The 50773-nt window shown below is 33.5% G+C and overlaps 4 protein-coding genes across 9 annotated transcripts; 2 read left to right on the top strand and 2 right to left on the bottom strand.

The window, feature by feature from the left end:
• The first annotated feature begins 1879 nt into the window (after positions 1-1879).
• msn (serine/threonine-protein kinase msn) lies at positions 1880-17669 on the top strand. 4 transcript variants are annotated; one of them, XM_090119905.1, is made up of 22 exons: positions 1880-2165; positions 2341-2406; positions 2990-3197; positions 3505-3681; positions 4098-4329; positions 4897-5025; positions 5693-5920; positions 6433-6506; positions 7024-7108; positions 7404-7521; positions 7948-7968; positions 8061-8157; positions 8391-8520; positions 9490-9595; positions 10934-11878; positions 12928-13050; positions 14383-14584; positions 14848-15068; positions 15333-15523; positions 16008-16134; positions 16383-16517; positions 16629-17669. In XM_090119905.1, exons 1-22 carry the CDS (start codon positions 2100-2102, stop codon positions 16875-16877), a joined length of 3930 nt encoding a protein of 1309 aa, XP_089976031.1. In that variant the 5' UTR covers positions 1880-2099; the 3' UTR covers positions 16878-17669. The 4 variants fall into 4 exon arrangements, with proteins under 4 accessions (XP_089976031.1, XP_089976030.1, XP_089976033.1 ...); XM_090119904.1 differs by having other exon boundaries at positions 14203-14584; XM_090119907.1 differs by lacking the exon at positions 10934-11878.
• A 1946-nt stretch (positions 17670-19615) lies between these two features.
• Positions 19616-21307, bottom strand: Pdrg1 (Pdrg1 prefoldin-like subunit). Its single transcript, XM_090119911.1, has one exon. It carries the CDS (start codon positions 21122-21124, stop codon positions 20729-20731), a length of 396 nt encoding a protein of 131 aa, XP_089976037.1. The 5' UTR covers positions 21125-21307; the 3' UTR covers positions 19616-20728.
• A 2964-nt stretch (positions 21308-24271) lies between these two features.
• LOC149909796 (uncharacterized) lies at positions 24272-31782 on the top strand. 3 transcript variants are annotated; one of them, XM_090119900.1, is made up of 9 exons: positions 24272-24473; positions 24604-24797; positions 25077-25202; positions 25340-25523; positions 26688-26804; positions 27327-27398; positions 27661-27789; positions 28700-28842; positions 31649-31782. In XM_090119900.1, the coding sequence occupies exons 1-9, from the start codon at positions 24385-24387 to the stop codon at positions 31657-31659; spliced, it is 1065 nt and encodes a 354-aa protein (XP_089976026.1). In that variant the 5' UTR covers positions 24272-24384; the 3' UTR covers positions 31660-31782. The 3 variants fall into 3 exon arrangements, with proteins under 3 accessions (XP_089976026.1, XP_089976027.1, XP_089976025.1); XM_090119901.1 differs by lacking the exon at positions 31649-31782 and adding an exon at positions 30131-30401 and having other exon boundaries at positions 28703-28842; XM_090119899.1 differs by lacking the exon at positions 31649-31782 and adding an exon at positions 30131-30401.
• A 14467-nt stretch (positions 31783-46249) lies between these two features.
• Positions 46250-47895, bottom strand: RpL30 (ribosomal protein L30). The gene is made up of 4 exons (XM_090119898.1): positions 47798-47895; positions 47658-47701; positions 47284-47429; positions 46250-46442 (listed from the first exon to the last, which is right to left on the bottom strand). The coding sequence occupies exons 2-4, from the start codon at positions 47676-47678 to the stop codon at positions 46268-46270; spliced, it is 342 nt and encodes a 113-aa protein (XP_089976024.1). The 5' UTR covers positions 47679-47701; positions 47798-47895; the 3' UTR covers positions 46250-46267.
• Positions 47896-50773: the final 2878 nt, after the last annotated feature.

The raw sequence follows: 50773 nt of genomic DNA, 5'->3' as shown, positions 1-50773 counted from the left end.
CGGCCATTTTTTATTTTAGAGAAAAAGTTTTTTTTATAAAACATGCTTATTTTAGCGTTTTGAATAAAAATTATGTATTTTATGATTCCTATACAATATTCACTTTAGATCAAAAATTTTCTAAGTCCTTACTTTGCGCCCCCTTTGCTTTAGGCGGACCAAAACTTAATTTGTAAATATCTCGAAAACTATTAATTTTCGCGCCCCCCCCTTTACAGGGGAAGTTCCTAGTACCCACCCCCCCTCTCTCCACCCCCCACTACCCCCAAATTCCACGCCCTATAATGTACAGTTTTACCCCGACTAAAACGATTTTAAAAACGTTATCACGTTAATAAATACTTTTTAAAATCTTTCGCACCTACATAATATGGCACCTACCCTCTTTAAATTTTTATAATAAGGAAGGTAGTTATGTAAAACATAAGGTTTAGGTTATAGATACTTTGTACGCGTTCCAAAATTACTGAATAAATATGTTATATGAATTTCAGGAATTGCCCGACTCGTGTAGGCGTGCAAGGGAGATTTGTACTTAAGTATAATAAAGGTACCTAATTATATATACATATATTTTTTTTTTCTTTTTTTTGCGTGATTGACTCGTAAAGTAAAATCAAAAGCTTATTACGTACCTGAAACATTAGGAGAAAAGTTGTGGATCTATGATTACATTTATAATTCAAACGGAAATCCCATGCCATCGTCTTCATTTTCAACAGATAACAGGTGTCCATTTTTGCACATAGCACTGGCAAAGCCTTGTGTAATGTGAAGTCTGCAAATTGCGATCTATTTTTGCAATATAAACAATTGTTGCTCTTTTCTTATTCTTACGGATTAAGCTTTGATAATTTTCAGTAGTATTTCACATCTTTCTATGTTTGTGAGTTTGTTGCTGCTGTTTGTTGCTGTAACTTCTAGGCAGCCTTTTTTTGTTCTATGACAGAAACATTTATTATTTTTCATGACCTCTTCTGATCACCCTAAACATCCTGAGAAAAAAAGCAAAGAGAATTACATAATAGAGATTAAAGGATGCGTGAGATATATTTTCAAAATTCACAGGAGCAAGATGGTATTTTAGTGGGGATGCAAAAAATGGAAAGATATTGAAATAAAAATTCCAGTATATTATTTATACCATTACTAAACAAATCTCACACTGTTTCCTCTCCGTGTCTGTAATATAAGTTATAAGACGTACTTAAAGACGTAGGTCATACGTAGGTACTAATTAATTGCAAGTAATAAGATTTAAAACACAGTGACAGACTAGTAGCAATCAGAATATTTTTAAAACGCTGCGGCCCGTTCGAAATCCGAATTTATTGCAGATTCTTTTCAAAGAGAATACAAATAAGACAATTAATATTAATATAATAATCTTGAGAAAAGGCGGTAGTTTTTTTTTTACGTTGATTTCATCATTCACAGACCTTGCATAAAAGTGTACATGAATGTGAAATATACCTCCAAATTCAATCCAATAAGATTAACTAAAGCGAAAACTTATTCCATTCGTAATAAAAGACTAGAACAACATAATAAATTTAAAATTATTATCGGTAAGAAATTTATGCCAATTAAAGCAATATTAATGCTATTTTTTATCTGTGTTATCTATTTTTGACGTTCACCATTTCACCATATTGTTACCAGTTCTTTGAAACCTCCCATTCAGATGCAATGCCATCAGCATCATCTTTATAAGATAGTAAATTTTGATGCTATTACCATGATATTATGAACAGAATGTTTTAATAGGGAATTCTTAATTTAGCAAAAAATAATTAAATTTACATATTTTAACAATATTTTATAATCTATAGTAGAAGAAAAGTCTGCGATGGTAGAATTTAGAATGTTGTCTGCAAAATCTGGCATCCCTGCCGGGTGTGTGTGCGGCATATAAATTGTGTATCTGTAAATCACTGTAAATTTAATTGTAAACAATGTGTTTTATAAATTATTCAGACGTACAATAATAAATTCCTACAAATCTCTACATCAATGTTATAATCTAAGAGCTTTTGTAAGTTTTATATATTGATGTGAGGATCTCGTGCTTTGTCTTCGTGTGTGACAATATACTCAAAATGGCGCATCAACTGGCACCGTCTGTAAATTGTTCATTAGACGACATTGACCTCAGTGCATTAAAGGTAATTCTAAAAACATATATTCTATTAGCAATATAACATACTTCCATTCCAAAGGCCTCTTTGTCTTAACTCGCTTAGAGTGCAATGATCTCACGGGGTGTGAATCATAGGGAAGGTGTATTGGGGAATATAATTAGCTTTTATCTATACATTTCTCGCATATACTTATTTTCAGGATCCTGCTGGTATATTTGAACTGATAGAAGTCGTCGGAAATGGCACGTACGGTCAGGTGTACAAGGTAAGTGCTGCTGTCATAATATAATCATGATTTTAATGAAGTTCATTTTTTAACATTTTATCAAAAATCTTCTTATTGGATTATATTTCGTTAAAGAAACATTCAACTCATTAAGGCAAGCTCTTGTAATCATTTAATCTAATTTAATTATTTACAATTATTACAACTTGACCATTTGAGGACAGTTATTAATGTCAATGAACATAATTAATTTTCATCTGTCTTCTCTAATAAAGTAGTGGCCTACTATTGTTGGATTTATCTTGGACATTTCAACATTTGCATTCAGTTTTCTTATTTTTATAAACAATGATTCTATTATACTTTTGTTATTGTTACAACATTGCTTTTAAAAACAATTTTGAATCTGTTGAAACATAAATTTACATTCATATCAAAAATGTAGTTGTGGCAAAGTCTTATATAAAATAACAATCAACTAACTTTCTCACCTACACACCATTCAAGTTACACTCTTGCATAATTATACAAAATGAGAGCAATTTTATTATTATGATGTTCTGAAAGTATGAGAGATATATGTACATAGACATCAACAATACTGTTGTATGGAATGTTTTAGGGACGTCACACAAAAACAGGTCAACTTGCTGCCATCAAGGTGATGGATGTGACTCAAGATGAAGAGGAAGAAATAAAGCTTGAGATTAATGTACTCAAAAAGTATTCAAACCATCGCAACATTGCTACGTATTATGGTGCTTTTATTAAAAAGAGTCTGCCTGGTAAAGATGACCAGCTCTGGTTGGTTATGGAATATTGTGGTGCTGGTAAGAATATCACTATATTATATAAATATACTAATTATATTTTTTTAATGAGATTAATGAAGTACACTTAGGGAAAGTATGAGGTCAATGACCTTTGATACTGATTTACATTATATTATGCCCTTTCATTACTCTGTTGAGAATATTTTGATAACAGTGTGTTTTAAAATCAAGACCATTTTAATGTATGTACCATTAAAGCATTACCGAACCTAGAACCTGGTAACATTAAACTTAATATAGAAATATTTTCATTATATCAATTTACTTGTTTTCAATACATCTTGTAACTTTTGTATCATTTTAGGATCTGTGACTGATTTGGTTAAATCAACTAAAGGACAATCCCTCAAGGAGGAATGGATATCTTATATCTGCAGAGAAATCCTTAGAGGTCTCAGCTATTTGCATTCAAACAAAGTAATACATCGTGATATTAAGGGCCAGAATGTTTTATTGACTGACAATGCTGAAGTGAAGCTAGGTATGTTGATTTTTACTTGAGAAAAAACAATTTATTTACCAATGCATAGCTATTATAAAAAATAATCCTTATTAACATACTAGCTTTCCGCCCGCGGCTTCGCCCGCATTTTCAAAGAAAAACCCGCGTAGTTTCTTTCCCGTTTGATTTCCGGGATAAAACCTATCCTATGTGTTAATCCAAGTTACCTTCTATATGTGTGCTAAATTACATTGTAATCGGTTCAGTAGTATTTGCGTGAAAGAGTAACAAACACACACATCCTCACAAACTTTCGCATTTATAATATTAGTAGGATTGTATTTGTGCCTTTTAGAGATTTAAGCATATACCTTGTTTTTATTGACTGCACCTGAGCACCTATTATTGCTTACTAGCTAACTTATCATATTAACACTTGAATAATGTTTCCCTAGTGGACTTTGGAGTGTCAGCTCAGTTGGACAGAACAATTGGAAGGAGGAACACCTTCATAGGAACTCCATACTGGATGGCACCAGAGGTGATTGCGTGCGATGAGAACCCAGAAGCGACTTACGACAATCGATCTGACCTCTGGTCTCTCGGTATCACTGCCCTCGAGATGGCAGAGAGTCAACCGCCTCTATGTGATTTACATCCTATGAGAGCTCTGTTTCTTATTCCAAGGTATGCTACAATAATAACTAGATTTTCCAAAGTATTAGAGAGTGGTTGTTTTTGCTATTATTCTTAATGGGATGTACATTTCAAGCCTTTTACTTTAAAATTTATATTTAAAAAATTAACAAATCTTTGAAAACAAAGGTATCTTTGTAATTTCATAAAAAAATATTAATAATTGTATATTCTATTTACAATTACATATTATTAAAAAAAAATAATAAATACTACTTCATTTTGATAAGAATAAATACCGGATTGTGATTTGTGATCTATATCCCAGTACATTACAATGTAATTTTTCTGTTTATTTATATTTCTATATCTTATCTTACACATTATAGTAATGTACAATATTTTATTTGTTTTGAATATGAGATTATGTTTACTTGCTATGAATTTATTATGATATTATGCATCATCTTATAGGCATGCCTTTTTAATAACCTTATTTTGTATTAATGTAGTTGCCATAGAATTTAATTGCTATTTTGCAATTCAACCATTTAGAAAGGCAAACAGAATATAATGAATAATTATGATTTAAGCTTAATAAATGTATTTTTCTTACAGAAATTCTCCTCCTCGCTTAAAGTCAAAGAAGTGGGCAAAGAAATTTCATAGTTTCATTGAAACTGTACTTGTGAAGGATTATCATCAAAGGCCTTACACTGAGCAACTGCTAAAACATCCATTCATAAGGTAAACCTTTTATCTAATCTCATTATAGTAAAAGACATTTATTATTTTCAATTGGTTTAAAATGAGGTATATTATGGAAAGTGCAATACATTTTATATTTCCAGTTTTGTTTTAAATAAAATCTATAATATAAAAATGAATCCCAAAATGTGTTGGTAAGCGCATCGGCTGAACCGATTTCGTTAATTCTTTTTTTATTATATTCCTTGAAGTACGAGGATGGTTCTTACGTAGAGAAAACGTAAAAATGTACCACGGGCGAAGCCGGGGCGGACTGCTTGTTTATAAATATTATTATATTAACATAGTGAAGTCCTGTGTCCCCTAGTGGGGTAAGGGGCAGATGCATTATGCATACATCTGTTTCACTGATCGATTTTCTTTACGGACAGATCAGCCTTCTGTATCCTGCCAGCCCGAGACATTTTTTTTTATCCTCTCCACCGGGAATCAAACCCAGGACTTCACATACTTAGTTGTTTTTAATGCATTCTTATAATATTCAAAAACAACCATTAATCACAATAAAAGTGAACACTGAGTTCATACATTCTTAATAACTCAGGCCCCGGAACCACAGACACAATAGAAAATCTATTGTGTCTGGGACCCATCGGGCCGCTTGGGGCTCAATGGGTTAACAATTTAATATTAATACCTATTACAGAGATCAACCCACTGAGCGGCAAGTGAGGATACAATTGAAGGATCACATAGACAGATGCAAGAAACGCAAGCAAGAGAACTCGGTGCGCGAAGACTACAAGTACTCCGGTTCGGAGGGTGAGGAGGAAGACAATGCGATTGCGGGTGAACCATCGTCCATTGTGCATAACGCTCCGCACCAAGGAGGGGATACTCTACGCAGGAATTTCCAACAGATACAAGAAGGAAGGTTAGTAGATATATCAATTTTTGAAGTGAAAACTTCTTTAGCGGCGTTGAGTATAAAATCTTAAACTCGCGTCAGGATACGTGGCCTGATCGAAAAAGCGTAAGACGGACTTTTTTTTTTAGCTTTTATATTCCATGCGTAAGACGGATACCATTCCAAAATATCAAACATGCTGAACGTTAATAATCAAGTTTTCACTTCTGCCGGCACTCCCGGAGTGCAACCCGTCTTTTTTTTTATCTGTGGCTTGCCGCTTGCAATACTAAATCTTAATAGCAATGTATAAAGAAAGTTAAGTAAATATAATTATGATATAAAAATTAATTTGCATTTAAGTTCTATGTGGCAGTGATGTCCAATTTCATTGTGGTGTTCCAAAGCTAGGATTTTTATTTAGATTGCCGCAAATGATTTTAAAATCCATGTCCATTATAGCGTATTAACAGTTATATAAAAGAAATACTAACATTTGACAAGAAGTGTGTTAAATAATGCTTTATCATGAAATATAGAGCTGCGGAAGCGCAACAACCCCAACCGCCGCCTAAACGCAACAGCAAACGTGAGGAGCGTGAGGAGATTCCAGGTAAATTGACATTTGCTTGTTAGATTCATAAATATATATTACATACCTTATATTAATATTATTATATATGTAGTTCTTATTAGGTACTAGAGGTCCGCCCCGGCTTCGCCTGTGGTACATATTATTTCGCAATAAAAGGTAGCCTATGTCCTTTCTCGGGTATCAAAATATCTTCATACCAAATTTCATGCAAATTGGTTCAGTAGTTTAGGCGTGATTGAGTAACAGACAGACAGAGTTACTTTCGCATTTATAATATTAGTATGGATTTATGCATTATCTTTATGCATATGCACCTAATAGGAACTAAAATAAATGATTACTCTGTCAATACACAACAGATATAAGAAAGTCCTAATCAATATTTTTTGACTATTTCTGCAATATTGTTTTTCTTAAATAAGGATTTTATTTCGTACTTTTCTACAATGAATTCCTGATAGAAACATATAAACAAATACATTATATTGTGATATTGTTATTTACGTTCCGTTAACATAAATATTGTTGCATATAGAACCTGGTCCTCCAGCAAGACCATCCATTCCACAAAGACTGATTGTAGTGCCAGACCCACAGGCACAACAGCCTAACAGATATAGGTAATTATTATTATTTTAAGTTAAGTATATTAATGTACAGAATTGTCTCAAAATAAGTAATCAATTTTCGATAGGTACCCAGATTTATGTATATCAATGCACAAGATTCTGATTTACTTTTACTTACATAATATCTTTCTTACTAATACTATATTTTAATTTAAGTCTTTATTCTATTGTATACATGTTTTTAAAAAATTCGTTATATATATATAAAAATAATTTCCGTGTTCAGGTATCATTCGTTTAAAAAACCGTTATACTATGAGTATATTTTGAATCTGTACAATTTCAGGCCTCTGCCCCCGACGCCGAAATCGTCTGGATCGTCGAACAGCTCTGGCTCTAACAACGGCACGCCGCCCGCCAGCGGGCCCCTGCCGCCGCAGCGATCTAACAAGTTTATTCCTATGGTATGTACTTTATATAAAAATTTAATTAATGAATTTAAAATTTTATTACAGCTATCTTCATAATTAAAAAAAAATTAAGTCTATTAAGGAGTATTTGGAATAGAATGAAAAAACTTCTAATATTTATACCATTACCTAATCAAACAGAAGCAGAAAATTCGGCGAAATAAGAGTTTACTCCATACTCACTGACCATAGAGTACAATCATTCTTGATTAATTAATTGCCTTTGAAAATTGATTACTTTCATTTGGAAGAATGAATGCGTGACGGTGTATTAAAAAACTATAAACGAAAACTGGTGTAATATTGAATTAAGTCTTTCGAATGTTTTAAATTGTATGTTTTATGTTATTTTATTGCTTGTATTTTTGTTTTCATGTCACGCTGTTTTTCTTTGCACGGTTGATTTAACTTCGAACGCAGGTTCCGCCAAGAAGGCCAGAGGTGTGTTTTGGTTTCGTTTTTTATTTAATTTTATAAAAATTTAAATTATTCTAAATTGTTAGTTCGATTATTCACATAAAACATATTTTTAGGATTTGGACAAACTTGCTGCTCAGCTGAATGAACTTGGAGTGGTTTCTGGAAACGAACCTCCGAATCGACCGCCCCGAGCACCAACGAATGGACAAGGTATTTCAAAAGTATTACCTATTTAACATAATTTACACATCGATTTTTTCAAGATATAACGTATATTGTGTATAACGTAATTATTGACAAATTAACCTTTTTTTATGAGGTGGATTAAATTTTCAAATTACTTATATCAGCTTTCAAATTCAAGTTCGATTTTTTCCATTATAATTAAGTAAATAAATTGTTAAATAATTTTTATTTCATAATAATAATAATAATGTTTAAAGGTCCGCCCGTGGAGCGAAATCCCCCAGAGCCAACCTTTGAGGACTCGGACAGTGACTCTGACGCCGACGAAGGTGGTGGCCGAGTAAGAAACGATGGCACTTTGCTGGCCAGCGATCCGCCCAAGCCCCTGTGAGTGAGATTTTTATTAACATAATATAAATTATTGTCAAAAAATTAGGCATCAGTTGGCGACAACTCTTGTTGTAGCCAGATACTTTTATATTCGAAGTTATTTTTTCTAAGTTCTCATATAAAGTTAAAGGCTATTTGTGTTTGAGTCCAATTTAATTGTGTAATGTCTAATATTAAAAAATCCTGAATTTATATCAACATTTGTTTCATATCAATTTACATTTCAACTAATGACATTTTTCTATTTCTTTTTTCATTTTATTTTGCATTTTACATTTATTTTTCCCCTTGTCACCCTTATTTTTTTTTATCATCGCATTTACACATTTCATTCTCCCAACCCCATACAATTCATACTTATTCCATGAATCCTATGTACTCTCAATCGTATTCTTCCACTTAAATAACTATTCATATTTCATTATCATGTATTTTGATAAATTCTATTTGCCTTCCATCGAACTTTATTTTTCACTTTCATCAATTAACACAAATCTCTTTTCATATCTAAATTACTTATTGTAATTGTTGTTCTAATTCATTACCAATTCATTTCATCAATTTCATTCTCTTACCTACATCTCAAATTTATCTTCTCACTCGCGCCCAACTATATTGATGAACTTACCTTTTGTTTATACTTCACAAATCATCAATGCAAATTTCTGTCCAATTACGATTCGCTACCGTGTATCCTTACCTCACTTTTCTTTTATAATATCCACATCTCCTCGACGCCCACCTTTACGTCCCATTTGAACAAATCTTCTCGTAACACTCCCTATCCTTTACTTTTCTCATCCTCTCTTTTGTATAAAACCTTGCCCTTATTCCACGGCTCCCTACACCCGTTTCCTCTCTTTTGTATAAAACCTTGCCCTTCCACCGCTCCCTACCCTTTTACGAACCTGTCCCGTGCACGTCCGTTATTGGTTTGCGGCTTGTCAGCCCCGAGTTGTGCTTTAGGCCGGGCCTGTCGGCGGTGTCGGAGGACGGCGCGGCGCCCACGCGCCCGCTGCCGCCCACGCCGGACGACGACGATCCGCACAAGGACCGCACGCTCGTCAAGCGGGTGAGTGTGCTTGTATGGTGTGGATTGTGGATATGATTGGATATAGGAAAATGTTATTTCTAAAAAAAAAATTTTTTTTAAGAGGGGTTAGGCGGTCAGCGAAAATTCAGCTATTCGGGCCTGAGGTAAGCGGTGAGGGGATCCGCGTTTAGTATGGAATCAACGTGCTCGAAACTTAAAATCGTAAGCGCCATTCACATTTTTATCAAAAAGTGAATGAAAATATTTAGTATTTTCTAAATCTAAAACAGTCACGAAATCGAGAAGGTAAATACCTATGTATTTGTGATTTTATACGAATTATTATCGTAAAATACAGTTGTAATGAGCATTTATATGATATTTTAGAGGTAACTTCAGGATTTTTTTTTATCGAGCAAAATTTTTCCAATCGTGTTTTGGAAACAGTCATCCCATCACACATACGTTCTGTAATACATATTAGAAATTTCAGTGCGAAAAAACTTCAATATTTTCAATTATAGCTCATAGAAAACAGTCCATTTTGCCGTGTTCACCTACTAAGGGCCCTTAAGCATTTTAATGCTAAAAAAAACGAATTCGCGGTAAAGTGAGAAAGTAATAAAGTGTAAACAAGGTAGACCTTACTTGCAAAAAATAAGACGACTGCGCTGAGTGTATAGCTGTTGGTTTTTTGGGGAAACTTGATCAATTAATACATGTACCTATTTTTTATTATAATATCAGTATTCAACTTTATCTTATATCTATTTTTTAACGAAGCATTTATAATATTCAATGCTATATCATCAATCATATCCGCATAACATACAATAATCGTGCTTGAGATTTTAAAAGAAACTGGTTTGAAGGCACATTTTTAAACAATTATATATTTTGTTTAATCATTCATTAAATATTCCAATTTAAAACATAATGTTTGGTATATGCTCATTATTTATTGCGTTCAAATTATATACACTCAATTCTATTGTTTTAGCATTTTCATCTTCATTAGGACTCTCATAAACAACACTGTGATAATAAATCTTTATTATTAATTATTAGAAATCTTACATAAATTGTTGATGTCTAAAATGTTAAATTCATGAAAATATTTATATTGTTGTTCGCCTCTTTACAATGTCATTAAGGTTGAGTACATGTTAAAGTGAGCATTTAATGTTTGTGGTAAAAATTTAGCATGTCCTCAGCTTCCAACATTTTATCCGCCTTTGGCTCTATAGTTTGGTGAGGTTAATGCATTAATTTGTTAATTTTCACGCCAAAATAAGATAGTGAGCGATCATATCTATTGTTTATAACAATTTTATTTATATGTGGCTTTTATACTAAACATGTTTTGAATAACATCAGAGGGAGAACACAGAGAACGATAAGAGGCAATCGGACGTCGACGAAGCGGTATTGTTGAAAGACTGGGACTTTGCAAGATTTTTCCCTTCGAAAAATGCTGAAGCCAAAGAAGAGAAACAAGACGCTAGCAAGGAGACTGACCAAAAGCGCGCCCAACTCCAACGTCAATCCAGAATTGAAATGGAGGATGCATGGGTCAAATATAAAGCAATCGCGACTCCGCCTTCTCGCCACAAACAACTTTTCCAAAAACCTGAAAAGTCCACACAAGAAAAGCTGTCGGATATATTGAAATATAAAAAAGAACAAGAATCAGAAGTTAGCTCTCCGAATCGATTTTTCAGAGGGTTCCGGCGAGAGAATTCAGACTTCTTTCCTCTGTCTAGTACACGGCATTCAGCCATATACTTTCCTAAGCATGAAAGTCCAATTGGTGTTAATAAACAAAGGTCTAGCGGAATCTTCAATCATTCAAGAAAACAAAGCAATAAACCACAATCCTCTGGTGAGCCTGTACTGACAGATTTCATAAAAATGAATGACAGTTTAAAGTTTTCACAAAACGCAGCCAAACGAAACGATAAAAGAACCCCAGATAGAAAAGTGCCGGGTAACAATCCCATTGATGCTCTGAAGAACGTCGCCGAATTAATTCGGCAAGACAGTGAAAATAACGGTATGAGTCGCCAGAGCAGCGTGAACAGTGATTCTCCAGCGACTAGCATTTGTTTCACCAGTGGGGCTTCCTTTGAGAGAACTGGAACTTTAGATTTAACTGCTAATACGTTGGAGAATAAGCCAGCCCCCAATATACCCGACAGCTGCAATATAATGAAACCTCGCAGAGAAAAGACAGAATCCGATATCGTTTTCCGAAGGAATTGTAATCGGCACACAGAGGTTTTGTCAAGTTGTGGGCAGGAAGCGGTAAACGCACAGGAACAGGTAATTGCTCACTGCTCGGGATAGTTTGATTAATATTTTTATACTTACGTTTTGGTATGAGGGTTACATTAATCTTTGTATATCTAACAACTGTATATGACTAACCTGAGTAACTTGCAATGCTATTATACGTATATCAAGCTATGTTTGACTCTGTAGCTATGGGTGTGGTGGTTGAGGCAAATATGGGGATTGTCAAGTTTTCCTACGTAATTAATGATATCATCAGTAATAACATTGTGATATGTTTCTTTTGAATAGATTGTATAGTAGATAATTATTTATTTCTAGTCCTTGCTCATAAGTCTTGTATTTTGGCGTGATATTTTATATGAAACTTATAGTATTGTAAGCATCTGTATTATGTAGAGTTTACAGTACAATATTGCAAATGGTGTATATACAAATATGTAGAAACATTTTTATAAATATTAGCTCGGTAGTTGACATTAACCTAACCACTGTTAACAAAGCACTCTATTAATAAACTAACAATTTCTACCATCTGTGCGCGGATACCGTCTTCCTGCCGAGAAATGCGATGTGTCCTGAGTGATGAAATTACAAAATTTGTGCCATTAAAACGATATTTAACATAACTTGGGAATGATCGCCTAACGAAATGTCACAGAAGCTGGAAAGAAACATTAAACATCATCAGATTTGTGAATGTGTTCCACTTGCATGTTTTGCTACTGTTTGTGTTTGTCTCGCTATGCCGCTATTGATGCAACGTTAAAACATTAATGCACAGTTTATAGCTCGATTTTATCGCCATTATTTTAGATGTAACTTTTACATTATTAATCATTTTATAGCGTTTATAAATTATATTAAACATAAAGGTATTTTTCCAATAAGTAATTAATGTCATTATTTTACACAAATAATTTTATACAATTGACTTTTTAAATTTTATAAGCAAAACATTGAAAATATGTACTTTTGTATTTATCTACTTACATTTATTTAACCACATAGAAACCATACATATAACTCTACTATTTATTTAAGAATAATAGAGTTATATAAGTGGATATCCCTCCCAGGGTCGTTCGGGTGGAAATAATGAGGGAAGTGGGTCTCGCACGAGTTCCGTACTACCCGACCTCTTGAGCCAGGCTGGACAACCCACAACACCGCCGAGACATGACAAATCCACCAGTGAAGAGGTAAATAACAGCCCAAATACTCCCCCTATGTTTATAATGTTCCATACATTGAGCCTCCTCATAAAATATATCAAATATCATCATGGGTTAAATATGTTATACATTTACATCTAGTTATCAGAAGCATTTAAAAATACATATTATAGTATATTTACGCAAATTTGCCAATATATTCATTCATACCGTGCTTATTGTGATAAATATTTAAGGTGTAACCGGCCGCGTTACCCATTTAACATTCCCACGGGGCTCCCAACTTTATAGGCTATTTAACTGTTCTTTTTTATTAAGATTCTAATACGTGCCTAAGAATACTCCTAATTTTATTTATGCTTAGATTAAGATCATGTTTGGGGCCCCAAGTATATTCGCAAATTGCCGCGCTGAGCTTATAGTATATAGTATTAATGTAATAATGGTTGTCAATCATGCAAACACACATCGGAGCCACGGTCCGCGACCGGTTTGCAGACACCCGATACCACCGCGTAAGTACGAAACGTATCGCAAACAAGACATGCTTCAATTCAAGCGTATATAGAATGTTGTTTGTTTATATACTCCCATTTCTTCTCTATTTATGCATACTCATAGATTTGCTTACATGTAATCGATTTGACTAAACAGCTTTCAGGTAGATAATCGGGAGAGGTTTGGATAATACGATATGTTGTAAAGATTTACCGTTCATGGTACTTTAAAACTTGTAAATGTAACTGGCAATGAAGTAAAAAAAAAGTTAAAAACTAGAGTCAACATTTCAAAATAAAATAACTCTACTGTCGAGTTTCCAAAAGTTAAAAATAAATTAGTTAAGACCCGAATAAATAATAACCATTTTTCAATACCTCTTTATCATACTGTCTCATGAACATTACACTTCATATTTACACATGCAAAATCATTGCCTGCTACAATATTATACTCTACATCCACATTCAATTAAACATGCGTCACCATAAAATGTAGATACTGGCCATGTCGCAAATAACTTTCCGACCATACTTGAGATGTTGACTAATAAACGGGAGGTGGATTTATAATGAACTAACAATTCACAAAACAGATCGATAAAGAACATACAATCAAATGTGTTTATTTCTTGATTTATAGTCGCTACAAATGAATTGACATTGTATATTTCTTTTCCAGTATAGGCAGGCCATAGCGGGATGTACGCCGTCCCCCGCCCCCCACCACCACCACCCCCTCCCCTCGTCCGTCCAGTCGACGCCGTCCAAGTCGTTCGTGGTGCAGGGCGCGTCCCCCCTGCAGCACTCGCCGTCGAACTCGTCGGTGGGGTCGCAGCAACAGTTTCTGCCCTTGCAACAGAAGCAGCGCTCGTTCCTCACGTTCGGGTTCGGCGCGGGCTCGACGGGCAGCGGCACGGGCGGCTCGGGCAACGCGTCGCGCCGCGAGAGCCACGTCAACGTGAACGTGACGCCCACCGGGCACGACATCTCGTCCGACACGCCCGAGATCAGGAAGTACAAGAAGCGGTTCAACTCGGAGATCCTCTGCGCTGCGCTATGGGGTCCGATTTTGTTTCTGTATCTAAATAGATAATACGAATAAATACACGTTTTATTCGACAGCTGCCAATACATTTTATAATACATGTAATAAAATATTAACCGAGATAAACAAGGCGGTCATAAAGAAGTGTTATTTTCAAAGTAACCAACTTGATAGTGACAAAACAAACAGACAGCAACTATTTTGATTCAATTTGTACTACCAAATATTTATTTTTAACACATTTTTTGACACAAGCTTAATTTATCATTATCTTTACAGGAGTAAATCTACTTATTGGTACCGAAAATGGTCTCATGTTACTGGATCGTTCTGGACAAGGCAAAGTGTATCAATTAATCTCTCGACGCCGCTTCCAACAAATGGAAGTGTTAGAAGGACAAAACATCTTAGTAACGGTGTCTGGGAAGAAGAATCGCGTCAGAGTGTACTATTTAAGTTGGCTGAAGTCTAAAATTCTGCGCACAGACGGACTCAGTGACGTGAGTATATTTTATATATTGATTAGAATAGTGGAATTTGCCCATTGCTTCGAGATTTTTGAATTCTAAAGTCCGCTTTCAGGACATACTCATAGAGCCATATGAATAACCTACTTAACATTATTTGACCTATATTTTTATATATTTTGGCCATTTTAAATGGCAGTTAAGCTATGCTAAACATATTCGAAAGTTGTATAACTGACTATAAATATTTCAACTTATGAGCGACCCAAATTCACGAGCAACTTATTTTCCATGCAGCAAGTGGAAAGGAGGAACGGCTGGATCAACGTTGGTGAACTCCAAGGCGCAGTGCACTTCCGTATCGTGAAGTATGAGCGGATCAAGTTCCTTGTGATCGCTCTCAAGGACTCCATCGAGATATACGCGTGGGCGCCCAAACCGTATCACAAGTTTATGGCATTTAAAAGCTTTGGTGATTTACAACACAGGTAAAAATTATTTAGTAGCTAATTTGCAAGTTATTATAAACTTGAATGATCCAGTAGTGACTCAACTACCTTTTTATACATACTTACAAATAAGAAGTATAAAAAGAAATAATCTTATATATAAAAATGAATCGCAAAATGTGTTGGTAAGCGCATAACTCGAGAACGGCTGAACCGATTTCGATAATTCTTTTTTTATTATATTCCTTGAAGTACGAGGATGGTTCTTATGTAGAGAAAACGTAAACATGTACCACGGGCGAAGCCGGGGCGGAACGCTAGTTAATGATAAAGATGAAGCTAAATGTAAAACTAAAATTAACAATACTTTGCTAAATATTGGTGGTGCAAGTAATCCTAATGAGCACATAACTAACATACATTTTTTTGATAAATTTATGTAATGCAAGTAGTTCCAATGAGAGCATAAATTTAAAAGTTATATTTCCATATAAGTAAATACCATGTTTTTATTGTGTTTTAGGCCTTTGTTAGTGGACTTAACAATAGAAGAAGGCACCAGACTGAAAGTAATTTATGGATCTGCTGATGGATTCCATGCTGTTGATCTCGATACTGCCAGTGTCTATGATATTTATATTCCAAAACATGTAAGTATACACCATATTTTATTTAAATTCTGTATCAGTTTTCAAAATTATTTGTAGAAGAAGGCAGAAGCCTAAATGCAAAAATAATAGATGATTTTTATTCCGTCTTATTAGAATTTTAAAAATAGTAATGTTATAGGCATTCCTTCAGTATTATCTACTTTATAATGCTTCAAGTTAGAATTGTATCTTGTATTTTTCTTTGTCCGTGATAAAAAATTTTCAATGTTTTCTATTGTTTCTTTTAGACCCAGGGAGCTATAGTTCCACATTGCATTGTTCCACTGCCCAATTCCAATGGTGGACAGCTCTTGCTATGCTATGATAATGAAGGCGTCTATGTGAACACATATGGAAGAGTTAGCAAGAACATTGTACTTCAGGTAATGTTTTATTCTTTTTTTTTTATTAAGTTTTAGGAAGACCTTGAGAAAACAACATTGGCCATTTGAGAAAGCATAGGCTATAAGTAAACTTACCTCTTCTTTTTTCAGTGGGGAGAAATGCCAACGTCTGTAGCTTACATCGGCACAGGACAAATAATGGGGTGGGGCAACAAAGCTATAGAAATACGCTCCGTCGAAAGCGGCCATCTTGACGGCGTGTTCATGCACAAAAAAGCCCAACGACTTAAATTTTTATGTGAGCGTAATGACAAAGTATTCTTTTCGTCCGCAAAAGGCGGTTCTTCCTGCCAAATATATTTCATGACGCTCAACAAGCCAGGGATGGCCAATTGGTAGTGAAACGACGTATAGGCGAGAGACGCCTAGGATCTGTGATGTAGCACTAGGCCCTCATTGACACACAATATCGATCACAATGTTATTGAAAGATTTTCGGCTAAAAAGCAGCTTGAAGAATGAGTATTACCGGTTTAAAATGTGCTCAAAAGACAATCCACAAAATATAAAAATTAATTTGAGGACCTTCTTCATATGTGGCATTTTGTACTGAATGATGTAATTTCAATACAAGCTACTAAGATATATATTATATTATTAAGCAATAACCTATAGAATAAAGTTTTGATATTGACAATTATTGTTAAGTAAGTTAATAACGCTTAGATTTTATGTTGCAAATGTTTATTACTGAAAGAGAATGTAATACAAATCAGACTAGATAATCACATTATGCCATAATATATTGTTTATTTAGCTAATTTGGTGATGATTATTTCATTGGTTATATCATTATTTACTTGTTCAAATAACAATGCCATTTTTAATAATTAAAAAATGATTATGACACAATCGTAAAAATATACTCGTAGGTGGTGTAAATTATCATTTTAAGGATACTCCTTTATAAATTGGCACTTAGTCAAGTCACTGTATATGGTAATTATCACACCAAACTGCAATAATTTTAATCATGGATGAATCCAAAATTTGGTACTATTTATTATTTATTTGTTATGTACTATATTATTTACATGTATAAAGATGTAACTGTGCATATTGAAAATTATATATTTGATGACTTTTTTATTTGAAATTACCTTAGCCCAATAAAACACAAAATATTATAAATATCTTTTATTTTAACATTTATTCTTAGTATCACAAATTTTTAAGCTAGATCACAAATTCACTCGTTCATTCAAAAATATAAAACCAATATAAAAAAATGAAGAATCCAAACATAACCCTTGCATAATTTCCCCACTAAAAAAAGGATCACTGGAATGCTAAGTGCTGTGTCACTGAAAGCTTCTGAAATTAATTTAGAAGTTATTGGTAAATATCCAACAAGCCCTTCCAACAAGTCCAACTATTTCGAATTCATATTATATTGGCACAACAGATACTTTGAAAGATCAAGAAACCATAAATGAATAACAGAGGAAATAGCTAAGCAATCACGGAAGAATTGAAATTAACATCTTTGTTGAATGAATCAAAACTTCTAATTATTCTAAACCTATTGCTAAAACAAACAGACAAGGTTACGGTTACATGTTATATTATGTATGTCTACATCCTGAACTAAAAAGAATGCAAAAAAAGAATATTTTGTTGAAAAGCAATATGTATATTGTGGAAATATTGAAATAATTATAGATCAAGTGAAAGATTTGTTTATCACGCACGCGCAAGTGAAATCTGAAACTTTCAAATTTAGTTGATTTTTGGATTCTGAAAAGGTGATCACATTTTATTAAACATTGAGTTACCATGTATTACGTAGTTATGTACGTAATAATACCTCAATGATTGAAGGTCCTCATCTTTTGATTTTTTATCGGAAACTGAGAATATCTTACACGAGAAGCTTGTAAATTAGACCTATTTAGTCGCACACCCATCTCACACTGCGATTCATCGGAGGAAGAGCAAAAAGTAAATTCGCAAGGTCAACTGAAAATTGATTTTAATTAGTTTCTTTAAAAAAAGACTAGAATTTTGTAAGTCAAAATTTTTGAATAAAGGTCATTTTTCGCTCTTCATCATGTTTTACGCCAAGAATCGCCGAAGCTGCCTGGAATAAACTGCATGATGCGAATCATTCCCTTCATTCCTCTCTGTTCACTGTTTGCCTTCTGTTTGCACGGAAAGAAAAGCACTCATCTAATGCATCCGATGATCCGTGGAGAATGTTAAAATTGAAAAAAAAAATTGCTGTCAAAGCTGGGCATTTCGTAAATATAGGTTCAGTGGCAAGTAATATCAACTCAGTATAACAATAATAAGATTTACCGATACCGAAAGTTGCGGAAGCGACGTGTTATATGAGCCGGACAACATGCAAACACAGGAAGGATGGAATCGTGAAAAGGCGAAAAATCAAACAAGCTCCAAGGATTTCTTACCAAGGAGGAAAAAGTTTGAAACAAGTTACTGCCAAGTCGAAAGCTCTGCTCTGATCATAGAAATCTAAATAACAAGACACTAGAAGTCGTAAGCGTGCGTGACCTTGTCGCCACTCAGGTGATTTGCACATCACCAGTGCATTCGTCACTGTTCAGTTGCTCTGGAGACCTATGAGTGTATACATGGTGTGTTTCAGCAATTCCCATTGCGGAAATTCTTCCACAAGTTGTAATTATAATTATAAAGGAATAATATTTCATCGGAAAATATTTTTTTTTAGAAATAATGCCGTTTTTCCTTAAAATTATAGAATATTTACAAGTATTACGAGTGTCACCATAGTAATCGAAATAACAATGAATGACACAGTCGACCATTCTTATTATCACGTTTGTTCGTATTGGAGCAAAAAGTCTCATATACTTAGGGATGTTATTCTAAAATAAACCGTAAATTCGTGCGTTAGGATACATATTCAAAAGCTTAATTTAATAGATAAGTTAGTTTTCACTAAAATCAAGCTGTCCAATAAAAGGCATAGTTTACTTGTGTGTACTGTTTAGCTTTCGGTTTGAATGTGTTGATTTTGGCGACAGCGGTTTTCATACGAATTATGACATTAAAGCACTTCTATGTGTCTTGTTATTTAGATTTCTATGGCTCTGATATTCCATAATAACGGTACAATAAAAAATAATGATGATTATTATCCAAACAACCCTTTGTGAATATACCGTCGCTCTAACCTAGAGCCTCAATGATGATTCAATTTTGAAATTGTACAAAGAAGATTAAAAATACTTTGTAGTTTTGAACAACAGAGCATGGTTCTTGAACTTTACCCGTGTAAGTAAAGTCGAGTATAAAATTAAACATTAATTTTACACTCGCCAGAACATTCAAAACAGCTTATGTTATCTAAAATTGTCCTAAAATTAAAAAAAAAATCCGCGGATAATTTTGATCAGAACTTTTACCTCAATATGAAAAAAAGTGAAAAAAGCAATGGTCTCGTAAAACCCATCTATTTCTTCCGTGCCAGGTTCAGAACTCTCATTGTTCAGGTCCAATTAAAAGAGAAAAGGAAATGCAATAGTTTTGAATTCACATGTGACCTATGTAGGAAATGGTTTATGGAAGATTGATACATAATATATGTAGTAGAATAATTAAAAATGTGTTATATACAGACTGAATTATTTTATTTATTATTTTACTTTTTTTTGGCTAATTATTTATTTTCAGTTGAATTGCCTTCTCAATAGGTAGTTATGTATTTTTTTTAATTTAATAAAATAATAATAATTCATATATTTGACAAAAATATGACTTTTCATTTTTCATTAAAAATTAATTTAACCAGAATATTCCAAGCCCAAATGAAAAAAACGAACATTTATAAAACAATTTGGAACATGATGAGAGCTTCTAAAAATATTATTTATGACCTGTAGGTCAAATCCATGACAGACAATTTCCAACTTGGTAAACATGAAAAACTTAATTTCGCTTAAAGATATCCCAATCTGAAATTATCTTTTGTCTGCTGTCTGCTAACTTTAGGGTCACAATAAATAAGATAAATTAGTGTTACCAAATCATTTTGAACCAAGCTTCTTTCAATTAATAATAATTGTAAACTAGGTTAAAATTTAGTAATTGAAATACAAAACACAACTCTTCTATTTTAGTAATTTCTTCAGCATCATTTTCTGTAGATTGCTAATAATAAAATTTAGTTCCATTCACTCACTGCTTTCATAGTGATTTAATGTGCATTAGTACTTTATAAGTCCTGCTCTTGAAAAGGCTTCTGTTTCTTTATTGGACATTGGTACTAACATTAAGCCTGGTACAGGTGGCTGCATCTCCAAATCCCTTAAATCATTAACTTTTACTTTAAGATTACTTCGCAGCTTATTTATATCTATGTTAAGTTGCTTCTGATCAGCTTCCAACAATGCTTTGGTAGCTTCAATGTTATGTTTAACAAGTACTGAACCAACAGTAACCCAGCACTGCTTTTGATTTGTCTTAGTGAGATCTCTTAATGCTTCACGATTCTGGTTTCTTCTCTTATCCAACAACACTATTTCACGTCTGTCGCTTAAAATTTCATCCGCCAACTTTTCTACCGACACTAAATACTTTAGTGATTTAGCCTGGTCATCCATGTTGGGACAGTCACAGGGGACAGTATTTATTTTTCTTTGTTTAACATAAGTATTTTATTTTTAGTTAAAATATTTTAAATATGCTTATGACACTGTTAATTTATTATTGGACGTTGAATATCTTTTCAAATTAATATACAAAAATCAAGAAGTAAAATCAAAAATGGTCTCGGAAAATGGTAAATACTATATATAATATAACTGTCAAAAAAAATATTTGACATTGACATATGTGGTACCCTGCGCCAATGACATTGACTAGTTTACCCACAGATTATACTTTCGAACATAATACCGCATGTACATTGATTGTACACAAGTAAAGAGTAATGTGCGTGAATTAATGCGTGCAATCGATTTATCGTTATAGGTAAACCAGAATCTGATGGCAATCAGGGAAATCAAAATTTTGAGTGTGCAACCCTAGGGAAAATGGACTCAACGATCTTGATACTGCTTATTTTTTAGTTTGTTCTCAATATCATTAGTCACATTACATAAGTGGACAATACTGTACTTAATAATGAGATATCCACTTAATATTATGTAGGTACATACTTACATGTATAATATACATATTACTTTTATACAGGTAATACATATTATTATTTACACATACCTATATTTGTATGTTCTATCGATAGAAAACTAGACTGCTTATAATTTTTTATAAAATAAAATAAAACTATGTTTATTTTCGTAAGTATTAACAGATACACACATTATAAAATTGACTTGGATAGCTTGGACTTGACGAATAGCCGTATTGGAAACTCCTGTAATAAGTTTTCATAAAATTATATTCCAATCAACAAACAATATTATAGTTACCTACATATAATATTTTTTAATTGAAAGTATCAAAGCGGGTAAGTCCAATTTACCAATAAAATCTTCTAAATTGAAAATTGTGATGTGTTTGACCCTTCTTCATCAAATATTTTTCTATACACATTATAAACAACACCTCTTGCTTGTGATCACAGCGGCTTTTTCGACATTTTCGAAGATTTTTTAGACAAAATCCTAAAAATTATTTATCAACTGCAAAAAAGACAAATAATTTGACAACCAATTTGATAGTTGTCAAATAAGTTGCCACATGAAAATCTTTTATTTCTTAAATATAAATATGCCATCAGATTCTGGTAGACCTATAGTAATAATTATTAATTGTTGGAAAACATTTTAAAGCTTTCGTTTCATTGTAGTTTTTTCGAAATAATCAAAGTTAATTCAAATTGTGTTAAAAAAATAAATATAAGTATGGATGAAGGTCTTAGATCATTATGTAATGGATAACACTCACAGGCGCTTCCCCTTTTGCCGAGGTATAAGATTATTCGAATCGAAAAATCTTATGCTTTCATAAAAACTACTTGCGTAATCGATTACAAACACTCTGCGTATTCGTAAAACATCGAAAGGACGTCTGCGAGTGCTCCGCTAAAAATGCCGTTTTATGCTGTCAAGTCTTGCAGAAACAAGTCAAACTTAACAAATATTAAAAAAGATGACCTTTCATTTGTAAGTATTTTTTAATTTTTTTTTTTTTACGTAAATACCAATTTAAATGCAATTTCTAATAATCGTCGATGTATCGTTTAGCGATATGATCAAGACTGTGGATCAAGACAAATAATCGAGTCATGTGTTTACTCGATCACTGATGCGGCTTCACGAGACTATCATGGAAAGAAAATATACAAATGTAATCTTTATGAACTAGGAGATAAAGTTGAATTTAAAACGCGATATTGAACCGCATTCCCCACGAGACTATATTTTAAAGAAATACAAATGTAGCGAGACTATCTTGAAAAGAAATACAAATTTAATCTTTATGAACTAAGTGATAAAGTTGAAGTTAGAACGCGATATTAAACCGCACTCCCCACGAAACTATATTTTAAAGAAATACAAATTTAACGAGACTATCTTGAAAAGAAATTCAAATTTAATCTTTATGAACTTAGGGATAAAGTTGAATTTAAAAACTCGTCGCTTAAGGCGATTCACACACGGCACCGCGCACCGCGGCCGGCGGTTGGCAGTGAATCCCTACGAGGAACGGACCGTTCGACCGCGCGGTCGGGCGGTGTATGTGTGTTTGGTATCAACGGATTTAATAGAAGCCAATGCAACTTGAGAACCGCTTCATCGCCAACCGCGGCAGCACGCGGCACCGTGTGTTAATCGCCTAAAAGGTCGTAAATTTTTACGACTTTCTTAGTGAGGGACTGCTTTTAACTTGAACGTCGATAAAAAATATTTTTCTAAGTATAATTTGAAATGAGATGAGAATTCTCTTATCTTTATTATATTACAATTTTACACAACTGCATAAAAAGGAGTATAATGTTTATTTTGTAAATCTTGTATATATTTTTTAAAATTTACGCTCGGTTACTTTTAACTGGCAGAACATTTTAATGGTACGGAACTACGGAACCCTTCGTGCGCGAGTCCGACTCGCACTTAGCCGTTTTTTTGTAATGTTAATCTTGTAACCTTTCTATTATGTAATTTGTTTATATGTATGTATTAATATTGCGCAAGATATTGCGTATATTTCAGATTTACAAAAAATCGAATTACAATTTTTATTATATCTGTAGCGACACCTCGGTACAGAAATAAAAAAAGACGGGTTGCACTCCGGGAGTGCCGGCAGAAGTGAAAACTTGATTATTAACGTTGAGCATGTTTGATATCCATCCGTCTTACGCTTTTTCGATCAGGTCACGTGTCCTGACGCGAGTTTAAGATTTTATACCCAACGCCGCTAAAGAAGTTTTCACTTCTAAAAAGACGGGTTGCACTCCGGGAGTGCCGGCAGAAGTGAAAACTTGATTATTAACGTTGAGCATGTTTGATATCCATCCGTCTTACGCTTTTTCGATCAGCTGGTGCGTTTCACGTTCCAATTAAGCATCAGCATAATAATTCGGCATTGTGCGCCACTGAGTCGCATAATTATTATTGGAAAACAGCCATAGTGTGGCCGCGGCATAACCAAATTACCTATCTGTGGATTACATATATACTCTGTGGAAGCTACCGGCGACTCGCTGCTGTTCGCGCCTTGCGGGCCGCGCTTTCCGTCGCCATTTTGTGTAAGTCGAAGTCTAGATCGAATCACGAATGTCGCTTGGTGTTTTTTAAACAAATTAATAATTATTTAAGTTGAGTTATGAACTAGTTTATGTAGATTTTATTCATAAAATTAAAGTCAGATCGTATCGATCTAAATATTTATCATGGACGGTCCAAATCGTGGTTTTCGCGGAGGACGCGGTGGGCCACCCGGGGGCCCTCGCGGGCGAGGAAACTTTGATATGAGAGGACGGTATGATATATCCTTTATTTCTAATTTATTACACGTTTGTTTCACATAATTTCATGCTAAAATAGTCAGCAATTTTTTATGCAATGACGATGACGTCTGATTTGCCATAACCTCTAAATACTGTATTCAGGGGCGGACCTGGCATGCGGGGTAGAGGTGGTCCGCCGCGAGGTGGTGGTCCACCTATGCGAGGTGGTCCTCGACCATTTCGCGGCGGACCGATGCGTGGAGGTGGTGGTGAGAGAGGTGGCCGATTTCCACCCGGTCCACAAGGTCCTGGCCCACATCCAGTACCGACCATTGAGAGTAGAGGACCTCCACAAAGTAAGTTTATTGATAATCTTCTTCTTATACTTATATAAAAATGAATCGCAAAATGTGTTGGTAAGCGCATAACTCGAGAACGGCTGAACCGATTTCGATAATTCATTATATTCCCTGAAGTACGAGGATGGTTCTTATGTAGAGAAAACGTAAATATGTACCACGGGCGAAGCCGGGGCGGACCGCTAGTATAACAATATTATGAAACAAAACATGTGTTGCCTTATTCAATATATTTGATTTGTATTTGCTTCTGAATCTAACCTACAAAAAATTTAGATACAGGTGGATTTGTCAACAACAGAGGTGGTCCCGGAGGAATGAGAGGGCGTGGTGGTCGAGGAAGAGGCGACTTTGTGCCTCGAGGAGATAGGGGTGTGGGGCGTGGAGGTCCTTACATGAGAGGTAATCTATTTCTTTACAAGGTTTTCAATAAATTTAACCGTGCTTTAAAATGCATCTTTAAATCATTCAATCAGTAATCAAACCTGTCCATATTGATAAATTCAATACAATGTTATAAATTTTCATACTTTAATCAGGTAGAGGAGGGCGTGGCGGTCATGGCCCACCAGGAGGCCCGGCAGCTGGTCCTCACGGAGCCCAACATGATCAAAGTGGGCCCTTACCCAGACCTGCGCCACAGGGAATTTCACCTCCCCAAGTTGCATACAAAAGAGGCGGTGGACCTCCACATGGTGGCCCTGGCGCTCCAAAACGTGGAAGGTAACTACAATAAATTTCTTATCAGTTTGCATAGTAATAACTAAATGATTGATAATATAATCCATCTCTCAGTTAAGATTTAAAGTAGGTACTTATTAGAAATTAAAGATTTTAAACGCTTTTTATTCCTTATATTATTTTTCCGACGTTTTGGACACTTTGCAGTGAGCATAGTCACGTGGAGACACTGTCTCCCTACTTATTACTTATCCCTCATAAAGCAAAAATATATGACTTCAATGCAAAGTCATTACCAACCAAATTATCTTGTTTTAGAATATTACTCAATATGTCATATTCAATGCATAATTGAAGTGAAACTTCTTTATCGTGGTTGGAAAAAAATTTAGTGTAACATTTTTTCGTTACGCGTTACATTTTTCCGTAACGCGCCATCTTTTTCTTATCCCTACCACGCGTGATTCGACGTATTTCTGTTGCATATAGTAAATCATTGAAAAATAAGGTCATAAAGAAGTTTCACTTCTTACGTGTCTACACTAGTACACGCACACATTTTTTTTTTAAATATTTTGTTGTGATATTCTCACTAATCCAAAGGAGAATGGGCATTTTACTATGGAAGTTGGGCCTGAACACTTGAGTTGGACCAATACACATGAGATATTGATTTTATAATAGATCATAACACATAAATAACGAGAAAAATATATATAAAAAAAATCAACCGGGTTTTTGTACAGTCGCATCAAGTTTTATTACTTTGTGTATAATATTTTTTTCAATTAATAACTGTTGCAAGACAATGACAATATCTTTATGTTACTCATATTCACTTTCACTTACAAAGACGTACTAATCTGAAGCCTTCTAATAACCGAAATACACTAATATTATGTTTTGTAACAGGTACCTATACCGTGTTTATTATAATTCAACGTAGTTATACGTTTTTTGTGGTTAAACTCAGTCACTCCAGTGACATTTAGGTTTATATTTACTTCACTCGAATTAAAAACACCGTTATTGTGCGCAAAATAAATAAAACTTTTTGCCTTGACTGTACAAGAATCCGGTCGATTTATTTTTTTATTGTATTTTTTTCGTTAGGTATGTGTAATGATCTATCACTAAAACAATATTTCGTGTGTATTGGTCTTAGCCCAAGTTTCAGGCCCAATTTGCCCATTATCCTTTAACCAGGTTTGAAGGCCCACGAGGCGGCGGCGGAGGCGGTGGAAGGCCACAACAATCTGGAGGTTACCAACAGGCACCGGCACACAATCCAGCGCCACAACCAAACGGATATGGTCCACCAGCGTAAGTTATTAAATACCAGGTGAAAGGTAACACATTAGACGAATTTAGACAGGAGCTTCTACTCATGAAACTGAACAACTTTTGTTCTACAACTTTGCTGAATTCGTAGAAAAAAATTTGGACTTTGTATAGAAATCGGTCGGCTGATTAGCAAAGTTTCCTTACAAAGTCCAATATTTTTTTTTAGAATTCAGCAAAGTTGTAGAACAAAAGTTGTTCAGTTTCATGAGTAGAAGCTCCTGTCTAAAATCGTCTAATGTCTTACCTTTCACCCTGTATAATTTATTATTGAAGTTATTTAAGCACTTATTTTGTATGTTTTGCAAAGAAAATAAGTTATCTGTATGTAAATCTTAAAACTTAAGAAAAACATATAATTTTATGAAATGATGAACCCTTTATCTTGATAGGAATGTGCCGTCTGATACACACATGACGCTAATTTTATACTGAACAATTAATAAAAATAACATAAAATACTTGAATAGAGTTAAGATGCTAAACAAAAGTTGTCTGTTACAGACACACAGGTTACCAACCATATGAACAGCCAGCGGCAGATCCTTATGCAACATCTTCATACAACACATCTAGGTAATAAGCTGTTATCATTTATACCTTATTCTAAATATCTCAAATTAATGTAGTTATTAAATAGTTTGTAGTAATTATTATTTACTTATTAGTCAAATTTAGTCTTTGATATTAGTGCTTGTATTTACATGATGAAACTGTTTTGATAGGAATTGCCGTCTGATACTTAGATGCAGATAGAAACACAACTGAATATAGTTATTCATAAGTAAATTTAGATTTGATTAGGAATATGTTTGTAACGCGTTGTTTGTTTGTTTAGTTCATATCAAGGTGGTAGCTATTCATCACCGGCTCCCGCCCCTGCAAGCACTGGTTATAATTCAAGTGGTTATGGCTCAAATTATGGCTATTCCACGGGACAAGGGGGCTACGAAAATGATGGCTATGGGTAAGTTCTAAATCGATAATTTTTTGACGTGACAACGTCTTATAAATTGGTTTGCCGGGTGACACTTCAAGAAACTGCGTTACGCTCCGCTCACGTTATGCGCTCACAATAAGAGCGAGTGAGAGGCACGCGGGCATGGTAAGCCCGCCTAAGAGCGAGAGACAGACATAAAAAGTCGTTGTCACGTACACGTCAAAAATAAGCTGTATATTACACATCACAATTTATATTGCCTGGAATTATGCATACTATTTATCCTTTAACCCATTGAGCCCCGATCGGTCTCACACAATAAATTTTCTATTGTGTCTGTGGTTCCGGGGCCTGAGTTATTAATCTGTGCATACATTCATAGCAAAGACATACCTTTATTTAACACCAAATGAAAAAAAAAATTGGTTATCTGTAAAGTCGGTTTACTGACGATAGTTGAACGTGACAACGTCCGATTGTGCTTCTTTTTCGCTCGTTCCGCGCTCTCGCTTGCAAGTTGCACTTCAAGCCTTACATGGAACGCCTCAGAGCGAGGTAACGCCGCATGAGTCATGTTTTTTCGTGCGTGCAACCGGCTCTATCGTTGACGTTGACGACGTAAGACGTTGTCACGTCAAAAAAATACTGACTTTTTTTAATGCCATATTTTTTATATTAAAATGATTTGAAATAATGATGATAATAATAAAAATATTTTTGTCACCTCTGCAAGTTAAATTTTAATTTATTTTACCTCTCTAACTCAAAATTTATAAGAATAAACTTCAAACTCTTTATTTCGAATCAAAATCCGCCTAAGTCGAAATCCTCCATAAGTTGAAAACTATAACTGGAATTTTTTGGCGTCTCCTTCGAAGTTCGACTTATATAGGTTCTACTGTAGTAATATCATTAAATGTGAATGTTGTTGGTACAGCAGTGCGGGAGGCGCGGGCGACGCGGGCTACGGGGCGAGCGAGCCGGCGTACGGCGCCGCGCCCGCGTACGACTCGTACGCGCAGCCCTCGTACAACTCGTACCAGCAGCCGCAGACGCAGTACAACGCTAGCTATGGCGGTGGTAAGCGACCATTTGATTATAAATAAATAATAAATAAATATTAAAGGACATTATTACACAAATCGACCTAGTCCCACAGTAAGCTCAATTAAGGCTTGTGTTGTGGGTACTAGGCGACGATAAATATAGTATTTAATAAATACATAATATATAGATAATAATACCCAGACCCAAGAATAAATAATAATTGAGTTCATCACACAAATATTTGCCCTGACCCGGAATCGAACCCGGGACCGTCGGCTCAGTAGGCAGTTACTTTACCACTGCGCCAACCGTGTCGTCTAATGAACTGATACATCTAAGTAAAAATTTAAAACAGACGCAGTCCCGCCACCTGTGCCTGAATGTTTAGATCTTTAAAATACGCAATGGGATGGGTTTTTTAAATAGATAGTGATTTAAGAGGAAGGTTAGACAAAGTAGGCGAAGCCGCGGGCGAAAAAACTGGTTACGTATAAAATAATTTACTTTGGTTCACTGGAATAATTGTAGGTGGATCATATTGATCTTAGTTTAAGTAATGATTGATTATGATTATATTAGGTAGGCTTGGTAGCTGGAAAAATGAGACAATTGAAACAGCTAAGTGTTATGATTTGATAAAAAACACTGATTGACTGAAATCAAGAGATGAAAGTATAAAACTAGGCTTAAGATTTATTAGTAGCATAATTTAATTGTAAAACATCAAAAGTATTGTTATGAAGATTTATTATCTTAACAGTTAAGTTACGAAAACGTTGTACAGCCGCAGATAAGAAATACTGAAAGTTGAATAATATTAATAGGACATTACCGTGTAGAAGTTTGTAGCTATTCACTTTTAGGTGGAATTGAAATAAATTGTCCTTATAGATTTAATGGTATTGAACATACAGAAACATGCAGTAATATTTTATTTGAGACTTATGACAAGACTGATATATGCTAAGCCAAACTTATTTCAATGAAAATTGTATTTACAAGGGAAGGCTCATACTGATATCAACAACAAAAATTAACAGGCCAATAATAGTTTTAAGTGCATTTCATAGGTAATGTAAGAATATTCAATTAGTGCAAGCTTTTACCAAATTGAAAGCAACAGTTTTAAGGAAACAAAAATAATGACACAGTATTTAACACCTATTATTACATATTGGAATTTACAATTAAGTAACATGCTGCTGAAATGAGATAATATATTTTATAAGAATGTAGTCAATAATGTAGGAATTACTGTAAAATAATAAGGCCATACATTGATAATTTAATATTAGTATCTATGTAATTGTTTGTATTACAGGCAGTTGGTGATTGGTTTGAGTGTAAAAGAACCTAAAAACATCTCGAAATATATCTAGCTGGATCGCTTAATGCAAGTGTTTAAGGAATATAGAACAGATAAAACATAGTTTTATTAGTTTATTTTTTTTTTACTGAACAAGTGCAAAGAATTATGACATAATAAAATTTGACTACAAGTAAGGTAGATTCTGAATAATGTTTGTTTAACATATAAATTGTAACTACTTACCTTGACGTCGTATTCTTAAATTATACAATGACATGCCCAATGTGTATTATTTAATATTAATTTGTAATGGTATTGAATATACCATGTCTTAGAAGTTAAGATACTTTTTTTATAAAATAAAACTGTGAAAAAAATTGTGTGCAATTTATTTATGATATTAAGATGAATAATAGATACATAGCAATAATTTAAAGTTCATCTCAATTTTGTTTTTTCTTCATTGAAAATAAATATTTTCATTTTAAGTTTAATTTAGTAATATTCAATTATGAGATGAAATTATATTCTAGAGTCATACATAAATTTTAAGTAAATCAAACAATTATCAAATATAACTTACTATGTAATAGTATTAACTAAGTAAATGGTCAAACTTCACACAAATATTTTTATTTAGATAAGTAATAATATAGAAATGGTCCTATTTACAATAAAGATAAAATTTAGATGATACATGACCATAACTGTTTAAACAGTATTAATTTATTACAAGAATGAACTACCAATGAATGAATGAGCAGCGAGATATCAAAGAAATGTTACAAATCATAGCTTTAGCTATCCATGGGAGAGGTTTTTATATGATTAAATTGAATACAGGTAACACATTTTATTACATAATTTTAAAAATAAGTTTAAAAGCAATATCATAGCACTACAAGATATTATAATATAATAACTTATAATTTGTTTATTATGAACAGTAAATATTCATTATATATCTTGGTGTTATGATTAGTATTATAACTAGTTATTACAAAGAAACTTCATAACCGAAAAGAATATTCTAATAAAAATAAGTCATTCAATAAATGTTATAATATATTTGTTGTAGTCAATAAGAAATTCTTTAACGCTTATTTTAACTGAGGAATAATGAATCTTAATATACAATTATTATCTATAATAATTTTCTACTGAAATATTCTTTGCACAATCCTATTATTAAGAAATAGCCAGCGCACATTTAATACCGAAAACCACTATATTATGATAGATATTAAATATAACAAAAGAAAAATATCGCAATAGTATTGGGTATGCTATTTATTCTAGACATTATTCGTACAAGCTATGAATAAATAAAATTAAAATAATATTAAAAGGTATAATTGAATTCAGAAACTTAGCTGTAAGGAAAATTTCAATGATACATAGTATCACCAGGCATGACTAACGCAACATAATTTCAATAGTAAACTGTACATAGGTAGGCGATTAACAATAAGTATGTAGTTCTAAGTATAAAGGTCGAATGGGTTTTTTTAACATTTATTAAATTTTCAGAATTTGGTTGAAAATCATGTCAAAAATGAGCTTTGATAAACAAGAATTACATTAAAGATCAACCCATTGAATGGCTCAAATGAGATAGAGAAGCGGGAGAGCAACGTGATTCGGTAAGTGATAAAAATATTTATTTGCAGAAATTTTTGTAATTAATTACATATTAATAAATTATCTTGAAAAATGTTTGTAATGTTAAAAATAACTATTGTTAAATGTTTCATACTCGTTAATATTTTATTCATCACAGTCATTTCCAATAAACATTACAATATACATAACTAAAATAAAAAGACCCAATAATAAAAAGGTACCACTATGGTTAAAAGCAAATCAGATTTCAGTGAAGGAAGTCCCGGGTTTAAACTTTTTAACTCATTCATTTAATTTGTGAAGCACTATACTCTGTCCATTATATTATTTGCTTTTTGACAGCTTCACGCCTATGAAGGATTGTATTGTCTATGTTAAAATGTCATACAAATAATTATCGTTCTTCATGGACAGGTCCCGCCCACTTAGTGATGTCTACACAGAATTATTCAATGATGGGTCGATAGATTATAATAATCGATAGAAATACTCTGTAAAATATATCCGATGCAGAATAACTCTTCTATTATGTTATATAATTTAAAGGTAAAGACAACCAAATTGTAAGATAGAAACCAATAAATAATAAAATATTAGTTTAGTTTAGTTTTAACATACAATGCATAGATATGTGGTCTTATTATTACATATTGCACGCCTCATAAGCGAAGCGTTGAGGTGGGTACTACTGTCACTTCGCGCAAAACATCTGATTTTTCAAACTTAAAATGTCTTTATGTATCATACATTGCACTTGTAAGATAATACATACACACACATATTAAGAAAAAACACTATTTTTAACGTTCATGATATTTTTGATGTCATTTTCGTTATTTAAACTAGTTAAAAAACAGTTTAAAAAAGTTCTGTCTTGGACGTCCGTGTGTCTGTATGTGCGGATCCTTTTTCTTGTTAACACGATAGCGACCGAAATACTTTACTAATCGAGTCTTTTTTTTTCTCTTACGCTTGAGTATGCTCAGGAATAGAACCCTTTCATTTTTCAGGGTCTGATTCGATGTGGTTTAATTGTTATTAAATAAACAAAAATAATAATTAATAAATATTTATTAAAAAAAACTTATGAGGCGTGCACTTTTGGATTTTCCAAATTATCTTATTAGTACGTTTACGTTGTAATTATTATTTACGTACCTGATTCGATTTATGATAATATTTTTAATTTATAATTGAAATGGTATCACAATCGATAATCTTTTGAACATCACTTCTGGTATCACCCGTCGAGCTGTCAAAAAGCAATTCTTATAGCATCTACAGACGCTCCGATTTGGTTGGTGCCAACCATATTGGAACCGACATGGCAACCATTCCAACATTGCTACAGATTGTCCGACGGTTGGCCTTCCAACTGTCAGTTGACCATAGAGTAATATGTCAGTTGACCATAGTACGAAGAGAATGGGCTAAATTCTACTATAGAAATAGAGAAAATTACAGTCATATGCGGCTCTTATAACTTATTTTTTAAGGTTTTTAATGTAGCCGCACTGTCAATTTTTTTAATACTTCTAACATAATAAAATACACTTGATTTCTGGCATCTCTATTTGCGTAATCTTTGTTACTTAAGTCCCACAAACAGGGAAAGTCTTTATATAGTTCCAGTAATTTTATTAATATGTCACGTTCGGTGACCGTAACTCCCTCGGCGTTCATGTTGACGTCCTACACCGGCGGCGTTGCAAATGTGAATGAGCCAATTACCTATATTACTCTATGGAACGAGCCGATTTGGTCGGAACAAAGCTTCCAAACGTTCCAATTTGGTTGGATCGGATAGGAAGTTGGTTTGGTCGGTATTGCTGGCGCATCCGACCACGTCAAACCAATATTAATAATAATTATGTCGGACCGACCGCTCTCTACACTTTCCGATTTGGTCGTGGTCGGATGGTTGGCACCAACCAAATCGGAGCGTCTGTAGATGCATTTATAGTGGACAGACTATAAGCAGTCTTGAATTTACTATCACGTGATACACGCCTAGATTAGATAAATATTAATACTGAGAACTGCTGAACCGATTAGAACATATACGAACAAATTGTCTGATAGAGATTTTCTATTTAATGTACTAGTTCTAAAATAAATTTTTGTTCACAGGTTTCTGAATATCGTTTTACGTGATCACGAGAATCGGCGATACGTGACATAAAATTAATACATACATAATAAAATTCGCAATGATTGTTATTTTATACATGTTTGTAAAATAAAAAAATTAAGAAAATTGTCTTGTTTTATTTTTTATTCAGCTGCGCATATTATTGTTAAAAGATAATTCGAATTAAATTACCTGCACATTACTGCGCAAGACGAAGAAAAATTATTATGAAAGCCATATTATATCACGAGACTGTCATGCATAGAAACTAAATACATAATATTATTTTCGGAATACTACCTGCTTTTTGTGTATAATATACTGAAGATGGAATATCACTTGGAGGGAGAGTACTCTTAACACGTTAAGGGTGCTTTTCCACCAGAGAAGTGCTATGCTAGGTACGTTGCTGTGGATGTGTTTGATATCCAACAATCCAATTCATTGATCAAAGCATTGATCCATAGAGCAGCACAGGTGTGCGCCATTTATACATGCTATAGAGAGCTTGAGTTGCGTATTTTTCTCGCGCAGCTAAATGGCACATCCTAGTATTCGTGGAAACGGTCGCATAGTTTCACAGCATAGCACATCTCTGGTGTACAAGCCACATGAGTAGAAAGACGGAACAGAGACTAAGCTTCAAACAAACGCGAGAATCGATTGCACTACTACAAGTACGCGGGGCATGTGTGTGTGACCGCAGGCCGCTTGTCGCGTACGCAGCGATTCTGGAAAAAACCGGTTTGCGCTTGCACAGGCATAGGTGATAGGACAGTCTCAGGGTTGATACGACGCACGTTGTTTGTTTTATTAGTTGCAACTTGCAAGTTTGAATATTTTAATATAAAACGTAATATTTCATTGTCAAAAATGGTTGTTTATTGTACTGTGTGTATGAATAATAGTAGAAAAACTAAAAATATATCATACTTCAACTATCTCAAGGAGTACAATAGGTGAGTAAATATTTTGATTATTACTTTTTCAAGTAAGTACCTACTTGCGTTTATTTTATTAGGTCCTTTTTTAATAAGATGAGAATTGTACACGGTGTGTTTTTACCTTTCATTATTATTACAAGTTTAGCATTTGTAAGTATGTATGTATGTATTGTAAGTGTGTACATACCTAGGTTGGGTTGTAGTAGGTAGTTTTGTTTAATTTGTCTTAACCTATTGTGACAACCCTACCAAAATAGGTAACAATTTTGCACGTTCTTAAGAAGCTTAGTCTCTGTTCCGTCTTTCTACTCATGTGGTACAAGCACCCATACAGTCCACATAAATTTTTATACCAGTCACCTGACCACCCGATAAATCCAAAGGTTATTTAAATGTTTCTTTCGTTGATTTTTCCTTCCATATTGTCTATTATAATTATAAAAATAAGCATCAAAATAAGTCGGGTTTTCCTTCCTGACGCTATAACTCCAGTACGGACAAACCGATTTTCACGGTTTTGCATTCGTTGGAATTATGTCTCGGCCTCCGTGAGGTTTATAGCAAAGAAAAGGTGTCTCTGGTGGCGAAACGGAGTTCGCCGGGTTTGCTTGCTTTGTATATAATATGTAATTGTAATTTTAAAACAAACCAAAAATACAGCTAAGGGCTAGCGCATACATACAACTATAAGTAGGTAATTGAACAAAAGTTGAACAACTATAAATTTGTCATGTCTCATATCATAAGTATATGAGTAGGTAGGTATATGCAATGATATTATATATAGAAACAAGAGGTAGATACGTCATCAACGCACCAAAACTGATTCCGTGAATTGGTCCTATTTGGGACCAATGCAATCAGTCAGATTGTCACCGGTCCCAGTGAGCGTATATGCCGATAGGTACATTAAAGTTGTCGAAAATGCCTTCCTGTGTGTTCAGAAAGTGCACGTATTCGTGCAAAAAAATAAAAAAAAGATAAAGGAATATCATATCACAGCAAAATATATTAAATTATTACAGTTTAAGAGTAAAAATAACAATTTACAATTCTTTATGAATGACACTTGCTTGACACGTGTATTGAAATAATGAAAGGGATAAAACATTGCTTCAATCACTAGTGTGACAAAGCTAGCGTACACTGTGTTCAAAGATTATCATGTAGATACGATTATTGAAAATAGAACGGTTATTACTTATTTTATTAATTTCGATTTGGGTAAATACTTGATTATTTTTATATTTAAATCCACAGTTTACATCCAGTGCATATAATTAACAAATATAGCTATTTATTATATACAATGAAATCGTGATGCCAAAAATGTTTGTTTGCAATAATAAAATGATAAATAAAAATAAAATGATGTTGAATATACGTAAACATTAAAGAAAAGATTATCGCTACTGACGAAAAATGCTATTTGCTTTTCTGTAAATAGCTATTGAACATAAATTTTATTTGTGTTTTAGATAAAAAAGGCTTATACTTCATCCTTTCTTTTATTTCATCCTTTTTTTTCATCTAGGCACCACTATTATTATAATTATTATCCTACAAGTTGGAGTGATGACCTTGTACGGGTTTCGAGAACTGCCTTGAAACGAATAGCGTAAGATCGGTCCTTATGGAGTTCTATAAGGAGGATTATGCAGTATGCTCAGCAGTGGGTGTTTATCGGGTGAAATGATGATGACCGAAAACGAACACCACAGCTAACTAGTAATAAATACTTAATACAGTTATATCTCCAAAAAAAAATTTTTTTTTTCATTGTAACTAATACGACATCATAATAATCATAAAATAGTAAATGAAATTGTCACATTTATTTACTTGTGCAGGAAACCTAACATCTACAGTGCGACACAAAAGAGATGAAAATAAATGAGGGCGCCACCGTCGCTCATATAGCAACACTGATACTGCGACGCAAGCGATCTTGATACTATAGAATAAAAATCCAAAAATCTATATATATAATCTAAAATAAATACCGCGATTTAAACCGTTATAATTGTTTCATTGTAGCAATAGTGTAAATTTAAGACAAAAATACATTAGTATTTTAATTGACATACCTAGGTCAAATTTTACTTAAATGTATTTGGAATTAGTTATTTTATAAAAATCGGTCAAGTGCTTAGACTGCAGAGGCGCACATAGAATCAAACATACAAACAAACAAGCATACATGCAGCTCAAACACATTACCCTCTTTATGGGTCCGTCGGGTAGAAAAAAACAAGGCGATTTGAAAACCACATATTTTTATTTTTTTTTGTAGATAAATTTTGTACATTAATATAATTCATCAAAATCTAAATATTCTACTCCTTCAAAGGACTGATCATCACTCTGTTTCGAAGTACTGGCAAGAGGGTACGGGGCATCTTCAGTATCTGTAAATATGATACAGTAAATATGATTTTTTTTCTTATGGTTTGATTGATTAATAGATAGATAGCTGTATGAAAACAGTTATCACTATACTATGTAGTAAAATCTAAACTAGGTACTTTATTTGAGGCTGGTTGGATTGGATATAACTTCTTGACTCAAATTGTGCTGGTCGCACTATAAAAACTAGTTTTTGTTTACATACAAATAACCTCAAATTAAATTGCGAAAACGTAATAATCGCCATACATACATGATGACACCTGTCATGACTTGACAGGTGTCAACAGCGGAGTTAACATCAGCTGTTAGATTTTAAATTTTAAAATTACATTAAAATTAATTAATTAGTGCTAAAATAGTAAATATTAGTAATTATTAACTATTTTATTGATATAAAAGTGAAAATAATTGTGAAACACACCTTCTATGTGATCTACGCAACGTTTTGTATAACGCGGAGGTCAACGTGTCAACGGTTATCCGAATTCAAACATCTTCTCCAATAAACCAGGGGAGTACTAGTTTTAAAATTTCATATTTAATTATATACGACACCTACATACATTTGTAATACTAACACCGCTCATATTTAATGAGCTACGTCACAATAAATACATTGGCATAAAAGTTACCGTCTCACTTTGCTTGACAAGTTGGAAGCAATTTAGAAGACAAAAACTTATCGCCCCAGACAATATTATTCTTTACTCTTTACTACATCATACCGTTAATCACTTAATATCAACATTCAGTTCTATCATAATAGTATTCAGGAATAATTATCTCATACATTTCCTTTCATCTGTTTCAGTAACTTAAAAGTACAACATGCTGACCCGCAAGGCAGTAGCTAAGGACATGGAGAATAAATTAAAAGCTACACTCCATGATTTAAAAGCTTCACAATCTTTATGTGAAAAACTCATACAAGAGCGGGATGAAAGTGAATTAGAGATTCAAGGAATTATAAAAAAGAACTCTCTTCTTAACCTCCTAAGGACCAAGCTAAAAAAATCCTATTCTGCATTACCACCCATTGTTCTCACCTGAGTACATAAAAATACAACAGACCTGCCACCCAATGGTATTTTTTTGTTTTTTTTATTGTTAGAGTTAAAATTTACTTGTGGGATTTTTTATCTGTGTAAAATATAGCTTATAGAATACATTTCTGAAAAAAAAAACTCGTTTTATTTTGTTCCCATGTGATCACATCAGACCTAAGTGAATCCAAAAATTTTTTTATTAAAGTTAGGTTTTACTTGTAGATTTTTTTATTTACTTATATTATAACATATGAGATCATACAATAACCTCTAAAAAGTATACAAAAGAATTAAAAACAGTTTTTCTTAAATTCTAAATGTGTAAGTTTACTACATATTAGGTAATAAAATATCTAAACTATCTGAACATATGTTAAAAAAAGAAATAAAAACATTGGAAGTATAATATTAGGAACTTGAAATATCAATGAGCTAACTAAAAATCGATTTGGAAACAAATGGTGGGTCTCCTAAGTCTTCATCACTAGGAATAAAATCTCCGTCAGTCGGCTAGGAAATCGATGATATTATAATCGTCACGAATAACTGAAAAAATAAGGAAGATAACTGTTTATTTTGATTGCAATAGTAATTCCTGTTGACAGTTTAAATAAATTATAATCATAAAACAGGACAATTATACTCAAAATTACTGTAAAACAACAAAATAAATTATTTAACTAATTAAATGTTTTATAGTCATTGACTACCAATGTCTTCAACTGAGTACAAAAAAAATGAAAATAATGTTGTAAGTAACGACCAATGTTCTTACATGATCACATAAAAATTATCCGTGAATTTAAAAAATACAATATGAATTGTTTCATTAAATTTAATTAAAATACGGTTCTGTACTGTTTTTACTATTTATTTTTCAATACCAAATGAAAATCAAGTGAGAGATTAATATGATAATTAACGATTTAACTTACCTCTGTTACGTTGACCAGCCATTTTAAAAACTTGAACTAAAGTATTTTAAAATTCTGTGATTGGATAACCCATTTACCTACCAAACCTAATAGTTCAATTCAGCCAATCGCGTTACACAGTGATCATAGGCAGAAAAGCGCGGTATTTTTTAAGATATTTCGAATTTTCGATTTTGTCATCGGATGAGGACGGTGGTTGGTAATTTAGTTAAAACTTTTTGGTGCTTTGGGTGGTAATGGTGATGGTGTTTATGTACTTATATGAGGCCATTGGTCCTTAGGAGGTTAAGGCCGAGCTGGCTGAACTACACATGAAATACATTTATAGTGAAGACAAGTGCAAAGCCCTACAAGACGTTGTGGACAGCTTCCAGCAGTGCTCTAGTGACCATGAGAAAGCTCTTAGCCGTATCGCTGAGTTGGAATGTAGCTTAATGGAAGCGCAAGAGGACAATCCCAAGCGGCAATGCAACACACCAAGTAGTCTTCATGATGAATTAATTGAATGTGGACAGTTAAGTGGCTCTATAAACTTTAAAAAATTCAATTTCTCTTCGCATAAGAAGTTAAAAAAATATCTTAGAATAAGTAAATTCATCAAGCGTACGCAATCTATTGTTAGAAAGAGTTCTTTAAAAAAGATAGTTCAACTAAAGAAAGACAACATAAACCTTGTTCAGGAGTTAGATAAATATCATAGGGATCTAGAATACTATAAAATCTTATATGATGTAGAAACAACTGAACTTAAGGAGAAGATAGACTCCTTAAGTCAAATGTTAACTGATGTGAACCAGAAATACTCTTCTGCCCAAATGCAAATTAATGAGCATATACAAGAGGCAGATTATCTTATTAAGTTGAGCAATGAGAATATGGATCGTTTTGAGTCGCTGACCAATAAATATGTATGTCAGTGTTCAAACAATGACAATGAGCAACCGTCGCCCCATAAGCCTGACTACACAGACATACATAGTGTTAAACCCACTACCACAATTCCAACCAGTAATACTAAATACCTTTCAAAGCAGGAAATAATTGTGTTGTCAGATAATATTGGTCAGGGATTTGGCGCTATGCTCAACAACTTAGGGCTTAAAGTTACTAATGTTTGTACGCCTAACAGTTCATTTAAATATATAATCAAATCACTGGATCATTTCAGCTTTAATAAGAATAATATTGTAATTATATTATATGGGGACAGTTTAAATATAAATAATAAGGATATTGATGTAGGATTAAAAAAAATGTTAGATATTAGTAGTAAGACTAAATGTAAATTTATGTTGTGTACCTTGCCATACCTACCTGGTTTGACACAAGAACAAAATAGATTAATTTATAATATGAATTTAAAATTGTATAACCTAACAAATCATCATCGTGATGCATTTATTTACTTTGACATTAACTCATGTATTAAATCTTTTACTTTGACAAAGAATACAGTGTATCTGCCATATAGATATAAGCGTGAACTTGCTATGTTAATAGCATATAATATTAACCAGTCTGGTACATGTTCGGTATCAGACCATCGATCTACTATAATTTTATGTAGTAGTAATTTTATACATCAACCTAGATTAAGTGTAGACAGACAATCTAGCCCTAAGCTAGATTTAAACTAGTATATAAGACAACAGCTAAGCAGTGTTTTTCCATTGTGCATCAAAATATTCAAGGCTTGGCTAGCAAATTGTTAGAAATAGAATTGTTTCTGAATGATAACAATATTAAAATATTTTGTGTAACAGAACATTGGCTTAAACAATGTCAGTCGTTAGTAAATATTGAAAATTACAAATTAAAAAGTATATACTTTAGGACACAGGCTATTCACGGAGGTTCTGTTATTTTTGTACATGATAGTGTAAAATGTAAAGAACGAACTGACATTGTTAGTCTTTCTGTAGAACGGACCATTGAACTGTCCTGTGTGGAGTTGGAGCGTTATATTATTGTTTGCGTTTATAGACCCCCTTCCAGTGACTATAATATGTTTGAGACAGTCATGGAAGAAATATTAAAGCGTCTAAGCAGAAGTAAAAAAAAAGTTATAGTATGTGGTGATTTTAATATTGATTTACTTTTACAAACACAAACGGCTACACGAATTGTTAATTTGTTTCAGTCATTTAATCTATATAAACTTTTTAACGAACCCACACGAATTACACCTACTTCTGCAACTTGTATTGATAATATATACTGTGACTGCATCTGTTTAGAGAAAAATATTCTCAATACATTGACTTCGGATCACTGTGGCCAGAAAGTAGTTTTTGAATGGGATTGCATACCTACATTTAAAAGGATTAATGTTAGGCCTATAACTAAAAAAGGCATTAATAAATTTAGGAATAATATTAATAAAAACCTGCCCGTACTAAATGATCAATCCTATCCTAATAGTCCTTGTGAAATGTTTAAAAATCTTTTTAATTTAGTACATAAAGAATTTGAAAAAATATTTAAAGTTAAATCTTTAAATATTACCAAGGATTTACCATTTAGTAAATGGGCGACAGCTAGTATACATAGGTGCAGGAACATTCTTTATGAATTATATGGTATGAAGCAATATAATAAAGACCCATCTTTTCTTAGTTATGTTAGAAATTACTCAAAAATTTTTAAAAAAGTTTGTTTCACTGCAAAGCGTTTGTATATCAAAGAAAAAATACGCGACTCTGATAATAAAGTTAAAACAGTTTGGTCAATTATTAATGGTGAAATGGGTACAAGCAAATCAAGTAATACCATAAAACTTGTAAATAATGACAGGGTTATTGACAAAAGTGCTGATGTTGCGCTTGCTTTTGAAGAATTCTTCAGTAGTGTCCCTGCTACTATTACTAATAGTTTAAATTCGTCTTCAGCACTTGCAGAGACCTTTTTGAGGGACCATGTTGCGGAGTGCAGTACATTATTTGAATTACGACACGTAACTGCTAATGATATTGTTACTGCCTTTAAGACGCTTAATCTTAAAAATACTTGTGATCTTTGGGGAATGTCCGTAAATTTAGTTAATAATATAATAGAAAATATTGCGAAAAATTTAGCTTCCATATTTAATAAGTGTTGTGACTATGGTACATTTCCTAATTTACTAAAGCTTAGTAAAGTTATACCTTTATTTAAGAAGGGCGATCAAGAAGACTGTAACAATTATAGACCTATCTCTATTTTACCAACATTAAGTAAGGTATTCGAGAAGTTAATATTAAACCAATTGAGTAGTCATTTTGCAAATAATAATTTACTGCACACCAAACAGTTTGGTTTCACAAAGGGGCGCTCAACCACAGATGCTGGAGTTGCACTTCTAACACATATATATAAGGCATGGGAAAACTCAAAAAATGCTCTAGGGATATTTTGTGACCTCTCCAAGGCATTTGACTGCGTTGAACATTGTACTTTGTTACGTAAACTTAATCACTATGGAATTAAAGGAAAAGCCCAGAACCTCATAGCGTCATACCTGCATGATAGGATACAGACTGTAGTTGTTAATGGAGAACGTTCTAGCGGTGCGTCAATTAACATTGGTGTTCCACAGGGGTCAATTTTAGGTCCCTTCTTGTTCTTGGTATATATCAATGATCTTCCCTATTATTTGCAGGATAGGTGTGAAATAGTTCTGTTTGCAGATGATACCTCATTAATTTTTAATGTGGATAGGCATGACCCAAATGTTGACGAAGTGAACAGTGCTCTTTTACACATATCTGAATGGTTTACTGCCAATAATTTATTATTAAATGCCAAAAAAACCACTTGTGTTGAATTTTTACTTCCTAATGTAAAAAAGTTGAACAGAGATATTACCTTGAACGGGGAGGTATTGCATCCTACTGAGTCTACTGTATTTCTAGGGTTAACATTGGACGAGAAACTACAGTGGGGAGCCCATGTCAACACCGCTGCAGGTAAGCTCAGTTCTGCTGCATATGCAGTCCGAAAAATAAGGCATCTCACCGATGAAGATACGGCCAGATTGGTTTATTTCAGCTACTTTCATAGCATTATGTCCTATGGAATTCTACTGTGGGGCAGGGCTGCAGATATAGAAACTATATTTATCTTACAGAAAAGAGCCATTCGCTCTATATATAATTTACGTGCTCGGGACTCACTAAGAGATCATTTTAAGAATACTGGTATCCTTACTGTACCATCACAGTATATATTTAATAATATTTTGCATGTACACAAAAGCTCTGACTTACACACAAGAGTAGGAGATAGACACGATTATGGCACAAGGAACAAGAATAGAATTGAAATGCCATTTTTCCGATTAGCTAAAGTTAAAAATTCATTTATGGGTCAAGGTATACGCTTATACAATAGAATTCCTCATAATATTAAAGAGTTTAGTAGTACTAAATTTAAAACTTACATAAAAAATGTACTAGTTCAGAGAGCGTACTACAGTATTCAGGAATATATGGACGATAAAGACCCATGGAGGGTTGTCGCGTAAAAACCACAGGACAGTTCTTTGGCATATTATGTAGTTAGGTAGATATAAGTTACATATTATGTAAATTTATTGACATTATTTAAAAGAGCAACTATGGAGTTTCTTGCCGATTCTTCTCCATAGATACTGCTTTCCGAATCGGTGGTAAATGTTAAAATACTATGTAATGACGATTCGAAAGTGCTACTAAATAGTAGTCTAATTGAATAAATGAATGTTTGAGTTTGAGTTTGAGTTTACATACATTAAACACTCGTCACTAATGGAATATTCTATTTTACGTAGTACTAAGCAAAAATAAATGGAATCTCACCGGTATATTCTGCTGTACGTTTGTAAACGTTTTCCAAATCAGTCAATAAATTTCCAGCTTGAAATTCGGACAAACACCGAATAAAAACTTTATACACCACATCACGGACACCGCTACGTTTAACCTTTTTCATGATGTCTCCTTTTTTATTTAAATTTCTTGTTCTAAATAACAATTTTATCTCAATAATTCTCCACTTCACGAAAAAAACAACAAATTTTTATTCAACTTGACAGCTACATTGCCAATTCAGGGTTGCCAGGTAATGAAAAACGAATTAGTTCCAAAATAATTAATTTCATCTCTTTTATGTCGTACTATATATTCTATAACATTGAACCTTCTGTGTCGTTATTCTATGCCAATTACCATGGCAACTATTTGTTTATTTATATTTAATTGGCGAATTCTTATGACTTTTGCTTACACCTGCGCGGAAGTGACAAACTATCTTTGTCTTTTTTGTTTATATCATTTTATTAGAGCCATCTCTCTTATACAGTCTGTCAATGTAATAAATTAAGTAAAATGAAAATTGTATTTGTGTGTGCCTGACACTGCATATGAAGCATTTTTTTTGGATATATTGTGAATATATAACGTATCTATACATAAAATATCATTGGGTATATGTATGGCAATCTTAGATTAGCAATATATGAACGCGCGCCGTATGGCTTTGCTTTTTATTAAAAAGTTGGACAATTACTATCGATCCCACGCTCACTGTGTATTGAAGTAGGTACGCATAAAATCGACTAAACAGTTGATCCCCGACCGTTAAAGACTCGCTTTAGCATTGGAAGCGGATTCGAATTTTCCTCTTTTTTTTAGCGTATGTAAAGCTGAAAGCACAAGCTATAACTTAATGGTTAAATGGCATGGTCCTTATCACCTTGATTCGAGAGTTGCCTACACTGCCCACCATACACTAAAGTGCAGTAACAGCAAAATCACGATTTCGAGTAAAACGCATTTAAAGTTAAGAATTGATTTTAAAAAATCAACAGAATGATAAGCAAAAAAATTTGAATGCAGAAAGGTTGTAAAGGCATAGGTTCACACGTTAAAGCAATAAAAAAAAATATATCTTAATAACTGAATTTATTATGGCCATTTATTCTTTTTGGTGCCTATTACTGCATAGCCTTTTTTGTAAAAAAATACCATTTTAAACTTAGTAACATGCAGCAAAAAGCCCTATTACTGCGTTTGGATCAGTTATTTTGTCAAGAAACCCAACTAACATGCAGTAAGGTCAAAAAAATACTGCATTTTAGTTAGTTTTTTAAGAAAAAAGTGTTCAATTTACTAGTGCAGTAAGAAAAATAGCTAGTTCACAGTTGCAGTATTTAAAACATTAACTGCACTTTAGCTAGGAATAATCATATCTGTGTCATTATGCTATCCAAACTAATCTGCAGTAATGCTGTATTTTACTGCGTGTTAGTCAGTTTATAATGATAAAAGAATGTTAAGTATTCACAACTAAAATGCGACAAGCTTTGATTTTACTACTGCATTTTAGTTGGGAGTTCGTGACAATAAATTGTATTTTCTTAATTTGCAGTAAAAATAGCTTATATGGCGGTAAATTTTACTGCGTATTAATTTTTTTTTTTAATTTTTTTCCAGAAATATAAAACTATCTAAAGAACTGTAAAATTATATTGCTTACTGCATTTTAGTTATGAAACCTTAAAATTTAATCTGCAGTATAATTTATACTGTATTTTAGTTGGGAAATCACGCCAAATTGTTAATTTTTTTCGTTTGCAGTAAGTGAAAACTGTTAAATAAAAACCATTCTTATAGTCTTAGAAATAAGTAAGTTAATTCAATAGAAAGCTTAAGAAACCCGCTTTCAGAATCACTAATAAAACGAAAAATCACAAAAGGGCTGTTACTGCTCTTTAGTCTCTGGTGGGCAGTACAGAAGACTGTTAGATTTGTTCGGGATATAAATATGTAAGACTGATATCGGTTATATGCGCAGTGCGCACCTCCATCGAATAAACAGTTAAGTCGTGTGGAATTCAAGAGGAGTACACAACTCGACTAAATAGTTCAGTCGATACGAAAATTGTATGTATGCGCAAGCCACGAGATACAATTTTTAATGATATTGAGCCACTTAATATTTAATTGTAACATTTACTTCTAGTTGGCTGTAGCACAAACTTTACATATTATTAACTTTGTGTAGGAGAAGGCAAATAAAAACAAATATTAATTTAAACTTATTTATTAAACGGTTGCCTCAGGCAATGTGGTGATGATGTCAGAGTCACCAGGGTCTGTGATGGCGAGTGTGCACACGCGGTAGTACTTTCCGCAAGCTGTGCCCAGCTCAATGTTGTTTCCACTGTAGTGGTGGACTCCCGTCTTGGCCAACAGAGCGTAGTACTCAATCTCTGATTTCCTGAAATAATAAATTTGAGTTTAAAAATGTTTACTCCTATTTTAACTACTACTAGGTACTCTTATTGTTTTATTTTTCAATGCTACACATTGACAGTGTATAAAAATAAAAAGGATGACACAATAATTGTTGACACAATAATTGATTTAAATTGATTTGTTTTGATACGAAATTAAAAAAAAATGTGCTTATCCTTATCATATTTTTTTCACAAAATAGAAAATTTCAGTTTTCAGACAAACAAGAGGGAAATGCATCAGTGAATAAGTGTAAATAAATGAGATAAAATAGTAAACCGATCATAGTATGTATAAGAAAGATAATGTACCAATTAATATGCTTTAAGTACTGTACGCGTCACGTAAAAAGAACTCTGGATGAAAGTGATGGGGTGTGTTTTGGCATGTATCGAGTTTAGCACAAAAGTTATTTGCTGCTTATTTTATTTTTGAAGTAGGCTCTCGAGTCGTAGCTTCGCAACTACATATTTGTTATTCTTATACCACCTCATAACACCAAATAGACCAATAAATCGCCAATGCACAGCTTAACCGTCAGCGTTCTTTTTACATGACGCGTGTAATAATATACACGATATATACATTAAATTTATGTCTAATTTTTTAAGTTTTAAGTCTTACCTCTCTAGAAAAGCACATGGATCACTCCAAAGACTACTCCATAGGGTTCCCAGTTTAATCAATTTAACATTTTACTTTCAAAGAATTTAGTAAACCAATTGATAAGAATAAAGGGGAAACCATACTTCTTAGTCCGGAGACTCCATATGCTTTCCTTTAATTAAAGCAATTTGGGGAACTCTACTTCTCAGTAGTCTCACCTTAGGGGAGGAGCATTCTTGGCAATGATGACTAGTTTAGCCTTGCCCTGTCGCAATGTCTTCAGTGTCTGTTTGTAACCCAAGCAGTATTTGCCAGATTTCATTACTAGCGCCAGCCTTGAGTTGATAGACTCAATGGTCTTTTTCTGAAATAAAGAAACAAGTGTAAAAATGGCAGAATAGGAACATGGAAAAAAAATAACCTCTTAGCAGTAAACTGTCGGCTACAATCTCAACCTCCCATATTAAAAAAATAAGCGAGCCTATCGAGTAGCCATTAATCTGGGACCACATTTTAAGGAGATTATCCACAGAATTGTATAAATAACCATGCCAAGGGTCCGGACAAAAGTGTGACACGTGCTCATACTCACTTGTTTCTTAGCCGCGACCATTTTGATGGTTCGTTTGAATCACACTGTAAAATGTAAACAAAGTATTAAAACAAATCTACAATTAAATAAAGTTCGACCGAATCATAATGCGTTTAATAAATTTTAACCATCAAACCTACCCGATCGACACGAAGCGTAAACGGAAAAGAAGTATAGATTCTGTGTTGCCAGTAATTTACGACAGTCACTGCCAAGTGCCAGTATATATATTATATGTTCTGTGGGCACTGGGCAGTGGGCTATATAGTCTATGGCAGTGGCTAGTTTGCCAGTATTACTTCGAGTATTAGACCTCATTCACACGAGAGTTAAAAAAGCGTTGCGTTAAAACCCGGCGTTGGCGCTTTTTAAACGTTCTCTCTGTGGTTGTTCATACTAACGCTTTAAAATCACTCATGTCTCGTCTCTGGCTTCAGTAAGACGTGGAAATGGTTTCTGCTAAAATAATTACGTAATGTCAGTTGCGTAATATCTTTATGATATTTATATTATTATATTTGCTTAGAATTCCTCGGAAAGTTTGTTCTTAATAAACCACTTGTAGGTACCTACTTAGGTATTTGTTCAAACTCGTCATCGATAAACATGAAGGAATATGATAAAAATATACTGTTTTAATTTTTATATGTTAGGTATATTTGAAAGAAAGAAAGAAAGAAAGATTGGCACTAGCGATTTGTGTTATTAAAAGACGAAAAAGAAAACAAAAGGCATTCTGGGTACGAGCAAAGAGCAGTTTGTGACACTGTACGAAGAGTTAAGGCAATACCCCGGAATTTTTTTAATTATTTTCAAATGTCTATAACGATTTTGAATACAGGAACGGACGAGACTCCACATCTATAATTAATAGTTCGGGATCAACAATCCACGACATCGTATCGATTTTCTGATGATTATAAGCACAACAAACACGTGCTACCGCTGAGCGAGCGTGCGGCATACTGAACGCAGCGCCGGCGCTTTTTTAGCGCTCGTCTGAATAATAGTAAGAAGTTTCCTATGGTCTATTTTATTTAACGCCCAACGCCGAGCGTTGAAAATAGAACACTGCGCGATAAAAAAGCGTCGCGCTTTAAAAGCGCTGACGTGTGAACATATACTTGGGAATGCATTTGTTCTATTTGGACGCTTTTTTAACGGACGTTAAAAAAGCTCTCGTGTGAATGAGGTCTTACAGTATTAGCTGTTTATTAAAAACAGTATATTTTAATGTAAATATCTTAAACAAAAATAACAACATAAACATAAAATTATTATGATTATTTTGTATATTTATTACATTATATTACTGTTACTTCTGCTCGACTATTGGGACGATTACACCTAATGAGTACAGTTGCGAGTCAGTAAATAAGCTCTCGGCCGAGAGAGTTGCCGAACCGAGTGGGTGTTTACACGTATTTACACTAGTGGCGAGTCAGTTCAGTTTTGATCACGACGCGGACGTCTGCAATGGATCGAAAAAAAAAAAGAATTTAAACGGGTTTTAAATCGGCTGTTACCAGATATTATTAACGAATTGTGGGATTTATTAGAAGAGGAAGCATTACGCTATTCTCTGCTTTTGTAATCGGGTGACGAAAAATTCCTAAAACATTCATGTATTTTATAAAACTGTATAAATTTTAATGTCGTTTCCAAGCTCCATTTGTTATTAGCGGCCATTTTGATTGCGATTTCGATCAATAATTGTTTGAAAAAATACAATGACGAAACGAACGAGTGGCGAGTGGCCGAGTGACAAGCGACGAGTGCGTGTTTATACGTGCCGAGCGGGATAGCGAGTCGCTGCGGGGGCAGCAGAATGAAGCGGGTTGGTGGGTACTAGGCCTAGTAAACAAATTGGGATTCTAGTGACTCTCTCACCGCTCTTCTCAGCCGAGGACACTGACTCACCACTGTCAGTACTCGTTAGAGCGTTTTCACATTATCCGATCCGATATCGGATATCGGACGCCGATAGCCGATATCCGATATCGGGTACAATTTTCCCTTTCACATTGTCCGATAAAATCCTTCCGATATCATCATGAGTGTTGCCAGAAATTTTTAGAGAAAACTACACTAAATTGCCAGTTGATAAAAAAAGGTATAATTAAAGAAAATTCAAATGATAGATCATAGTTGTACATACATTAAAAATAACTACGTAAAACAACTTCAAAAAAAGAAAAGTAAAATGTAAAAAAGATTTGATATTTAATTACTGCATATTATTTAGATGTGCTATTTACTAAATAGTTTTGAATTTTGATATCGGTCATTTGTATAGTATATGTTAACACATTATAAATTAAATAAATTTATATCAATACCTACTACAACCTAGTATTAGTTAATAGTTTTAGTAATACATATTATGTATCAGTAAATACCTTTCAAAATCTATTAAATGTATTTTTAACAAGACGTACCTAGTCATTTAGTCATTTTTTCACTATATACATTTATAAAAGTTCATGTAGGACCTATGATAAATTTATTATGTGATACAATCTTTGTTCACATTTTGATGTGAAACATCTATAGGCTCACTTGTAAACCGAACGATGTTTCACATCTGCCAGGCGTCCCATGACGACTCACATTTTTTCTATTCTTTTTCTTATTACACTGTAAATAATATTGTCACCCGTTCAAATATATATTTTATAATATGATTGTTGTAATTTCCTGTAAGTAAAGATACATAAATTATTTTATTGTCATAAGCAATTATTTTAGAATTAAGAGTTTTCAAATATTCTTTGTTGTTAATTCAAAATAAAAATAAAATCGGTGTGAAATCTCCTCCTTTTTTTGAAGTCGGTTAAAAACAAAGCACTCAATGACAACAATAGGTAGAGATTGTCTAATCTAAAAATGAACGCCCCTCCACTGTGTTTACGCTCACATTCAAAGTACGTGTATAGACGCAATACACACAAATTGGTCTGCCTCATTGGTCGTTCAGTCCTCCAGTCCTGTCCATGCCCGAACGACAGGACCAGTTGGCCAACTAGTGCATAAATGACGCGATGCACGACAGAACGGACGTGTCATTCCGTACATAGCGCACTCTCCCCGCCATACAATGCTAGGCACCTGAACTG

Source organism: Colias eurytheme, chromosome 3, assembly GCF_061535395.1.
Source record: "Colias eurytheme isolate Ceu_HAF_F1 chromosome 3, ilColEury1 Martin Lab GWU primary, whole genome shotgun sequence".
Classification (NCBI taxonomy): domain Eukaryota; kingdom Metazoa; phylum Arthropoda; class Insecta; order Lepidoptera; family Pieridae; genus Colias; species Colias eurytheme.
The sequence above is the reverse complement of the archived record's forward strand: the minus strand, read 5'-3'. Positions and strand labels throughout refer to the sequence as shown.

Bases quoted from the DNA above. Each gene is read 5' to 3' on its own strand.
- msn (XM_090119904.1), top strand. From the start codon at position 2,100: ATGGCGCATCAACTGGCACCGTCTGTAAATTGTTCATTAGACGACATT. The intron at 8,158-8,390 runs GTATTTCAAAAG...TAATGTTTAAAG, and splicing joins AGCACCAACGAATGGACAAG to GTCCGCCCGTGGAGCGAAAT. The intron at 11,879-12,927 runs GTAATTGCTCAC...TATCCCTCCCAG, and splicing joins CGGTAAACGCACAGGAACAG to GGTCGTTCGGGTGGAAATAA.
- Pdrg1 (XM_090119911.1), bottom strand. From the start codon at position 21,124: ATGGATGACCAGGCTAAATCACTAAAGTATTTAGTGTCGGTAGAAAAG.
- LOC149909796 (XM_090119900.1), top strand. From the start codon at position 24,385: ATGGACGGTCCAAATCGTGGTTTTCGCGGAGGACGCGGTGGGCCACCC. The intron at 24,474-24,603 runs GTATGATATATC...TACTGTATTCAG, and splicing joins AACTTTGATATGAGAGGACG to GGGCGGACCTGGCATGCGGG. The intron at 27,790-28,699 runs GTAAGTTCTAAA...TTGTTGGTACAG, and splicing joins TACGAAAATGATGGCTATGG to CAGTGCGGGAGGCGCGGGCG.
- RpL30 (XM_090119898.1), bottom strand. From the start codon at position 47,678: ATGGTCGCGGCTAAGAAACAA. The intron at 47,430-47,657 runs GTGAGTATGAGC...TCTTTATTTCAG, and splicing joins TGGTCGCGGCTAAGAAACAA to AAAAAGACCATTGAGTCTAT. The intron at 46,443-47,283 runs GTGAGACTACTG...TTATTATTTCAG, and splicing joins AAGAATGCTCCTCCCCTAAG to GAAATCAGAGATTGAGTACT.